Source organism: Haemaphysalis longicornis, unplaced genomic scaffold (assembly GCF_048455015.1).
Source record: "Haemaphysalis longicornis isolate Haplotype H1 unplaced genomic scaffold, Haemaphysalis longicornis Haplotype H1 scaffold_2, whole genome shotgun sequence".
Taxonomy (NCBI): domain Eukaryota; kingdom Metazoa; phylum Arthropoda; class Arachnida; order Ixodida; family Ixodidae; genus Haemaphysalis; species Haemaphysalis longicornis.
Window position 1 is genome coordinate 44729289 of NW_027526295.1, and position 72089 is coordinate 44801377.

The 72089-nt window shown below is 46.6% G+C and overlaps 1 protein-coding gene across 1 annotated transcript; it reads right to left on the minus strand.

Moving 5' to 3' along the window:
- Positions 1-18612: 18612 nt before the first annotated feature.
- On the minus strand, positions 18613-52487 carry LOC144167935 (uncharacterized). Its single transcript, XM_077697057.1, has 5 exons — positions 52386-52487; positions 48369-48506; positions 21196-21580; positions 20354-20541; positions 18613-18971 (listed from the first exon to the last, which is right to left on the minus strand). The coding sequence occupies exons 1-5, from the start codon at positions 52485-52487 to the stop codon at positions 18822-18824; spliced, it is 963 nt and encodes a 320-aa protein (XP_077553183.1). The 3' UTR covers positions 18613-18821.
- Positions 52488-72089: the final 19602 nt, after the last annotated feature.

Genomic DNA, 72089 nt, shown 5'->3' on the forward strand with positions numbered 1-72089 from the left:
AAAAGATATTTGCCGCGGCTGGTCTATAGAACTAAAGCCATACATACTTCTTTAGCTGGCTACAGTAACCTGAATATCTGTGTCTCTATAGACTAAACACACTAGGATGTTCGATAATCGTCTAAAGAGAATTGTATTGTTTACAGTCTATAGTGCAGGATCTATAAAAACTTCAATATCTGGCTATAGCCTAATTTTTGTCTTTTTATGGGCGACCATCGAGACCCATAGGCGGCCACACCTCACCATACATTTCAATAGACGCCCATAAGGCATTTTTGTATGGGTGGGTACAACCAGCAAAAAGGGATGCTCTGTTGCGGCATTATGTTATTATTACGAGAAGTGTAAAAGCGCGAATGCGTGGTTTGAGTAAACGAACTATTCCTGACGGGAGTGTCTGTCCGCGATCAAATAGAACTATCAAGTTGGTGGCGCGAGGTGTTTTTCTGCAATTTTATATAGGTGGCGGGGCTGCTTATCCTTTTTAATTCACAGCGGAAAGTACTACCAGGAAAAAGTGATCGCACCACGGCGGCATCTTTTTAAAAGTATTTTCGATCTCGAAACGGGAATAAACCGTTCGAGTAGACAAATCGAGAGTGGTGGTGCTCGTTGTCTTTGAACGCCAAATTACCTAGGGTTAGTAGGCACTGTGTGAGTAGGTATTATAAAAATATGTGAGCAGGAAGCGGTGTGACTACATTTTCTAAAAAGAAAGTGCCGGGTGCAATCGAGATAAAACTGTTGTAGCTATGGCGGTATCGCTTCATCGTTCTAGTCGTCTGTTATCCTGAATAAATACTTCGACACGACCATTCAAGCACGGCCGGGATACCAAATACTGACATATTAAGAAGTCTTCGAAATGGTGACCGCTTAGTCGATATAAACTTGCATCTTTGTTTTTCAGAAAATAGCACTTTTTCTTGACTGCAGTTTAAATTTCCATAGCATACTTGTAATGGAGGACAGTTATGTGATCTCCGTGCAGACAAAATAAAGGCTTCTTTTATTCGAAATATTCCGCGTTTTGTGGTGCCCTCAGTTCTTGTCAGGAAGCTAACGATGCTTTCTTTGCTGAAAAAATATTCAATGTAAGGTAAAATTTTGATTCTAGCATCGCTTAGCATTTGTCAACCTCGTTGGAACCATGAAGTATCGGGGGGCCGTTTTCTGCCTTTGCGTTGTTTTCGACCGTATTGGTACCTAGCTTATTTTTGTTAAGGTAGAAAATAAGCGTTTCGTGAAACATGGTGTTCGCTAGACAAATATAGTCACCTAAGACACCGCCGCTTACGAACCATAAAATGACGACTGCGGGGCAACTAAAACAAGTATAGTGCGCATTGTACTAACAGCAGTACGCGCCTGTACTTCTGTGTTTACGTGTACTTTTCGAACTTCCATTGTTTACCTCAGCATTCTTATTGCTATAAAAAGAATGTGCCCTAAATGTAAGCGCAAATAGCTCATTCTCCAAGTTTAACAGCCGTGCCTAATTTGCTTTGGGTTTGCTGTTCTCATCCAATCAGGAAGCTGGCACATATGACATGATAGGTTCGGTTGCGGATAATGAGTTAGTGGTTTGAATGACCATTCCCTTTTCCTAAATATGTAGCTTTTTTGAGCGGATATTACTTTAAAATTGCTTTCAGCATGATTCCAACGAGGCTATCTTTCGAATGAACCAGGGTTGTCTTTTGTGTGCATGACCCCTTTACTCTTCTGCGTTCATAATTGTTTCCGAAAAACGTTGGCTTTGAACGTCGAAATATCTCAGCATGAACCCCCGCCCGAGGAATTCTTAGCGACAGTGAATTTTCTTCGACGTCAGTAACTGTTCGCTAGCGAATGACGTGTTGGTAAGATCTTTCATCACCCCATCTGAGTTGAAATTACAGATGCACCAAAGCCCAATAGAACGCACAGACGTCTGCTTATGAGGGAAGACGCGCGAATATAAATTCTTTGTCCTAAAGCCTTGATATTATTTCCGCAATTTCATAGAAAATATGTGTGCGATACACATAAAAAATGGATTTTATTGCTACAGCGACGCTTTAATGCGCAGGGTTCGGACCACAAATGCTTTCGTTTATCTGGTCGCCTCTACAACGAATCCCGCGCGCTCGATCAAGGAGCTGGTCGGAAATACTGCGCACTTGTCTATCTACATTCGGTGTTTTAAAAATAATTATACTTATATTGCCCCTTAAAACGGGCAACCTTTGTAGCGATGTTCTTTGCAGTGTCACAAGTACATTCACCAATTTTAAACTGTAATCATTACCATATTCCCGTCGGATGACAATAAATCATCCAAAGCGGTGTTAATAGTGCCTAGAAAGGCGCTGGTCACACGAGGCGAAGGTGCAAATATTACAATATTTGTATCAAGATACTAGTACAGCGGCAGCAGCAGCGAAGCAGATAAAACTAGCAGATAAAGCCTCTAAAAAAAGCCGTTTGAGGATGCCTTTTTTGTGTACCTGGTGTCAGGCAGTACAGCGAATTCATCGCGTGGCTGAAAGAGCGCTGTCCCGGAAGTCACAAAAAAGCGTACGGTGGCGTGGCTTTGTAGAGCTGGATGTAGCACACATGCGCAATGTCTTCTTGATTGAACTGTAAATAAAAAACTCCCCCCACCTCCCCGAAGGGGATCGTGCGGAAATGCGAATGCATAGGGTGCACCGATAAGTGCGCTGCGGCAAGCAGTAACGGAGAGAGGCGTGGGCTCCACTGCATTTATATACATTTTCCGAGCGCAGCGAGCGGAGAGAGGGTACGCGGAGAGGAGAGAGAGACCCGCGCAACACGCCCGCCCCGCGCGCGAGCTCTCTCTCCCACCGAACTCCGCGATGCGAGCGCCCTCACCCGCCCGAGCGCGCTCCTCCTCTTTACTCACTCTCCGCTACTCCGCCTGAGCTCCGCGATGCGAGCGCCCTCACACGCCCGAGCGCGCTCCTCCTCTCCCCTTGCCCTCCGCTACTCCCGCCCGAGCTACCACCTGCTCCGTTTGCTAGGCGCGCCACAGCTGTTGCTAGGGCGAGGAGGAGCGCGGAGAGATAACACCTGCGGGCGCACGCCGACGGAGCACGACCACCCCCGACTAAGAAATGCATTCGCATTTACGACGACGACGACGACGAAGGCAGAACTACGAGGAGCGCGCTCACTTGCGCTCGCGCTGGAGGAATGCAGGCGCACGCCGGCCAACGGAGCAAGACAACCCCCGGCTAACAAATGCATTCGCCTTTAAAACGTTTGTCTGCAACGCTCACAGGTGTTGAATGCACACAATATTAAGGAAAGGTGATCGAAGATCAATGACTCTAAGGGCAGATCAGGGCAGGTGTGAGACTGCTTATCGTTTGCGCCGAAAGTCAGCATCAATCATAACATTCTGCATCGTAATTGAAAAGTAGTGTACTGCGTGTATTGAAGGAGCATTAGAGAAGCTGCAGTAAACGCATAAGAAGAGTTGAGCATTTTTAGGCAGCGCCGAATGTCAACATCGATGACAGACTTGTAGGATTCTTTCTCACTCAAAATAGTGATTACGCAGCCATAATACACACATGAGAAATGCGCTGCTAGTGGGGGGTAATAAAATGAGTGTTTAGACGGCGGGTCGTCAATGCAGATTCATCTCCAGAAGCTGCACTCCCTAGTGTTACAAATGAGAACGTCCTTAAAATCCTGGCCATATTGGCCGTCGAGGCTGGGGCGATCGCGATTTTGGACGTTAAAGATGGTGAGCGTCTTCATGTGTTGTTCGGAGCGGCCGTGAGCGCGCATTGTGACGTGGGGCTGGCCTTGAACTGGCGAAGCCGAGCCTCCGGTTGGCGGTAGTAGAGCTATATTTGTTGGAGCAGACGCCAGGAGAAAATTTGCAGAAATTTGTCTAAAAATAAATGTATGAGTGTGTTTTCTTCAATACGTTTAGTAAGTCACTTTCCCTACTCTGCTGCGTCGCTGCGCTTTTTTTTCACAGTGGTGGTAAGACCATATGTTTCTGTAGGCTGCAATTTGTATAAACCACACCGGGCTGTTGTTGGCGGCATATGTTACGCGCGTCTCCACTTGCGATGTGCAATGAGCTGTGACGACACCCGCGCCTTCAACTAGCACTTCGAAGGCAAATGTTGCGCAACCATTTTAGCACCGAAGATCGCCGCTGCGTGTTATTGGCGGCCTACCAACTGGCGGGATTGCAGCCGCGTTTTCAGCTGGTCTTGTGCTGCAAGATATTCAGATGGCTTCTTCACACCAAGGGCATCACTTCTATGACGGCACATGAAGTCTGAAAGTTATGAGAATGTCCGGAAGATGTGCTGCGGCGTAACGTGTACGTGGGGACTTCATGTATGCGCATACGCGCATACGCAGCAAATGAGGTCGTCTAACAGGCCAGTACTTACTCCTAATGTCAATGATACTATGTCAAACGATATACTAAAAATATTGAAAAAATTCCCATATTTTATCTAAACAACTTAATGGTTGAAAATATCAAGCGGTAATGCTGTGACGTATTTATTTATTTTTCTTCACAGAGAATCTGGCATCGATGCAAGATCCTATGCAGATACGATTGCAAATTCGATGAACCAAACAAAAATATCAGATTACTTAAAGATCTCCGCATTTTATGGCGTTGCTTTTATTAATATTCCTGTGAGAAGTGACGAGGAAATTCCAACCTTGAATCTCTTCGCAACGGTGAGCAGCATGTATATATAGCGACCTTTTTTTAAAAAAAAACTTTTACTATTATTACCTCACGCTGGGCATGGTAGTTTTACGCAGATAAGCTTGCAAATGAACTTTCACAACTGCAAAGCTTCCCATATTACCCTTTTCGGCCCTGGTGGCGTCATTTGACGCCATCCCATTGTAGATCCTCTACAGGATGGAGAACGAAACCGAAACTGCTAGTTTTTTTGGGAATTGGCCTTCAATGATACCTATTGCGATAGATATCACGGTTGTTTCCTTCTAGTGGAGCTACCCACTCCAAAAAAGAGAAACCTCCGGTGACGGAGAAATTACACACTGAGGCTGAAAAAAATGGCGGTATCAGTTTCATTCGCAAGCTTGTAAATCTACAAATACGTGGACTACGAAGCTAAAATTTTGTTGTAGGTTCTTGTGGTCATAATGTTTAGGAAAATGGGCGAACGTAATGTCATTGCTCTGCACAAACTTTTAATATCAAGTTGTCTAAATAATTTGCCTCATTAATACATCTTATTACTTTTATTTCCAGCTTTATTTTGCAATCGTGGGCTTATGGGTCCTTAAAAGTTGAGAAAACAAGAAAAAAGACAGTTTTGCTTGAAATAAAAACATCTCAAACTGTTAGCAAAAGAAAATCTGTCACAATAGAATTCTTGCTGAAAACGTGTGGTGCGCACAAAACTCCTTATTTGCTGCACAAGATGGTGTCTGCAAATATTTTGTTGATTTGTAAAAATGAGAGAAGGTGAGGGGCATCCTCAGCTTAGCAAGACTCGCACTTTGTCGAACGAGGTCAGCCGGTTTGTATTGAAATTTGTTTATTTTCATCCACATTTCTTGATGCAAGGAGTGCGGTTAAAAGGCAAACACAGATTTTACTGCACGAGAACCAACCCCGTGTACACACGATGACAGCAGCACTGCACTGCAGTCATATAATTGCAAATAAGATTTTATCATGCGTATAAAAATGAATGCGCAGAAAACGTCGGAACCTTGTTGCGTCGTGGGTGACGGCGAGCGGCCTCGGCAGCGACGGGAGCGAAAGCGCACCGCGCCCGCCCAAGCACAAGCCCACAAGAAGAAGTGCGACATCGCTGTTACAATCCCAGACAAATAATGATTTATTTGACATCACAATGGCGCCACCAGACACGCATACGCACGTAATTGGAGCATTAGCATCACGTGCGTCCCACCACAACGACATCTAGTAACAACCTAATACAACACAAACGCACAAAGTGCGCTGCCGCTCCAGAGAGGGCGCCACTACACCACATCATCTCCCCGTGCAAAAGAAGTTCGGACACTGTGAAATACATACTCCACATCATTCCTCCGTGCTTTAAAGACTGTCTGCATGTGGCACATGATCCACACAAAAGCACTCAGTCACATACGACAGTCCTACATAGTCCCACAAAGGCACTATCACTTGCGCAGGAGCAGTGGAAGTGTGAATAGTGGAGTCGCGCACACTCCTGTAAGTTGCACACACGACCCGCAACAATGTAAGACTTTTTAGGACCCATTAGAAAAAACCACCCAAAAACACTTTCAATGGTGATATGCGACCCAACACAAGACATGACACGTCCAACATGACAAAAGGCATGAACCCTACGTCTACCCCCTACCGCACATAGTCGCGAAGTCACTGAAGCTGCTTAGTCTTACGGCGCGGACGCGTAGACGTTGAACTTTATTTATCTGACGACCGAGACGCCCCTCATTTCCCCTTGTGTTGTCTACTTGGCAATTTGGATCTGTTTGCTCACTATTTTCTTGCTGACATTCTACCGTTTCCTGAGGAACAACGGATCGAGACCATGCACTGGAAGGAAGCTCTGACAGATCAGAGTCTGTCTGGACACTGGGGTTTGCCCCATCAGTCAACAGTAGACTAGGAGACTGACTGTCACAAATGTGTAAGTTAGACGAAGAGTATAAAACTCTTTGCCTTGAAGAGAGTTAAACATTTTCAAAGGAATACGGTGCCGAGCCAACCTCAATTCCTTTCGGAATGACTGAGTTTTGACGCGTTCGAGATCTTTCCATCACTGAGCTTGAAAGTGAAAGGTGCAACCTGAGTCTGCACTGTCAACGGCTTACTATACTTGAGAAATCCTTGCTTATAGAATTTTAGCTTCACGACATCTCCTACCTTTATGCGGGTCTGCTGCGCACCTTTCCTTCTGTCAAAGTACTGTTTAGCTTTATGGTGCTTCGTGAAGACCTGATTCCAAACATGAGGCAGGAAATTGTCTAATTCTGCTGCCTTTTTACGTATCCTGAAGTTTCTAATATCCACTTTGGAACGAGGCTGACGTCCATGCAGTAAAAAAGCTGGAGAAAGACCGGTCACTGAATGTGGTGTGACCCTGTACGACCCAAGAAATTGGGTAATGCCTTTCGAAGCATCCTTGCCTTCAAGTCTTGCTACCTGTAAATGTTCTTCGAGAACCCTGTTAAGCTGTTCAATCTGGCCGTTAGCCTGAGGGTAAGAATTCGACGAGAACACGTGGCGGATACCTTTCTCCTTTAGATACTCTGGCATTTGTCTGGAGACAAACTGGGGTCCATTATCCGTCACTAAAGCCTCAGGGAGCCCTTCCCGACTGAAAGACCAGTCCAACAACCTAATGACATCCTCAGTTCAAATAGAATTTGTGCCCAGAACCTCAGGCCACTAAGAGTAGTAATCGACTAATGTAACTAGAAATCGGGGGTACGACACAAATAGAATTTGTGCCCAGAACCTCAGGCCACTTAGAGTAGTAATCGACTAGTGTATCAAGAAATCGGGGGTACGACACATCTAACGGACCGACGATGTCCATTCCCAACTTTTGCCAAGGCCCTTCAGGCCATTCCACTGGCTGCAACGGAGCTACATGAGGCTTAGCAGACTTGTCTGCCAGCTGACAAACGTGACAATGCTTTACATGTTCTTCAACCTTACGATTCATTTGAGGCCACCAGTAACGTTCCCGGAGAAGTTGTTTCATACGTACCATTCCTTGATGATTTTCATGTGCTAACTGGAGGAATGTACGTACAAGTACACAACCGATAACTACATGGTTATCACGCATGAGTAAACCGTCCACCACAGAAAGTTCATCCTTCACATAGAAATAAGGTGGTTATTCACTGTGTACTTTTTTCTTATTTGGCCAATCCTTAGACACATACTCTACTTCCTTCTGCAACGTCACATCTGCCTTCGTTGCCACCTGCACGGTTTCTTTATCGACTACTGACGTTACCAGTGACACTATCTCTTCCTCCTTCACAAGTTCTTGACCGGTCTGAATGGGCAATCTCGATAGAGGATCAGGAACCAGATTGTCTGATCCTTTGCAGTACTCGATGTCAAAATTATAATACAGCAGACGAGCTGACCACTTTGAAATTCTTAAAGGTCTCCGACCTGCATCTCCTGCGGCTAACAAAGCAACTACAGCCTGATGGTCAGTTCAAAGCGTGAACCGTCTACCCCAAATAAAAATGTGGCACTGTTCACACGCGAACAAACAAGCCAGCGCTTCGCGCTCTCCCAGAGAGTATTCTCCGTCTCCGACAAAGTTCTAGACGCAAAAGCTACGGTTTCAAGCCTAGAACCATACCGCTGCTGTAGTACCGTGCCAATTCCTACATCAGAGGCGTCGGTAGTAACTACTACAGGCAAGTCAGGATTAAAGACCTTCACGACAGGAGAAAAAGTGAGGCACGCTTTCAACTGATCGAAACTGCGCTGAGCATCATCAGACCAACAGAACGTCTGACCCTTCCTGCGCATGAGGCGCAGTGGTCCAACTATCTCTGCATAGTTCTTCATGAACTTGGCATAGTATCCTGCAAGACCTAAAATGATTGCAGTGACTTTTGTCCGGCGGAGCCGGAGCATGTACTATAGCATTTACTTTGCTTTCCAAAGGCGAGATGCCCTCATCCGATATCCTGTGACTAAAAAAATCAAGTTCTTTGACCGAAAAAAGACATTTGTCGTTCAACTTCATGCCACTGTTTGCTATACATGTTCAGAGTTCCACCAAGCTCGCGTCATGCTCAGACTGAGTCTTTCCCCACACAAGAATATCATCAAAACAGCAAACGACATTTTTGCAATTCTTCAAGATCTCGGACATCATTTTTTGAAAGACCGCTGGCGCCGACGCCAGACCAAAACACACCCTCTTAAACCTGAATACGCCTTCATGAGTCACAAAGGTAGTTAAGTTCCTACTTCCTTCTTCCAGCAACAACTGACGATCAGCCGACGCTAAGTCGAGCTTAGAAAAACAAACAGCCCCTTGAAACATCTGCAACAGCTCCTCGACATGCTGCAAAGGATACCCATCAATTATAATTGCCTTATTCGGTTCCCGGAGGTCCACACAGAGCCGAAAAAGTCACCGTTCTTTTCCCGGGCGACGACGAGTGGCAAAACCCACTCCGAGGCGTCGACACGTTCAATGACATTATTGTCCTCCAGGCGTCGCAGCTCGCTGGACACTGGATCACGGAGAGCAAGAGGCAATCGTCGTAGCTTAGATGCAACTGGAGTCACAGTTGGCCGCCGTTGGATCTTATGCCAGACGTCTCTGACAAAACCCAACTCGCCGTTGAAGAGATGTTCGAAACCCGGGGGCACGTTCACGGGACGCGTGAAATAAATTGCCCGGACGCTCAGACACGAAAGAGAGAAAAGGAGGAGTGCGAGTGGGAAAGGCGAAGGGCGCTTGGCTTTTCCGCCGTTGTGCACACTCCCTGCGCTCTGGGACCTGCCGGAGCCGCCGCAGCTGTGCCCTCTGCGCTAGCCTGTGCTCATGTTACGTGAAGTGTTTCAATCGGCATGTTGTATTTCGCTTTCTGCGACGGCCGCGCTGTGGATTGAACGCCTAATTATTCATATTCTAACGAAGTTACGAGTGCTTCAACCGTGCCTGTGTAGGATTTCGCGTTCTCAACAGGTGTTTCCCGCCGCTTATGCACTTACGTGAAGCGGCAAGTGTTTTGGATCAAGCCGGTCGTGGTTTGGGTCACGACAGCCGGTCGTGGTTGGGATACACAGTGTGCGCTACCGCATCCGCTCCTCATGCTTTTACGTGAAGTGCTTCAACCGTGCCTCTGTGCGTGATTACGCGTTCTCAGGCGTTGCCCGCTGCTGTAGATTTCGAAGTGCCTCAACCGTTCGCCAATCGCCGTGTATATGAACCGGTTGTTTCTCGAGCGTGTATCTAGATCTACACCATTCACCCTGTGGTGATCGACCGCGGCTGTAAAAGTTATAGTCAACCTTTAATTGTCAGGTGTTGCCCGCCGCTGTGGATTTCGAAGTGCCTCCTCAGCCGTTCGCAAATCGCCGCGTGGTTGGAACGGCTGTTTGTCAAACGTGGATCTGCACTGTTTACCCTACATGGAATCAGCTTAACCTTTGGCACGAAAATTGCATTTTGTGCCCTGATTGTTTCTGCGATAGTGCAGACCGCGGGTGCAGACAACCGTGTTGCTTCAGATATATTTTTTTTGTAGCGTTCCGTGCTGACGAGACGGCGATTGGAACTCCCTAAAGATTCGTCAGGCGGAATGATAACTGGCCAGAGTCCTTCAGTGATTTACTATTGCTCTATTTCACGCCCTCGGCGGTTCGCAAATCGCCGCGTGGTTGGAACGGCTGTTTGTCAAACGTGGATCTGCACCGTTTACCCTACATCCCTACAAGGAATCAGCTTAACCTTTGGCCCGAAAATTGCCCTGATTGTTTCTGCGATAGTGCAGACAACCGTGTTGCTTCAGATATATTTTTTTTCTAGCGTTCCGTGCTGACGAGACGTCAATTGGAACTCCCTAAAGTTTCGTCAGGCGGAATGATATCTGGCCAGAGTCCTTCAGTGATTTACTATTGCTCACATGCGTTGCCTCCATCAGGCAGGATGACCTTTAATTGTGTTATTCAGTAAACCTTGGGTGTTGGGCTAGTTGGTATGAAGACATGAGGAAAAGCAGAGCGCTGAAGTTTAAAAGACGACCACAGAATAAAGGAGCAAACGAATCACACCAAGCGTTTCGTTTGTCCCTTTATTCTGTGGTGGTCTTGTAAACTTCAGCGCTCTACGTTTCCTCATGTCTTCATTGTGGCCTTTGGTGTGTGCTTCCGTTGCTAAATGTGTTGTCCGGTGCTTAATCAAATTTCGCTCCCCGTTTTCTTTGGCTACAGCCACGGTAGCCATTGTTTTCACCTGTCGTGCAGTTCACATGGTGAGAGCAGAATTGCTTAAAAATGCTCACTTCTGGAAGCATATTTGGGAAACTGGTCATTAAAATGCAATAGTCATCACATCAAAGGCTATGTGACAAACTTGCTAACACCCACGCTTTGCAATCGGTCTGCTGTACGCTGAATTTGCGCACGAGACACTCCTTTAAGAGTGAAGTGTACATGCATGTGTTGCTGCAGGCCAGCTAACAGTGCTGAACTGGCTGTAAAAGTTGGTCTGCCAGAAAAACCACAATTTTTCAAAGCCTTTTCTTTTATTCATCGAACTGGCTTTTTCTCTTTCGCTTTTTGGAAACATATCAGGGCACGTCACAAAGCGCCCAGAGCAAGCCAAGCCCGACTATTCAGTTGTTACCGCCTTCTTAAAAACTTGTCTGATTACCCTTCACTTTTCAAAGTTACGTTCTGTCATTCTGTTACATTCTACCTAATGCTACCTTGGTGTGGCGGCGTACAGCAAAATAGGCCACCCAGCCCCATCTCTTTGCTGGCAGGGCATTATGACATCGGCAAAGCTTCCCTAGGAACGCCCGCAGTGGCACCACCTAGGAAAAGCTGCTACGCGAACATGCCTGCGCCATTGATCAAAGCATTTCACAGCCGTCTTGTTTCCTGCTGATTGTGCTCATAATCCCCTGCTGTCACTAGCTGCTTTATCTGTATGCGCTAAGTCACTAGCTAGGTACAGTACTACAGTCTCTAGTGCACCCGCATGCATGCATTTTTGTGGCTGTGCTTGTAGGCAAGGCAAAACATTCTGATGAAATCGACCCTGCAACAAGTGTGGGATGAGGCATCATATTTTATGTTTGCTAGATGAGGTTTTTGTCTTTTAAGAAGCTCAAGACCAGGAAAAGTTCTTGCACACATTCATATCCCTGCATCAGTGTTTGCTTCAGAAGAACGCTTCGACTAGTTCCACCAGTCATGTCTTGACATCCGCAATTAGTATGTCACATGTTGTCGTGCAGAACAATATATGGGGCAGCCGTGCCTGTTTTCACGCCACTTTGGGAATTTTCATGCACTAATAAAGTACTGCTGCTGCAAGTGGCATATTATTTGTATTCACAACACTGTAATTACTGATGCTGGCCAACTTGCTTTTGCACTTTAGTGTCTCTTTAGGCGTCTGTATTGTACCGTAAATCCATTAGGTCCCTCCTGGGCAGATGTGCTGAACTATGCTCCTGTGCTATGTCGCTTTTGCATCCCAATATATTTACTTCCTCTTTCTCTCTTTTTAAGCATAGCAGCAACCTTTGAGGTGCAAAAAGTGTCGAAACATGAAAAAGTTCAGTGTAGTTCTTCGTGCTTGAAATGAGTGAGCTACATTCTGCGCATATTACACCTTGTGGCATTTCTGCTGCCCACAGACCTGAAAGAAGAACACGACAAGTGCTTGACTTGCAACAAAGTTTATTTGTTTGCACCACAAATATATGCAAGTACAAAACATCAAAAGCAAGAATCACAAGCAGGAGCGTGCGTCCTAGCCTTAAAAAGGTGGCATTATGCGAACCATAAAAACACAACTTCAGTCATATGCATACTCCTATCACTCAGTACATTCACATTAACAACTTCAGCAATTGTAGCAGCACCCACACAAACAAAGCACAGCAACATCTCTCACTAAGTGCATTGGCAAAAAAATTCACCTACACAGTCTGTACAGATGATTAACAAGCAAAGCTGTGACATACAGTTGCTGTTTTATGTGTGATGCGTGGCCTACCCATTGAGCTGTGCTTCACAGAGTAGCTTGCTGCATGTGCGCTCTGCTGCGAGAGACGCCTTAATGTTCCCTTTGATGTGGCATTCCCAAGTAGCACTGTCGGTAGGTGTGAGAGTGTAGCTGCGTCATCTATAAACCTATAAGCCAATCTCTGTCTTTGTCGAGAGTTCGACGGAATGCCATCTGGTCAGGTAAAGGCATTTGCATAAATGTTGCAACAAAATTGACGTTTCAGGATCCGTATGGATCCCTTGTTCATAATGGATTGATGGCTTAGCAGCAGGCTCCTAAGTAGCGTTGAGCGCATGACGTAATGTACGGGAGTACACATGGTTTAGAGTGCCAGATGATCTGTTGATTGTGTTGCTTGTTGTCTGAATTATTAGCGATTCAAGATTGAGCCTCGTTGCGATATTCTTTCCCGGCGACCACTACATAATTCAGTCACAAATCTCCCATCAAAGAGCGAGCAGCCAAAAAATTGGCACTGCGTGCATAAGAAATTGGAAGAACTTCCGAGAAACCACCCCCGCTGATCGGATAACAGTCTCGAGGAATGGACTACCAAGCTCATTCAAGAGGCAAGAAAACACGCCAAGGAACTTTCCCTTACGCAGGATAACCCAGCCATCGATGCCTATCTCCTCCACCTCTGGGACGCCCGTAGAGGGCTAATCAGGCGGTGGAAAAAGAACAAGACGAACCGCAAGCTGAAGATCCGGCAAATTACGGCAGAAGCTGAAGTGTACGCCCGTGAGCTGAGCCAGCACAACTGGACGCAGTTCTGCAACAAGCTGCAGGGAACGCTGGGAACCCGCCGCACATGGTACCTGCTCCGTTCCCTTATGGGCCCCGGTGAATATAAGGCGGTCGCAGCAGACCAGCTTCGCCGATTAATCCACAATTACCCGGGCACAGAAGAAGACTTGTTGGACGAACTTATTAAGCAAGCCTTGGCGCCCCCACCTCATGTCCAACCCACCCAGGCACCTGACTACACAGGCGATCGGAATCCCAAAATGGATGAGCCGTTCTCCATTGCTGAAATCGAGGTGGCAGCGTACAACCTCACCCGAAACACCACTCCGGGTCGAGACAAAATCCCTAACAACTTATTGCGAAACCTCGACCATGCCGTCCTAGAAAATCTTCTAGTCTACATCAATGAGTGCTGGCTCGCGGGTTCCTTGCCCCCACAGTGGAAACACGCAGACGTCACTTTCATCCCCAAGCCCGGCAAACCCTTGAACTCCAAGAATCTGAGGCCTATTTCTCTGACCTCATGTGTCGGGATATTGTTTGAACACCTGGTTTACAACCGGCTCTCGCCCCACGTCGAAGACAACGGCTACTTCCCTGACACGATGTACGGCTTCCGCCCACATCTGTCAACCCAAGACATACTACTTCAGCTTAAGGAGGAAGTGCTGGACGACTTTAATAGCCACAGCAAGCGGTCCATCTTGGCCCTTGACATTAAGGGGGCATTCGACAACGTTTCTCACCAAGCCATCCTTCAAGGCCTCGCATCTACAAACTGTGGCGAGCGCACGTTCCAATACTTTGTCTCCTTTCTAACCCAGCACACAGCAACAGTGGGCATCGGGCACCGTCGATCCGACGCATTTAAAACCCTGCCAAAGGGCACTCCGCAGGGGTTGGTAGTATCCCAAATAGTATTCAACCTCATAATGAAAGACTTGCCACCCCTACTAAAAGCCATCCCGAATCTTCGCCACGCAATATACGCGGACGACCTAACGCTCTGGGTCCCCACTGGATCTCCAGGCGACCAGCAAGATGCACTTCAAGCAGCCATTCAGGTCACCCAACAATACCTGAAAGCCCGAGGACTCGATTGTGCCCCCGAAAAACCTGCCCTTCTAACCCTGTGCAAAAGGACATATAAGAAGCGTCCAGATCCCATACCAGATCCAGAACTTACCATTAATGAGCAACGCGTCCCCAATGTCCCACTCCTACGCATATTAGGCCTCACCATACCAAAAGATGGCTCAGCCGCTCAGACTATCCTTCCCTTGCAACGGACTCTTGACCAGCTCATTCACCTCATCCGCAGTATCTCCCATCAGACACTTGGGCTACAAGAAGCTGACAGCCTGCGCATCATTCACGCCCTCCTTATTAGCCAGGTTACGCCACCGTATTTGGCCCTGAAACCCGCAGAGAAAGAAAAGCTAAACATCGCCATACGCCAGGCCTAGGAGGCCGCCCTTGGACTGCCTCCAAAAATAGCAACAAGAAAACTTCTACAGCTCGGCATCCATAATACATGGGAGGAACTGGAAGAAGCTCATCGCATCTCCCAATTCACGCGACTTAAGCTCACGCCAACCGGCAGGGCTACACTTACCTGGCTCGGCTACAGGCCTTCCCCAAAATGCGAACAGAGGCAACGCATCCCTCTAACCATCCGACAGTACATCACAATCGCACCCATTCCCAGAAATATGCACCCCATCTATAACAAGGCACGCCGAGAAGCCCGGATACGAGCCCTTAGAAAACGCTTCCCCAACTCTCCCTGTACTCGTTACACGGATGCCTCTCCATACCACCAACAACTGGAACATGCCGTGAGTGTCACCGGAGCCAACAGTGCAGAACTGACGGCCGCTACAGTACACACGACATCTATTGAGGCAGCAGAAGGACTTGCCATCGCTCTAGCCGCCACCACTGGAAACGACTACTTCACTATAATCCGCCTGCCGCAACTTCCTGCTAGGTCGAATCACACCCACGGCCTTAAAAATTCTGCAAAGTGTGCACCAGCTCCCGGAAATGCACATCATCTGGACCCCCAGACATGAGTCCTTCGAGGGGAACGAGGCGGCACACGCCGCTGCCCGCGTTCATACACACCGGGCCGTTTCTCAAGAAGGCGAAGTCACACAGCCCCTTCGCTCTCCCAAGCCCGCTACTCTGAATTCATACGCGGACATCCTCGCCCATTACCGCCACGAACGACGACGCTTCCCGCCACCACATCCCCATTTATCCAGAGCACAGGCGACTGCCTTTCCTCCATGCCATGTACCCCACCCTCTACTACTCAACGTGTAATTTCTGTCACCAACCAGGCACCCTGTACCACATGGTAAGGGAGTGTCAGAAAACCCCATCTCTTACCCCAAATCCTCACCCAACGTACGAGCAGTGGGCGGACCAGCTGGCCAGCTCCGACCTCTCAGTCCAGCGTATCCTGGCGGAGAGGGCTAGGGCAGCCAGCGCGGACCAGGGCTTCCCGGACTACAGGAGGCCCCCCACCTGGTGGGCACCTGAAGCTCGTCTTAATAAAGTTTATCCACTCCACTCCGTGGCTATGATGCGCGCGTGGTCCCACTCTATCTTGTGGCCCATCTTCTCGGCATTCGTCACGGTGTGGCCCTTGGTGACGTCATTTTTGTGCTGTTTAAGACGCCGGCAAAAATTTCCGCTTTCACCAATGTATACCGATTCGCAGTCGGCGCATGGGATTTTGTAGACCACACCAGGGAAACTTTGCCGAGGGAGGATCCTTTATGTTAAGCAAGTCACCCTTGAGCTTGCTTGCTTGCACATGCGCGATCTGCACACCACGTTTTCTGAAGACACGAGCAAGGGCTCCACTTCCAGGCAGTTCCTCCACAAGGACATGACATTAGTGTATCGCACGCCGTTCAATGTCACTGAGCTCTGCACCTTGCTACGGTTTTGCCTGTCTAACGCTTGCTTCTCGCACAAAAGCGAATTCTACAGGCAAGTTTTCGGTACCGCTATGGGAGCATCTATTTCAGTCACGACTGCAAATATTACAATGGAAGCAATTTAAAACAAGGCATTGGAATTATTTTAGCCGATACCCAAGGTGTTCCCGAGATACTTCGATGACTGCTTCTGCGGTAAGGTGTACATCAGACAAACCAGCCGATGCGTAAATGACCGCCTCAGGGAACATGATCTTTCCATGAAGAATGGCACCGGGTCGCATTTGCCTCATCACTACCGCGAGTGTGGCAAAGGATGCCTTCCGAGACTGACAGAGACAATCATTATCGGAAAGAGTCGTGACACCGTGGCGCAAGAACTGCGCGAAGCGTATTTTAACCAAAAGAAAAACAGCGCAGGCTGTATCAGTGAAGCATCGCTATCCCTGTTTTCGAAGGAGTACTGGATCCTAGACAACATGCGATAAAAAGGTGTGATTATTGTCTTCAGCTGTGGCTAATTTGTTTTTATAGTATCTTTTTCAGATCTATTATCCTTTGTGTATGTTTGTGCGTTTGTAGACAAGCTACTTATATCGCTGTCTTTCCTTGGAATAAATCAGTTGTTAGTAGCGCATCTGTCTCGTCGTTCTTCGTTTTTTCTGTCCTCGTTTGTAGCGCTCGATTTTCCTTAAGCAATGAACCAACTAGCCCAACAGCATAGTTTACTAAAAAAGCGGACCCTGATTTACAACGCTACTTGCCCGTACGATTTCGAAAAGGAGCTTTTGTTATAGCCGACGCTTCAGCTATCACGTCTCTCTCTTTGAAGGGAACAAACCGCACGCGGGCTGCGATCGATCACTATTTTTACCATACATTATGTGCAAACAGCTTCGTGAATATCAACCCAGTATTTTTTGCCTTGCTGCCCATCAGGAAACGAATTATAAAACGGATCTAAAACGATAAGCCAGCTTCCACAGCTAAATGATGCACTAAAGCACGAAAACATTTCCTATCTGCCACTGTTTTCTACTTTAACCAGAGACAGGTGCTGCTGAAAACATTTTACTTTCAAATAAACTAAATCTAACACTCAAAGTAAATACTTCACTTGGGAATTGAACTTTTAAAAATCTAGTCTATTATTTAGGAGAGGAGAAGTTTCGTTAGTTTTCGCACTTGACGAAGACGACGGCCGATATTTGTGCTGATGTATTTGTTACTTAGAGAAAGGCTGATTTTGGCTCACTTAGCGAGTGAGGCAAAAGTCACACAAGCGTTTATAGCCGCGTGTACAACAACTCTATTTAGGTCGTCAAACTTTTGAAAAGGTCTAAAGGATAGAGGTGGTGTTGGGCCAGCCCAAATATGGCCCATATTGGACGCGGGATGCAAGCGGCCAAAAAGTTATAAAATAGCTTTTTTTTCTGTGGTAAATGCAACAGGAATGACAAATGTAAGGCATGTGCTCATTTCGCGCTATTTTTATCTTTGAGTAAACATTTTATTTTTAAGTAAAAAGAGGTTTGTTAACACCAAGACATTCGCAAGCGCGTGAATAGTTTGTAGGCTTCTCATCTTTCTGTCTTTTTTTTTTTACATTGAAAAAAAAATGGCGGATACGCCTGCCTATGCGGTTAGTTTAAACATGTGATGGCGACGGCGGTACAGCGCGCTGGTGTAGCAGAGAAACCCCGGGCAAGCACATCCCTGCACCTGGCGGAGCGCCCTGCAAGTCGCCGGAGAAATGCGAGCTTCACGGGACAGGTTCCCCAACCTCCGTCACAGGCAGCTCGGAACTTGTTTCGGGAACTCTCCACCAGGTGCAAACGTCGTCTGCATGGAGCTACTTTGAACGATGGTACCTAGTGTGCAGTGTGCTTCCGAAGCTCAGGATTTCGCCAAGGTGATTTTAAGAGCTTAGACTGCTTATTTGGACAAAAAAAAATTTGAGTGCAGTTGGCCTTTAATGTTGAGACATGTGCATTTAAAAATATTGGAGTTGATTTCCCGTGAGTTTTCACTATTCATTTACGACTTGTAGTGCCATTCACACACCTCCGGAGAAAATATAACCCTAAATGAAGAGGCTCACACAAGGGGCACCCTATTAGGTACCTTCTGTCCCTTCTGTAGTCCGAGAGCTTTGGCGTGTGGCACCCCATCTCTGACGCTGAGGTTCAGGGCGTGAGGACCGCTTGACCTTCTTGCTAGCCGAGCTCTTGGCCAGCAGGCACTCTACCTGGTCCCCGGTTGACCCCAGGGCGACGCCTGGCAATGCTTGTGGGCTGGACCTTGACGGTACAGCCGCACCTCCGGGCGCTGATGAAGCCTGCCTTCATGGGCAGGCTCCTTCCTGGGGCTCCTTTCTGATCTTGTGCATCTGCCGCAGCAGCTGCTGAAGGGCAGTGGCATAATATGGGTTGCCAGCAGCTAGGGAAGGCTGGCGCCACCACTCCTCGTAGATCTTCTGCAGCTCCGCAGTGTCCTACGAAACATTTGTTCAGGATATACCACAAATTTACTCAAAATTTGTTGCATCTCCTATCTTTACTATTGTCTTCTTTGCACTGCTGAAGTAATAAGGGTGTTCCGTAGGTATTCAACTATGGGCCTACCGGGAAACCCATTAGGGCAGAAAAATGTTCACAGAACTCACCTTCCCCTGCCAAGCTTAGATAACCACTTTGGACCAGAGAATACTACGCAGGTATTTACAGATTAGTTTCACAAACATTAATGAATTCATTGAACTAAAATAAAACACAAGAAAAAGCTTTGTTTAGTGCCATGTTCAGTTACATAATAATAACTGATTGATTGATTGACTGCAAGGTTTAAAGTACCGAAACTACACCTTGCTTATGAGGCGCGCTGTAGTGGAGACAGCTGGGGTTTAATTTTGGTCACCTAGGAACAGCTAGGAAGAGTTAACGTGCGCCGAAATCTCGACACACAGACTCTTTCGCTTTTCACTTCTATCAGAAAAATTGCTACCGCAGCCGGTATCGAACCCATGTCCTTGGGCTCAGCAGCACAACACCATAGTCACTTTAGTCTCACAGAACCCAAGCAACGCCTCTTCAAAATCCCAGGGTTCCTCAAAGCCTTACTTGAGAGCCCCTGACCTAGCGCTTTCGCAAGGCACCTTTTTATTCACAGGGCCTTAGTGGCATACAAGGACTATTCAGCGAAACACACAGAAAAAACATTAAGACCAGAATGTAAAATTTTACATCTCAAAAACTTGCACTGTGCAACTGACTATGTATCTAATGGTATGAGATTGGATCCTGGCAGAGTCTGTTTAACACTTCTTCTTTTAAGCTGGGCTGAAGACTGTCCCACCTGGTGGGGGCCCCTAACACCAGCACAGTGCTGTTTAATGAAAGTTTATTCCTCCTCCTCTTAGCACCCTCCCTATGTCAGAAAGGGCCTCGGAAGACATACGACAGCCAGCATACAAAATTTCACACTAGCTGTGACATATGAATACTACTTCATTCTTGCTCCCCTTTACATGCATTGGAAAAACTTGTTCGTCTTGCTTCTGCTATGATGCTACGCAGTCATGTTGGATTGCCTTAATTTTTGGAGTGTCTTTTTTGGCATCCTGTAGCCTTCTTCTACTTAGCTCCTGCAATTGTACCTTCGTAAAAATAAATTTTACTATAAGAGACCCCTGAAAAAATGCATGCACGTGGTTATAAAATAGGTAGCTCTTGCCAAAAGTGGAGTGTGTTGCTGAGAAACAGATCTTGTTCAGGTGTCTAGTTGCTACCTAGGTGTCCAGTAACTGGAGTAAGGGTCACAATTATTAGGCTTTGCTAAAATAAATGCACGAGCACAAGCCACACCTCAACACCTCACGTTGGTGACTGCTTCCAGTTGAGCCCTGGGCCTCCAGCTGTGGCTCGGTATCCATAGGCAGCTGCTGCTGTTCAGGCTCTGCTGCCACCGGTTGGCCTTGCCCTGTGGGTGTGCTGGTGCTGGCTTCTTGGGAGTTGTCCTGTGTTTGCTTTCCCAGTCAAGCTTCCTGAATGCCCCCTCCAGACATGCTGTAAACAGTTAGGAATAGTGAAAACTGACTGTGAATCAGATCGAATATTCTCAAATACGAATAGTAGAAACCAACCGCGAATTACATATATTCGAATGTAAATGGCAAAAGATTACTGCAAATGAATTATTTTCAAATGTGAATAGTGAAAATTCACTTCACATTGAATTTGATTCAAATTGCGCATTGCTCCCACGCCAGGCTGCAGTTAGCTGTGCCACGTATAAAGATGTATTATGAGCTGCACTGTTGTGGCGAATACCACACGCCCATTTATTCCTTCTAAGTGGAACAAAAATAGTAGAGCGAAGGTATGTACTGAGACATACGAACGTCTGGGCCATAATTTAAAAGTAGTTTTACAAGCACAGGCTTTCAGTCAGGCTGTGCCATCTTCATTAGGACAGGTGCATCAGACAAGTCTAGTTAAGTGCGCCGTGGCTGTGCATGTGCTCATCGCTGCCTTTCTCCCGAATTAGAGAATTCAACACTGCAGAACAGAGTTTCTGCGATAGCTTTCCGTCTACACTGCATGATAGCTTGCTTGAAGCTGAAAATTAAACTGAGAGAGATAACATGTTTGCATAAACGTTGGCACAGGTCCCATAAAAGTAGCAATATATGGAGTGTGCTGGGGTACATAGCTACTTACAATGTTCAACGTGATTTGGTGCTCTTCTGTCCAGCTTAGTGAGGGGGCTCACTCCTTCGTCGCCATACTGCCCTCTCCGCCACCCGCAGAACCAGTGGTAGACGGTGCTGACTGGGGGATTTACAGCGCTGCTAGCGAGCAGGCCCTCACCGTCCTCCTGCCTTGCCAGCTTCGTTTTATGAGGAGCTAGTGCGGCTGCTGGGGTCGTATCATCTTGAAAGTAGCTGAAGAATGCGGCACTTTTGTCCGATGTGGGTTTTAGAAGGCGAAGCCCATCGGCGCAGTCGAGCCCGTGGTTGAGCACCTCATGCAGCTTGATGACAGCAGTCGGCGAGACTGGCCAGTTGAGGAATGGGTCGTTCTGCTGAGTTGCTTTTGTGACTTCCTAATTTTGACATCTACAAATGCTTAGCAGTAGTAGAATGCTTTCCGGCAGTTTCGTTCAAGCGTCTGTGCTGACACCTTCACTCCTTGTGGAACACAAACCTGTAAAAAGAGAACATCACAAATTATCTCAATTCTCAAAATATTATTAAAGCTTGATATACAATGACTAACCTGCAATATATTTTTTTACTTAAATTACAATTTTATGAAACACAAACGTGTTAAACGGTAATATTATGAATTATTTTAGTTGTGAGAATAATATTGAGAACCAGATATGCAATCTGTAACCTGCAAATGTTTTTTTTACTTCAATTACCCACTTCATCTGACAAGTTTCACAATCAGACAACTAAGAAATGCTGAAGTTCCAAGGTGATGCGCATACTGTATTAAAGATGTGCCTCCAAGTCATGTTCTGATCTACTTCGCGGAATAAGAAATTGTACAGGTTTAGCACTCGCCTTTCACTTAATTTTCCCATGTATGAAAAATGGCGTTTTAGGAAAATTTGTGTTGGTACCAAGCAAAAAAAAAAAAACTTGCTCAATCGCTCACGAAATCGAAGCGGAACAGTTGCATGTTATGCTCTTGCATATAACACAATTCTCTCCAAAATAGGACAGTTATATGCTTCCCACATTTCGGTTATGTTTAAATCCACTGAACACGTAATAACACGACACGTTTAAAGCCTCTTTTAAAGCATTTTCAGTTGGTCTTTTTTTCCACCTCAGCAAGGGGTGCTCCTTTATAGACCGAAGGGGGCAGCAGATAATTGGCTAAAAATCATTCATCTGTGAAAATGTTAAAAGCATGACACACATGCTTGACTCTTTTTGCTCGGACCACACTATGAAGCGTTATTTGTTTGTGAATTAGAATTACATCACACATTATTCTGATATTGTTTAATCTTACGTAAGGAAAAATAAATTAATTTGAACAAGAAGTGAAATGCGGATTGTTTTTGCACGGGTGCTTCAAATCGTGGTCAAAAAATCCCAGCCCAACTCAATGTAATGTAATTTAAACTATATGTTCTTTCACCTCGGCCAAGAGAACATACAACGACGAAGTTCAGCTGTTCTTCCATTTGAAATTGAGCGTGAAAGACGGCGGCATCGATGATTGACCCGTGGCGTTGTTCAGCGTGACGGAAGCAAGTGTGATCAGTAGTAACCAGATTTTTAAGCCACCGCTACTGTAATAAATGCGTAGCAAAAAAAAAAAAAAAACTCGCTGGTGTAGCTTCGCAACTGCAACTGATCAGTCTGTCTTGATTTTACCAGGTCGGGTAGGGGGGTGATTTGGCAACGTCCTCGTCGGGTAGGGGGGTGATTTGGCAACGCCTCCGAGGACCTTGCCACAATAAATAAAGACACTGCCGAAGAGCATCTATGGTACCTCGTTGGGTTCGGGGCTCCCAGTCGACGATCCACGACGCACGGTTGCCTCGCCGTAGTAGTCAGCCATGCGTACGCATCCCCGCACGAAGCACGTCCACGTTATCGACGCTGGCTTTGCAGTCTAACTAGAAAGGTTGGTCGCGCCCGCGCATGTCACAACGGCTGAAGAAATTAACTGCTACTTCGCCGTCGAACTAGAAAAAAACCGTAAAATTGCAGCAAACTCTACGCCACTGATGCTGCTGGTGCCGTGAACGTAAGGTCCCAGGGACCTTACGTGAACGAGCCCTAAACAAGAGCAGAGGAGTGCGGAGTACGTTTACTGCTTTGTTCGCACGCCGGCAAAACATCAAATAGCAGGGAAGGAGTGCGGAGTACGTTTGGTGCTTTGTTCGAACTTCGCACACCGCAACGTTTTTATGGCGCAAGGTTTGTTTTGCATTCAACAGGTGGCGCACCGCAAACGCGCAATTTTTAAATTGTAAGCCGCGGCATTCGCGCTCACGTCTCCGGCTACGGATGAGATTTCTTTTTCTTGGAATGCATTTTTAGCATTTCTGCGCGTACTGTAGCACGATATCACGTTACTGTAATCGCCTACAGCATCAGCAACGATGCTTAAAATAAGACATATTCCCGCTGCATTTTTTATTCAGTGACAAAAAAGTAAATTCTCAACAGGAAAAGTGGGGGGAGGGTTCATTATGAGAGTAAATACAGTAGCTCTCATTTTAAGCACAAAAAACTACACTGAACTTTTTCATGTTTCGACACTTTTTGCACCTAAAAGGTTGCTCCTATGCTTAAAAAGAGAGAAAGAGGAAGTAAATCTACTGGGATGCACAAGCGACATAGCACAGGAGCATAGTTCAGTACATCTGCCCAGGAGGGACCTAATGGTTTTACGGTACACTATAGACGCCTAAAGAGACACTAAAGTGCAAAATCAAGTTGGCCAGCATCGGTAATTGCAGTGTTGTGAATACAAATAATATGCGACTTGCAGCAGCAGTACTTTATTAGTGCATGAAAATTCGCAAAGCGTCCTGAAAACAGGCACGGCTGCCCTGTACATTGTTCTGCAGACAACTTGTGGCATCACTGATTGCGAATGGCAAGACAAGACTGGTGGAACTAGTCGAAGTGTTCTTCTGAAGCAAACACTGATGCAGGGTTATGCAAGTTTAAAATGAGTGTGTGCAAGAACTTTTCCTGGTTATGAGCATTTTAAAAAACACAAACATCAGCCAGTAAACATAAAATATGATGCCTCATCCCAGGCTTTCTTGCAATGTCGATTTCGTGGGAATGTTTTGCCTCGCCTAGAAACACAGCCACAAAAATACATGCATGTGGGTGCACTAGAGACTGTAGTACTGTACCTAGCTAGTGACATACAGATAAAGCAGCCAGTGGAAACAGGAAAATTAGCACAATCAACACGAAGCAGGACGGCTTTCAAATGCTTTGATCAATGGCGCATGCATATTCAGCAGCTTTTCCTAGGTGAGTAGCGCCTGCAGGCGTTTCTGGGGAAACATGGTCAAGTAGCGCGGTAAAGACGGGACAAAAGTAGAGACCACACATGACTAGCGCTAGACATCAACTGAAATTTTTACTACACACATCAAAAGATATACAGGAAGGGCGCATGCGTGAACATGCTCAAAGCACAAAGAAAAAAGACAAGGTCAAGTGGTGCATTTTGTTACGCACGTGGCAAGTTCGCATCCAGATAATCTATTTCTTTTTTTATGAACTAATAGATGCCGTGCTTACACACTTTTCACCGGCTTTCATGATGCACCACGCTTCAAACAATTCACGGCTGGCTTGGTCCTTAAAACAGCACAGTGTTACTGTCTTCTCGTAAATTGGAACACAGTGTGGAACGCACCGGCAGCGGCGGCAATGGTCAGCTAAATGGCCCCCCGCAGCGAGCGCTTGAACAGCTGTACGGTGCTCCCAGAGCCTGTCATTTATGCACCTACCAGTCTGCCCAATATAGCATTTTCCACCAGATAGAGGCACTTCGTATACACCTTGCTTGCAACCAACAAACAGCGTGGCATGCCTCTTCTTCGGTTACCCTTCTTCTCGCCATTCACAGCAGAGCACATTCGTGCTAGTTTTTCTGGGGCGGAGAACACAACGTCGGCACCACATTTCCCCACCACCTTTTTAAGGCGGTTGGAGAAATTGTGCACGTAAGGGACGACTACAAGCCTCCTTTCTTTGAGAGGTTCATCTCGCCCTTGACGCCGTGCCCCTGACTTGACGTCACGCAATTCGCCCCGAGCGCGAACACAGTCGGCCCCTGGCGGCGGTGGGACGAACCGCTCCTAGTGTGGATGGCGCTCTCGCGTCGTCTGCTTTTTCACGTTGCGTGCGGCGCAAGACGCGTGCTGCACACGACAAAACAACCAATATGTGTGCTCGTTGGGCAGTAAGCAATGGCATAGTAACCTTTGCGTGCTCGTTTCCTCTAGAAACGCAACAATCAGCGGCCGTTGCGGGTTAATGCGCTGGTTTAATTCCACGAAACATCTCCGCTGTGGTCACCGCTTGAGTGTGAAACGTGTTATAAACATTGCTTCCACACATTGCACTTTTCTTATTGTTGAGTGCAGTCGTCTGCCGTTTCGAGAACGTCGAAGGGTGCTTTTTGAAGGTGGCGTGGCGATTATTTAAAGGATAAAAGTTTAGTACGCGAAACGGGTAAGAAGCGACAAGACCTGTGCATACGCGTGCAAATTCCACACCCTTGTAAAATTGCGCTGTGTCCTTATAGAAAGAAACAAACAAAAACATTTACACTGCACACGACCCGTGCGCTATCGCCCATACATTACCGGACACGTATTTTACACCCGCAAGCGTCTGTGTGATTGTGTCCTTCCCGTACCTTTTCTAAAATAAATACCATTTTTGGACAGTCGTTGGTTATACTCAGGAGGAGGAATAAGCATTTACTCAACTGTATCGATTTGCTAATTTGACGTATTATTTAAATACGTTTCTATGGATGCGCAAGAGTATTTAGGGGGAATGTTTCAGTAAAATTAAGCAGTTGTGAGTTTGCGTCAGTCATGTGGCATTTTGTGTGTCATTTTCATATATATCCTTTTCAAATCCGACATGAATCACCTTGTCCAGAAACATGTCTCACTCAGCATAACCAAATGCCTAATTTGGTCACGTCTTAACCTCTTAAGGTGGACCTAAGTTTAAAGAGAGAGGAGAAAACTCGTAATATATAATGCACGTTGTTGCCCACATGTGTGTGGGGTGTGTGCCATGACTCGCTGTTTTTTTTTCCCACAATGCTTGCTTTCAATACAATTTTGAAAAAGGCGTCCCACAATTCCTGGACAATCTCGGACCAAAGGGGGGTTAATCATTTTGGAAAATACCTGTGCTGCTTTTTCACCGCTACAGAACACGACGCCTAGTGTAGTTTCGATTGTAAAATAATACTTATAACCATAGTTTGGCTTTTCGCGCGCGTTACATGCGTTCTCTTCTCGCTGCTCTTGCAACGTTGGCAACGTTGGCCCCCCCCTCACCCTTCCCGAAAAAAATGAAATGCGCAGAATTTCATTTTTTAAACAATCCTCAAGAATTAAATGCCAAGACAAAGGCGATATTCAGTTTACAAAACAAAGTAGTTACCGGGAACCCGTTACGCTGATTTGCAACGAGAAATAAAAAGGAAATGTTTTACTACATCTGCAACAGCACAACTTCATTTATTGCCGTCTTTAGGGTTCGTAAGCGACCTTATACGCAAGAATGCAAACACATCTCGCTGTTGCAGGCACCTGTTAGATTTTAAAAGGAACGCAAATCGTCAACAGAGCAGCCGTCACAGAAAATTTGTGCTCACTGTGAGGTCCCAGAAGCTTTGCACACTGTAAGCCTGCTTGTCACTTTGCGAAAACCTAGCTAAACATGAGATGTTGATTGTACTGCGTGCGTTGATAATTCAATTCGGAAGTTCACTTGCGACGAAAGCCGTAAATAAGTGATCCGAAACCGTTATTCATCAAACCTTCCTTCACAGTCACTAAAATTTCGTTTAAAAGACCCGTTAGAGCGGTTACATTTATATCTCTGCGCTGATCAAAATTCAGTAATTTTATGTTGCTTTTTGAACACACAAAAAATATCGTAAGCTATTAGAAGGAATTTCGGGGCAGTTAAGTACTGTTACCATTTCAGAGCATCCCACAAATGCAAGAATGCGTCATGCTACCAGTGAAAGCGATTGAGATTGCCGTTGTAAACTGAATTTCAGAGATCGAGGCTTCCTGATTTGTTTCTATTTATGCTTTTATTGAAGGCTCAAAGCCATAGTCTGGAAAGATCAAGCTTGCTACGAGCCACAGCGTACAAGTTCATTGTCACAATTATGGCCATTCTGAGATTCCCGATGAGTCGTCGCGTTTTTTGGCGTAATAATGAAAACTGACTGCCACTTCCATGCTATACATTGAACGTTGAGTAACCGAACTATAGCATACCACTCTTGTTTGCACCTGTCGTGCGCACATACGGCGAGAAAAAGGCACGAAGCGCGCCCACAGTATGCATTCTTACGGGCCGCTCAGCGGAGCATCCACACTAGCAGCGCGACGCTGTCGCCACCTACATGTCGAGCTCGCGGCGAGTAGGCTTTCAACCACTGCTGCTATTACTTCCCGAGGGAAGCCGGCATCTTTCAAACGTGCAACTTGGTGCTGAACACTATCGGCGACTTGGTGCTGACAAGACTTCTCGAGGGCACCGCGAAGACAGCTAACGCCAATACCCCTTTTCCCTATCTTCGAATGCGCTGAACGATAATCCAAAATTGCCTTTTTTGACCGTGGCTGATACGCCCAACACACGCGTGTTCCACAGAAATTAAAACACACATCGAGGAACTGCAAGGACCCATCATTTGGTAATTCATGATTGAATTCCAAGCCGTCAGAGCACTCCAGAAATGTTTTCTTAACTGTCTTGACTAAAAGGTTTACTTCTTCTGGCTTCACCGACCTAGTAACAATCATGTAATCATCGACATATCTAAATATCTTTGCTGTCTTAGCCGTGTCAATATATGACTCAATGCTGCAGCGCCAGACAAACGTCTTCAAATTTTCCTTCTTCCCACACACCATATCCGACTGGAATAATCTGCCTGTATCTGTTGTCTGCAGCATTTATGGGATTGAACATATTGAAAATTGAGACAGTATGTTTTTACAAGTTACTGTATTTTACCCTGTGTTGTCGGTTTGTTTATATTTGAGTGATTCCTGCTTGGGTCCTGTGTGGGGCCTGCAGTATGTCATAAATAAATAAATAAATAAGCTGGTCCGCAGCAACACATGCAATGTACACTTAACTCTTAAGCCAAATACAGCCACCATAGCACATTGTTTTCACCTGTTTTGCAATTCACACAGTGAGAGCAGAACTGCTTAAATATGCTCCTTCTGGAAGCGTCTTTTGGGAAACTGGTCATTAGGAATGCAATAGTCATCACTTCAAAGGCTCCGTGACAAGCTTAATAACACCCACGCTTTGCAATTGGTCAGCTGTACACTGAATTTGCACACCAGACACTTTCCTAAGCGGTCGCCAGCGACAAAGAAAAAGGGGGGTGGGGGGTCACACGAGATTTGAACCCTGGAACAACACATTTAGCAACGGAAGCGCACACCAAAGGGTCGTCCTGTCTGACTGAGGAAATCGTCCGAGCAGTAGTAAATCATTGAAGGACTCAGGCTAGTTATCATTGCGCCTGCCGAAACTTCAGCGAGTTACAACTGCCGTTTCGTCAGCACGGAACGCTAGTGAAGAAACAAAAAAGAACGAAAGCAACATGGTCGTTTGCGCTATCACAGAAAAACATCGGGGCACAAAATGCAATTTCCGGGCCAAAGGTTGAGCCGATCACATGTAGGGTGAACGGTAGATCTACGTTTGAGAAACAGCCGCTCCAACTACGCGGCGACTGGCGAACGGTTGAGGCACTTCGAAATCTACAGCGCCGGCCAACACCCGAGAACGCGAAATCACGCACAGAGGCACGGTTGAAGCACTTCACGTAAGAGCATGAGGAGAGGATACAGTAGAGCGCACACCCGCACACTGCGTATCCAAACAGTTGCCGCTTCACGTAAGAGAACGCGAAATATCCAACACAGGCACGGTTGAAGCACTCGTAACTTCGCTAGAATACGAAGGATTAAGCGTTAAATCCAAAGCGCGGCCGTCGCAGAGAGCGAAGTAAAACACGCCGATTGATACACTTGTCGCTTCACGGAAGTGCCCGAGCAGAGGCTAGCGCAGAGCGCACACTTCTCCGGCGATATTCAACGCCGGCAGGGCGGTCCCAGAGCGCGGGGAGTGTGCACAACGGCGGAAAAGCCAAGCGCCCTTCGCCTTTCCCACTCGCACTCCTCCTTTTCTCCCTTTCGCGTCTGAGCGTCCGGGCAATTTATTTCACGCTCACGGGACACTGCACTGCACACACCGATGCTAGTCGATACGTAAGAGACGGACCGTCGATGTGAACACCTAATTGCTGGATGGCGTCGAGTCCCAAAAGCGATGTACCTTTGTCTGTGACGTAGAATGTGACGGAGCAAGACCGTTGCAAGACTTGAACAGGAGCTTGGAGTGAGCCGCGGATTGTGATACGCTGCTTGGAAAAATTCCACAAGTCGACGGAGGCCTTCGACAGGGCATGCTGTTTACTGAAATGACGCTTGAAATCTTCGGCAGTCATTAACGACACGGATGCTCCGGCATCCACCAAAAGTTGCATGGTCATTTCGCTGACTTCGGCTTGTACGACTAAGTCCTTAGGAGGATTGTTGACGCTGACTTCCGCTTGGACGAATAAGTCCTTCCTCGAAGAAGTGCTGACTGTTAAGACGGAAAATCTCGAAGATGAGTTGATCTGCGTGGATGTTGGATGTTGTACAGGTTCCGGTGCCGGAGCGGAGCCGGTAGCTTCCTTCGAAGAAATTCGATGCACTGGTGCCGGCTGGCGGCACATCGACGCGAAATGTCCCCACTTGTTACAAGATTTGCAGCGCCGATTTCGGGCTGGACAATTTTGAAATGCTGAATTATGCCATTTATTTCTCCATCGTTCGCACAACTGAAGCTTGCCTGCAAACTTCTTCGGCTGGACGGTACCGCGAAACTTTGCCTCTGACTGCGAATGGAAACGTCTATCTTGGGGGGCACCATCTTGTCTTTCCGAACCCGGTGGAATGACGTCATGGCCTCCCCGGCTGGTCAGGCCATCTTGAATTCTTATGCCGCCATCTTGAGCGCGCCGGCTTTCCCGGCTGCCCACGCCATCTCGATTCTCCACGCCGCTGTCTTCCGATACGCCACCTTCTCCGCGTCATCCTACCACTTGTACTTGATGATGCGAACCGAAGGCTTGATTTGCCAACGACGACGATTCAAAATTCCGACCAATCTCTTCAGCTTTCTCCAAAAATAACTTTTCGCCATGCGCGAGCAGCTTTTCTCTAACTTGAGGGTTAGGCATTCCATGTATAATTTGATCTCGGACGCGCTCCGCGTACGTCAGACCGATCTTGCAACGTACGGCTTTCTCCTTTAGAACGGTCACCTATTCTAAAAAACCTTCCCCCTGTAATTGACCACGGCTTGTGAAGTTGTGTCGTTCAACAAGCGTGTTTGCAGACGCGGCGAAGAGCCGGTCTAGCTGCTCCATGAGTTGGTCGAATTTCGAAATGGCCGAAGCCGATGATGCTGTTACACTAGAGTCGGCGGCGGAGTCTGTCACGTTAAGGTTGGTCACATTAGAGTGGGTCACGTTACTGGCGTCCCTCCTTGCTTTTTCCTGCTCCGTCTCGGCAAAATACTTCTATTGCCCCTCCCTACCCAAAACACTGACGAGCGCCGACGCGCGCCGTCCGTCACTCCACTCGCTGCCGCCAGCCGCCTCGAGATGGGCCTAAAACAATTTTCTCCAGGTATGCCATGGAATCGGAGGCGGCCCGGCAATTCGAGGAAAAGGAGCAGGTTATCGAAGAGGCCCATGCTGCCAAGCAGGAAGGAGAGAGACGCAGGAGCAGAAGCAGAAGAACGAAGTAGGGCGAGGCCTAAGCGTTGGTTCGACGAGCGTCAGCACAAAAGAACGCAAGGCCTCGCGACGCCAGACGCGCCAGACAGTCACACTCGAGCGAGGTCAAACAACGCACTGACTTTTTCATTCTGCCGGAACCGTCGACGATGTCGCTGTCGCAGCAGAAGAAAAGGAATCCCATCCTCGTCGCCAAAAGATGTTTTGTCGTGGACGACGGCGAGTGGCCTCGGCAGCGATGGGAACGAAGGCGAACCACGCCGGACCACGCACAAACCCACAAGAAAGAGTGCGACCTCGCCGTTACAACCCCAGACAAAGAATTATTTATTTCACATCACAGTGGCATCACCAGACACGCATACGCACGTGATTGGAGCATTAGCATCACGTACGTCCCACCACAACGACATCTAGTAACAACCTAATACAACACAAACGCACACAGTGCGCGGGCGCTCCACAGAGGGCGCCACTACACCGCAAACCTCAGTCGACCTAGAAAGTGTAAACAGAGCAGACCAACAATAAACATAGCAATTTACCCATGGTACAACATACGATGCATATTACAGACGAAACAGATACACAGCTTGTTTGTATGCTAAAAACTCAATTAAAACCGTAATTCTACACAAAAAGTGCAAATGCAACGACAAATGGACATGTGCACGTTTGCCAAAAGAGCGCAAAAACTAAGAAAGTACTGTTTCTATGGCAGAGGCGTAAAGTTTTATGGTTGTGTGCTACAATGCTACAAATGGTATAGGGCGCAAGGCAGCTAACGTTGCATTTCTTGCTTCCCATAGTTATTCGTGAAGGCGTATGCCAATGTCGTTTGCGACGGAGTGATTCAGTTATTGTGTTTTTTTTAATTAAGCAGTATCGTGCAATAACCTAATTTATTCTTTGTTGCCGCTACGTACTATATCACAAGCATGAATGAGTATAGAAGCCTAATGAAAAATATTTTAGATCATGGCTTACATACAAGGAATCACGAGTGTGATTTGCTGCAGTATACAATACGATGTTTTGTAGTATCTGAAGATTATTTGCATTGCTGTATGGAGTCGTCCCTCGCGCCAATAGAGCGTTAATAAGTTGAGTGTAAGTTATGGACGTGTACACAAGCAATGTATTATTTTGTGAAAAAAAGGTATACGAACATGCCCGTGACCCCACAAGAAATACAAATAATGTTGTTTACTTTCTCCATTTATGTGTCCCAACATAAAGTCGTTTATTACGGCCCCAGGCAACACAAAAAACGTGGCCAGCCTTTGGCTTGTTTTTTGGCGATGCTTGGCCTATTTGGCCATTGCAAAGTTTGAACTCCCAGAGAACTTATGTTCTTTGCCATGCATTTGGTCACGGAATACTTGTCTGTTGGGCCAGCCGAGGTCTTTACACCAAAGGCAAGCATCTGGCCACAGAGAACATACTTTTTTTCATTGGTCACCCTACGTCCGACGACGAACAGCACGCTTCCGGCCACAGATTACTTGTTTCCTTTTTGGCCAGATGAAGACGGAAGACGAACTACAAGCGTCTGGCCACGGGGGCCGCGTTCTCTGTTTGGCCAGTCTAGGTCCCCAGATCAACGCAAGCATCTGCCCTCAGAGTACACGCTTTCTCCATGACCACCATACGTCTGATGACGAAGAAAGAGCGTCTGGCCACGCAGTAATCGTTTCCCATTTGGCCAGCGGAAGGCGGAACACGAACGGCAACAGTCTGGCCACGAATTACTTCTTTCCTGTTTGGCCAACAAAGGTCCGAAGACGAACGACAAACATCTGGAAGCGGAATACACGTTTTTTCTGCGGCCATTCATGTATACAAGATCTCCGGTATGAGAATTGCGCGTGTGTACGTGACGACCTCTGAAAGGAGGGGTCGCGGTGGGCAGGAAATACAATGGTGCGGGGGAACCAGCCACTTGTCCGCGGGTACTCTATGGCATGCAGTAGCATGGTATGTAGCTTCGCGTGTGTCTGGCGGTGGCAGTGACGTCTACCGCGCATCTCCCTTTCTGTGAGTCAGCTAATGATAACCATTCTAGGCAAAAGGATCTCTCCTTTAGTTTATAAGCTCTGATAAAGCAGGTATGGCTGCTGACAAGAGACTTGCTTTTACTGAAATATTAGTGTGTGGGAAGGTAAATTCAACTTCAAACATTTTTTTCGTGCCGAAGCTGGCCCAACCAAAAAGGTACACCTAAATGCTACATTCACATCACACCAGGATATTAAGTTAATGCCGCAAAGGCGATGTAAGGGCATTCTGTGAAAAAAAAAACGGCATCTGTTGCAATGGATCTAACTAGTATTCGTGTTGCCTTTGGAAGCACCTCACCACTCTTGTTACTTTAGGCGCGAAACCCGTGAATAAAAGCAAAAACCGGCAATGAGCATCTTCACAAGTCATTTAATTTCCTTTTTCCCACCCTACCAAGCACATGCATATGCTCCTAGCATACAGCTAAGTGCCCGTGATACGTGTGGCTCTACTGTTTTACACCAGCCTTTCATTTGAGACATGTGCTGTGTTAATTATTAATAATAAATTGGCGTCATAATAACAATATACCCCTTAGCCCTGCTATGCATGACTGCATACCTCCCTGTGCCACAATGTCTTATGACCCTGCTGCTTCGCCGTAAACACGATATTTCGTCATGGGTGAGTAGAACATCCTTGACGCTGCATTTTGGTAATAATTCCTCTAAAATTCAGTACCTGGACAAAAAAAGAACCCTTGGAGGATTCGAAATTTGTATTTTACGATAGCTACAGGTCATGCTAAGGTTTAACGCTTATATTTATATAAGACGTGAATGCTCTGAAACGACGTGAGTTATTCATCAAAAATTGTTGGATCCACGGAAGTTGCGAAGCCCCATATTTCTGGCACCCAGGGCATAAGAACTCTTCTGACATGCACAGAGGATAATACAAGCGTTACGAGGTTGCACGCAGGTGGTTGAATCCAAGCTATACATACGACAATGGTGAATACGAAATCACGTGCTGGGCGCGCCTTTAATTAGGAAATATGGTATTCCGTGGGTGTCATGAAACGCGTATCCGTGTTATATCATGGAGATTTAAAGGAACTTTACACGGTGTTTCCATGAAACGTCGTAGCATGCTTTCAATTATCGCTTGATTATTCTTGTCCATGCGTTTCCACAAACACATTCTCACCCAGGCAACGTATGTATCATAGCTTTTTTTTCAAAGTAGCGAATCTAGCGCATTTGAACGCTTTATTCACGATTTTGACAGCCGCCATTTTTACGCAGCCGATGTGATCAATCTGTCTCCAAAATGAATTATTACGAGAGCATTACGAATAGTTAATTTAGTGCAATTTCCTTGCGAGGCTATCAGTTGGCCAAGCACTTCAATAGTATATTCGATATCGTCAGTGACAAGTCATTTATAAAGTGAACGACACACCAATAGAGATTACTGGTGACACTGCTGAAGGAAGATCCGGCATGAGGTCGCGTCTTGCCTAAACACAAAAATGTTTGCCCCTACGCCTCCGTCATCCCCATCCGGTTTCTCCCACATGCGCTTTACTCTTGCAGCGCTCGTTTCTTATTTTTTTACGAACATTTCCGGCCTAGCGGACCTTCAATTGTGGTTACTAAAACGATTTTGAGCTACTTCTATGGATTTTTCCTCACTCCAAAGATAGAAGAATCATCGGTTCTGTGCGGGACTATATGCTTGCTTAAAAACTTAGGGCACGAAGTGAACGTCTACTGTCACCCGCCGCGATGGATCGGTGGCTAAGGCATTGCGCTGCTGAGCCCGATGTTGCGGGTTCGATTCCCGGCCACGGCGGCAGCTTTTCTGGTGGGGGCAAAAAGCAAAAATGCCCGTGTGTACGAGATTTCGGCGCACGTTAAAGATCCCCAGGTGGTCGAAATTAATCCGGAGCCCTCCACTACGGCACACCTCATCGCCTGCGCTGTGTGAGCGCGTTAAACCATACAATCAATCAATGGAAAGTCTACTGTCGGCTCAAACGTCGGGCTGAGTGTAACTGAGGGAAGAGTACGGGTAGAGAGGGAGGGTGAGGGCCTTAGCGGAAAGTAATACGTTTGAAATACCTGCGAGTGTGCTTGAAGTGCACTTCAAACATGCTTTGTATTTGTATACGTATTTCAAGTGCATTAAAAATTGATTTTCTCAATTTCAGTAAATATTGAAAATACATTATTAAAAATGCGGATAAAATACAGTGCTTTTAAGTACCCTACAAATAGATTAAGAATGTACTGAACCTCACGAATGCGCGCTTAAGGCACTCAGAATATATTGAAAATGTATTTCTTTCCGCCAAACGATCACGGTGTAAATGCAGTACAAGCGCCGCTATATGGCTGTGTTGAGGCAGGCCCGTTATTGTGCGGCGAACCGCTCACTAAAGAAGGTCGAGTAGTTTTATTTGGGTGGCGGTGAGGTCGCACACCGGAGCCCCATAATATATTCGTCCCAGTGACACTGCCCTTGCCAGCGTATGTGTTGCTATTTGAGATGCACGCCCATACTTAGTCGACATACTCGACACAAAGTGTAGCATCGGTTTCCAGCTTGACTTCAGTTGATTTATTCGTTGTTTTACGTTGTTGCTGCTGGCTAGCGATAATCCCAGAACCCTGATCCTACCGATTTCAGATGGAGTAGGAATGTCCGATATGTATACTACCTGACGGAACAAGGGAGGTAACCTCTTGTTCTCGTGGACCCAAAGAAATTAGATTTTGTCTTGCGCTAAGGTGAGCCCTAGAGGCGGCAAACTGTCCGTAAGGCTGTGGACAGCTGCTTGAAGTTCCGTGATCATGGATTCAACGCAGTCAAAGTAGTGCGCTGCGGTCAAAATAGTGATATCGTCGGCATAGATTGTAAATCTAGCCACCATGTGCTTCTCATGCAATCGCGCTACTCTCGCCATGGCCAAATTGAACAACATCAGTCTTATGATAGACGGCTGGGGCACCCGCCTATCTATGAAATAGCTAACGGGGGGCATCCCGGAGCCGATAATACGAGTTGTACTGGTCGTTGGCTTAGGAAGCTCTGAATGGAATTTTGAGCGCGCTGGCGATGGTAACCCTGGGCCAACTCTTCTAGTATTGCTTGATGCTTGGCGTAATCAAAAGCCTTTCTCATACCAACTGCGAGTAGGTAATCAGGGAGGGTCCCTGCTCCTTTACGGTTGATAACACGTGTGAGTAGCCTCAATGCATCATGTGTTCCAAGATGAGGTCTAATGCCGGTTTGTCAGGGATGGTACGACAGTTGGATATATGCTAAGTTATGCTGCATTCGATGGCAAATCAAGCGATCTATAAGCTTGCATAGCGTGGGCGTCAACGAAATAGGCCTTATGTTGGCGAGCTTGGATGAGTCTTCATTAGCCTTTGGTATGGGCGTTACTAGCGTGAGTTTGAGTTCCGAAGGAACCTCTCCGCGTTCCCATTGTGCATTTGCTAGTTCACAAAGACGCTGCAGTGCACTCTTCAATGTTCGCAGATGCTGCCAGGTGATGCCATCGTGTCCTGGAGCCGACTTAGACCGACCCTGACAAAGGGCAGCCTGAAATTCTCTCGATGTAAACGGGGCGTCCAGGTCTTGGAGCACACTGGGCAGTCAGATATATGGCAGCATGGGTGGGGGCGTTAGTGATGCAAAAGGAAAGAACGTCTTCATGATGTCTTTCTCTACCGATCCGGTGGGGCTTTGAGAATAAGGGTATCGAGCCCGTTTTTACAATTGCGTTTTCCGGCCAATTTGCGGTGAATTCTCCATGTTTTGGCTAGGCCGCGCTCCTGCCTAATCTGAGACCACAAACTGTTCCAGTGCACATTAAAAGTCTGTTCATAGGCCAGTATAATTTTTTAGGGTTGTGTCACTTTAACAAGATCTCTCGGCCTTTTTGCATTTCGAATGTGCCATTTTGTAATTGTGGCCGCCTTGCGCCATACGTTGCCTGAATGTTTGTCCGGGTCCGGTGAGCTGTCGTCACATTCGACTTCTTCCCTAGCCTGCAGTGCTGCCTCTTGCAATGTAGAAACTAATTACTCCATTGTAGTGGTGCTGCGGACATGTACGCTCTGTCGGAAACACTGCCAATCTATAATTTTATGTGTTCGTTTGTTTCGAAATCGCTTTCATGTCAATCGTATTTGAATGGGAAAATGGTCGCTGCCCCAAGCAGTTTCATACACACTTCAAGAGTAGACCACCCCACATGGAGCATAAGTAAAGTCCAGGGGTAGAGTCATTTTGGGAGCTATGTCAGCCCAGGCGTGTACGAAGTGCAATATCATTGACCAAGTGAAGGCCGGAGTCCACGGTTCCAGAATTCAGAGCTACACCGCGCTTTTTTTACCAGGAGTAGACCCAGACTGTGTGTTTCGGACTAAAATAGCCTCCAGTTGGAACCGGTATGTTGGGATACTTTTTAGCGAGAGGCCGAATCCACATAAAATGAACCCTGCCCTGCACGCTTCATACAGGACGATAGTACACAGATACAACGATCAGTTTTTTTCCGGTGGGTAGCTGTACCATAACTATCACTGCCTCGTGATCTGGTGAAGTGTGCCCAGTAATCACCAAGTGAGAGCAGGTTAGGTCCGATCTCACCAGAACGGCTGCCTGCCCAGCCGCTGTAGGACTCTTAGGGTTGCATCTGGTGCCTTTGTACACTATTGTGAGATTTGCAAAAGTGGTATAACAACGTATGGTTGGGGCGCACTTCGTTTCTTGTAACAGAAGAATGATAGGACGGCTTGTGTGGATTTTACTTTTCAATATTGGGGAGGCCGTTTGAAACCCTCGGAAGTTCCACTGTAGCACTTTAGGGGAATCCATGCTACTGTCCTAGCGTACTCCGCACTGTGACCTTCGTGGAGGGGGATCCTCCCAGTGATGTTGGAAGGCTTTGGATGTATGTCATAAGAGATAATGCCTGCTGCGAAAAACTGTCGATGGTAGAATTCACTTTTTCGATATCTTTAAATCGAGCCCAGTGCTCCTGTTGAACCTCCGCCCGGACATACATGAGCGCCTGTGAAATCTCAGTCATGACACTCGGAGCAGGCTGTGGCATTGCTGTTTGTTTTGTCATGGTTCTGCGCCTCCGCCTAGGCACAGAAAGAGTTCTGCCTCTGGCAGGCTGAAATCATGGAAGTTTGTTTTGTGTGTTTGGATGAGAGATAGTTATCTGGAAAAAGCAATGGGTAAAACAAACTGCGAAACGTTTCCGAATTTATTGTAGAATTTTCAATAGCGCCCGTTTTGTTGCGAAACGCAAAATAGCGGAATATTGTTGGTTAGGACGAAGACATAACCCTGCTTTTTTAGATACTCGAAGGGCTACAATTACAAAAAAAGCACTTTGATATGTGAACATATTAGCGAAATATTGACGAAGTTAACACCTAATGTCACCCTTCTGTTGGCTAGGATTATAATTTCCAAAAATCTCGGCTTTAGGATTTTTTACACCATAACACAAACGTACTCACAAAATTTCAAGTTTCTAGATCAAGCAGTTTTGGCTGGGCGTTGATGAATCAGTAAATCATTCAGTCAGTCATTCAGTCAGTCGGCCATTTCCCAATATTAGTATACATTGCTGCTACCTAGATTGTTGTAGAGGGATTTTTTCGTTTTAATGCATTTTCTGATATTCTATCGTATTTTTGCAGCGGCCTTTGCTCAATGGACGTGTGAGAGGCCATTTCCCGTGCATTGTGTCAAAAACGTCGTGTGCATAGGCTATGTCGAATCCTATCAATTATTTGGCAAAGCTTCTTATGCAGACACATTCCCGCTTCTACAGCCCTGCCGTGAGGGAGGGTTCGACAGACCCCAAAGGGGAAATCAAAGTAACAGGTGTAAATCTCGGAGTCCAGTTCACATTGAATGCGCCAGCTGGCATCTGCGCCGGCAAAGGTTTATAGAAGCCAGTTACTACAACAATAAGTAGCTTCTACTATAATGTGAGTCTTTACCTCGTTGCGAAGGTGTAAAAAGAATCAACCATTCTCTCAGTCAATCAGTCGGTCAATCAGTCGGTCGGTCGGTCGATCGGATAGTTGGTTGTTTTTTCAGTCAGTCAGTCAAGTCAGTCAGTCAGTCAGTCAGTCAGTCAGTCAGTCAGTCAGTCAGTCAGTCAGTCAGTCAGTCAGTCAGTCAGTCAGTCAGTCAGTCAGTCAGTCGGTTAGCCAAGTCAATCAGCCAAGTGAGCCAAACAAGCCAAGTCAGCCGAGTCAGCGAAATTGGTCAGTCAAGTCAGTCAAGTCAAGTCAGTCAGTCAATCAGTAAAAATAAATAAAGAAGTAAACCAAGCAAGTTAAGAAGCAAGCAATCAATGAATTCATGAATTCATGAATTCATAACGATAATTCATTCATGTTAACGATAAACGTTGTCCACACATTCTCGTGTTGCGGCATTTAGAGTGAAAAACGGTAATGTCTTTTTACATCGTGTACCACATTGCCATTTCTCACAAGGGGATTTTCATCTTGAAAGGCCTACATTGTCTCATGAGTCACCCGAGCCTCAAACCAGACAACTTTGTTTGTTTTAAGAAGCATGAACTTAAAGCTGAACTTGTAGAGATGTCGATATTGCTGCACCGAACAACTCGATTTGATTTCAGGCATGGACAAAAGGGCACAGAAAATAGTGACAGAGTTCCGTGCCCCCTACAAGTAAACACTTCAAATACACAGAATGTTTAACTAGACCTAAATTAGGCATCCCAATAACTGCATTCAGGGATCAAGTAGGTGCCCAGAATAGTCGGTGCGAACCCGGCTTCAGTGCGTGCGTTTTAGATGGATCATAAAAGCGAAAATTGCAGTGTTTTAATACTGCAGCTCAGGTGAGATATCTCCAGGGGGTCATTCAAATCCAGCACCCTCTACTATGCCGCGCCGAATACCCTGAATGTAGCTTGTCCACGTGATGATCAATCAATCAATCAATCAATCAATCAATCAATCAATCAATCAATCAATCAATCAATCAATCAATCAATCAATCAATCAATCAATGACATCATGTAGCTCAATACTTTTTCAGAATATAATGAGCGAAATTTACGTGCGCAATAGATTGTTTCGGATCAGTGGTAAAGTAATGCTGCGTGTACTAGTAGACCCAGCAAATCTGCGATTTATCACTTAGTGGAGTTATTTATCTGATACTACTAAAATACACCAAAATCAAGGAGCATTAAGAAAAATATAGGCGGCCATTCAACCGTCTGAATGTGCTTCACCAGCAAATACTTGCCATTGAAACGACTCTCCAAAAGCGCTACCGCAGGTCTATGGCAGGTGCGAATTATTTTGGGCGTATTATTCCAGACGTCTCAACATCATCTCTCACTCCCTGCGTTAAGGACACGTCCTCGTCCCGCGCTGCCAGACCGGCGCGACGTTCATACTTGCACTCTGCTTCGAGGCCCTATTTGCACTAGCGGTGTCTGTTAGGCCTAAGAGCCATGGTTATATTCTGCTACACTGCTTCAGGCTCGTTCTCACAACGCGGCAGGGGAGACACAGTTGGACGGTTTAATTTCGGCCGCTGCTTGTTGCATCGTGCGCCGTAATAACGCACAAATTTCAGCGAAAGTTGGATATTTTGTTTTTGAACTTGTGAACAGCCTCTACAACGCTTGCCTATTACACATTTTACTTTGAGATACCCGCAGTTCTCTTTTCTTTTGTGGCGCGGCGCCCTCGAATTCTGTTTCTATAGCGCATACGGAAGACAAGCTGCGATGGGTGTTCCACTCCCAGTAGAGAAGACGATTTGCCAAAGCCAATTGACTGCTTAGCCATAAACAAAACTACAAAAATGAAAATTATTGTAATACACACGAAAATGAAAAATATTCCTTCATGATAGCCCAACGGCGCTCTTTGTGATTGTAAATATATGTCCTTTTGATTTTATTGTTTTAGCTTTGCAGTGTTGCCAAACTTAAAATTGCCCTTTGTAATAGGGGTGGCAAGTATCCACCTTTAGTGGCCTATGATTTAAAGAAGAATAACACGATGGTTTTTATAGCTCTCCGTTTCAGGCAATTGGAATGTTTTTGGGTATTTCCGTTTATAAAAAGAGGAGTAGCATGTATAGGTACACTGATATAGCAATAATAATTTCAAAGCTGTCGACTGGAACACTATATTGGATCGGAAATGCGGATTTTGTGGACGGCTGCTAACTGTTTTTTGCGGCGGGCATATTTGTTGTAAGTTTAGAAGCCTGCTATTGCCAAGCACTACTTATGCCAGCAGCAACCAAGTTTAAACAGAACGAGAACACGAAGATAACAATCGATCTTTGTAGAACAAAAGATGGCGACGATCTATTATGGCTTTGAGCGGATGATGATCAGCGAGCATTGTTGGCACATTAAAACAAAGCACATGCTCACAGTCTATAAAAAGGGCAAAAGTCCGAAGATACTGTTTTTAGGGATGCATTTGTTACTATTACTAGAAACAAAAAAATGCAGGGTTCAGGTTCTTGAAAAATACGAAGATGGTTTTGCCGCGGATGGTTTACACAAGGTATAAATGTATTTGATTGGTCATCATTTTTACTGTTTTGAGAAAATAACAATACTGAGGGCCAAGGATTTGTGTTGGGCTTGTATAATTAGGATACGACCGTTGTTACTACCCTTTTGTGGCACTTTTCACATCGCGTCGCCAGCTTAGCAAAGGTTTACCGTACAAGAATGTCCAAGTAGCAAATCACGAGGAACGTGGTGGTCGCTCAAATGTAACCACTCCTGATGATGAAAATAGGGTGCATTAATTTCAAAAATAAACAAAGATAGTTTCACAAAAGGCACGTCTACCAGGCAATAGTTGTCTTCTCTTAGAACTGTATATTCGAATTGAAACAGCTGTTACGTTGGCAGAGACCAACAAGGAAGCAAAACTAATACAAGCTGGTTTTTGTGTACAAAAAGTGTGGTGCGTTTGACGCTGGTTTATGTACGGATTTTGTTTAAACACGACGCGCAGGTAAACCACCTGTGCATAACCCATTTCCCTATATTTTCCAGATACTATCACAACAATTGCCAACACGATGGAGTTTCCTCTACACTGTGTTATTGTCTCATAACATAATACATTTTTCTGGCCTAATTGCCCAAATCCAAAGCTTCCATTCACTGTAAGTGTACCCTTCAATTTCAAAATGTTTGCACTGTTTCAACCGCTAAGCTCAATCTTTTGGGTTTTTTAACTAGGTACTCCCTGCATTCCCCTAATTATATTTCAGTTCGTTGAATAGGGAACATCGTTTCCACTAATGCACTCGAGTTGTACATAGAGCGTTGCTAGGGTGGTGGAAGTTATACAAGCGTATTTTAAATATAAATTTTGTTTAGAAAGAGATCCTGCCCCGTTGCTAGTTTGCATACGCGTATTTTGGTCCGTTTTATCTAGTCTGAATGTTAGATTTATATTTTCATTGTCTGTGCCTTCATTGTGGTCATATCCAGAATAACAAAAAAATAGCAATGACTATATGCTGTTCTTCCCATTTATTGGGCTCTAACGTATATAAATCTTAATTTTAACTGTAACCAGAAGGGTAAATAAATTTAAGAAATCTCGAGTTTCCTATTTATTAAACGACGACATATTTTCATGTGCAAGTTAGACGAGCTAGTAATTGGTTCATATTTAATGTTGTTTCTAGCGCAACATGTGTGCGTTGGTAGTTGTACAAGTATTTGCTATTTCCGCTTTTACTTCCTATGCATTTCTGTCAAATCAGGTAGTACCAATGGCACGCATTGAGAGAACTCTTTTTGTTTTTTCTTTTACTAAGACAAAAACATCTACGTTTTGAGTGAGTTATATGGCATTAAAATTTGAGGTCTGGAAACGGCAAATTTATTCACTGATGTAGAGCGAGGAAACCTACTTCTACAGCAGGAATGATGAATTCCTTATACACCACGCTTGTGAAAACTAATGTACTGCTTTATTTTCGGGCTAAGTGTTTGTTTTCTTCTAAATTTTACATCCACAACACGTAACATTTGTTCGGCGAAATTTTACTGTTTATACCTATCAAAGCGATATCGCAGCGCTTCTGAAAATGTGTAGACAGTTCGCTGAAATTGTTCTCCTAAGTCATTTTTTAAACGACACACAACTGTGCACATATTTCTATAGTCGCCTTGTGTGGGCCTTCGTAGAAAAGGGTCTGCCCATTAGCGGTTATTCACAAAAGCGCAATGTTTGTCTATTCAATTTCATCGCCTTGACCTAGACTATATTGCTACTAATGCAGAATGCCTTGAACAGGTATTTATGAAAATTTAAAAACCTTGGTTTAAAAACCAGTTTAATTGGAAGAGCGTTAGGCTGATCTTCACAAGGTCTGTAGGAAATTTTGCCGAAAAATAGAAATACGTTCTTCTAGTTCAGCCATTGCCACATTAACTGTCGTGGTCTTTCTGTGGTGCGATTTGGCATCGTATTCGGCAGGCACCGCTGTCAATCCCGATAATTTTAAAAGAACATGTCGGTGTACTTTTCTGTTGTGTTGCTCACATTAAAACCTCACTTAAGGCGATTGACACCTGCACTGACGACAACCGGTTTTCCGGAATCGGAAAGCACGTTGTCTTATCCTCGCACGATGTGTATCTAAATATTACTCGATCTGAAATTTTTATACTGTCTTTGTAGAGAGCAGTTCTTGTATGCGCGAGTGTCCACGACTCGTTTATGTCGCGTCTGGTCTGTGTAACAAACATTCGGTTTAGCAAACCACCACTCGGATAAGTGACCATAAATCATTTTTGTGCTATGGAGCCAATGTTCCTACTCTCATGCATGGCGCAATGTTACACGCCAGGAAAGTACCACTTACAGTGCTCAATTCGACAGCGGTTTGAAAACTGATCCTCAGTCTCACATACTGAATAACAAATGTTTATTCAACAAGTGCATCGTTTATTACTGCACAATGACTAGAATGATCAACCATAAAATTCAGCTTGAAATTTTGGAGTGGTACCTGTGTTGTAAAGCCTTGTTGTACTACGTAGGACATAACAAATAATTGTCATTGGCCACGAGTTACCGCCCTGAATAAAGCTGCGCCTTTCACAGAATGGTTTGATTGATGCAATGAACTGGAAGTCTGTATGCACAACCTTACAAAATTTGCAGCGGGCTACACTGCACAACTAATTGTTTCACTGTGATCATTTTATTTCTGGTTCTCTCTATGCATCGCCATTGTAGGGTTTTCTTTTGTGTGTTTCTTTTTGTTTATATTTTAGCGCCGAAATATTGAGTCAGCTTTCTGCGAGTGCATGAAACAGTGACATATATATGACTTGGTTGAACTTTTGAAATGGCAATATTGCTCTTTACGGGTTGTGTTAAAAATATTACGCTCAATACTTACAACATATTTCTTTTTCATTTTCAGCCCAAGGACGCATATTGGGATTCACATAAACGAAATGTACCAGTATCAATACTTCAAAAACGAATTTCCAACTTTTACTGCAAGAAAAACTCTCGTAAGCGGCTGTTTCCAACCCTGTCAAAACGGGTTTCATTCACGTATATCAATCTGAACAATAATTTAATCCATGAAGCTTGGAAATATCTAAACTTTTTGCTGATATCCATTCCCTCCTACTGTGAAATTTGTGTTTAGCAAAACGTACAGCGCATTGATTGGACGCCGTGCAACGGCGCGTACTTAGTTTGAACTCCAAAAAGCTTAGGCTAATGCAGTTAGGCTGCCTTTAAAATACAAGACGCAAGAATCTTAGATGACAAAGAATTTCCAGTAAAAATATGTGTAGTGATGACCTGCCAAATTCAGTTTATATGGAATCCGGATACAACAAAAAACTCCCTAGTCCTTCCTAACTGCTACATTATATCTGTCTGATTTTTGGCCTTCAAAAAGTGTTGTCTTCAATTGTGGTAGCAAGCTGCATAAAAAATGCAATTAAGTGTGGGTTACAATAAAGTAAAAAATAGAACATGTAAATTTTTGATAACACGATTTGAACATTCAGTCATCAAAACAAATACACAGTTTTGTTTAAGCTGCACGCATTCAAACTTGAAGTTGAAATATGCACAGGCTGGTGTGGCAGTTGTGTGAGGACGTACCAATGGGAGTTAGGAACAAGGGGAAGTGGGGAAGGAGAGAGAAAAAACTTCTTTCGGCTGAAGAGCTGGTCGGTGGGTGGGCTTTATAGTACAGGGCACCTATGGTTCAACCCACCGCCCTCGCCCTTTCGCAGAGCCATAAATGATTATTAGGGTTGGCGGTGGCAATTTTACCCTCCCGTTCTCTAACGTAGGACTAAGAATTTCATTCAATTCTGTGTTAATCTGACCCTCCTGACTTTGTGTTATAGAGTAGCGCGTCGCCCCAATATTTGAACAGAGGGGAGGGGAGATGTTCTATAGAAAACATCTAAAAAATTCTGATAAAACCGCATTTGTATATCAAATTTCTTCTTTCAAATTGCTCGAAAAACTGGGTAAAATATAACTCACTCCCACCCTGTGTAAAATCTGCTGAAAAATTGGAGCTATAGTTTTTATGTGTCTGATCAAACGTCAAGGAGAACTCGCTCGAGATTGCAAGCGCTGTCACTGCGCAAACTCTCCTGTTGGCGCAAAGAAATCGTCAGCTTGAAGGCAACGGCGGAAGGGTCTATCCCTATTCCTCACCCAGCGAGAGGGAGAGAAACCCGCCCTTGTGAGGCCGGCAGCAGATGTACGAACTTGCTTGACGCATGACCTACAGCAGGGTTGCCAAAAAGCCTAACCTACAAATGCGCCGCTTTTGGAAATGTCAATATAAATAGCAATGCAATATTTGCTTAGCTGTTAAGTTGTCAGGATCGAAAGACTTGTCAGGCTTTGCTGGCAAACCAGCGTAAAAATGACAAGGTGCTCACCAGGTGACACAGTTCTTCATATAACGCAGTTTTACAGCGTTACAATAATGAGTTCGCACATTCGTAAATATTCATGAATCTTTACCTTATTACAGCCCAAACACCACCTCGATGCCAAATGTTCAGTAGAATTAAAACAGCTGCGTTTTCAAAATGCCAAAATTATTCAACAAAAGCGATATATCCAGTATACACAAAATGTTTTGGAAAAGGTTTCCTTTGTTTGCCATTTCCCAGCCTGCTGTATGAATTTATTCAGTGGATAAGGAAATTGTTCATTTCACTTGCGGAAACGCCGCTCCCAGACACATGGCTCTGCACCATCGATGTCGAAGCTCATACACCGTGGCTAAGCCGCCGAAAAGCATCAGTTTCTTTTGCGGGCGTTGTGGGTATCTTTCGTGATTTCACAAGTGAACAAAGTCGGCGCAGTGGTTTCATAAACCAGTCGTTAAAACATATCCTATTCAAGTGGTTTGCTTCCCCTCAACTGCAATGCTATGGGAAACTAACGATAGTACAAGGCAGCGATGAAAAAGAAAACGGATGGTGACACCCTTGGAACGGTCCCGTGCCGTCTATATTTGGTCAAGGTTCTCCACACATAGGGGTTTTCGCTTCCAACAAAACCCAGCAATGCGAAACCGATAAGACGATTCAAACTTCGTGAATTAAGCGTTTTCCGGCAAAACGTATAGCGCGGTTTTGCTAGAGTAACCTGCTGGGGCTGCTGGCAAGTGTCCCCAAAATGGCGGTGGCAACGTATGCGTGTCTCCACCATTGCGGCGCACGCGCGAGAATGTACGCACCGTAGAAAAAAAAAGAAGCGGAGTTAAAACCCCGCTTTTAAAGACACTGATAAGCAAAGAGTATAGAGAGGCAACAGAGCGTCGTCAAAGCACGTTGGAGGAGTAGGAGGATAAACTTTATTGACAGCATCGTAATGTGGTGTGGGGCCCTCAGTCCAGGATTACATTGGAGACCCCCGCCGCCACAACCCTTTCCACCAGCCTAAGCTGGGAATCAAGACCGGAGCTCGACCGCTCCTCTTCCCACTGCTCACGGGAAGGGTGCGCTATTCTGTGAATTTTTGGGGTTGCGGAACACTACCATACCATATGGTACCGGGTGCCCGCGGCAGCGCGAAATTTGCACAGCAGAAAGTACTGCGTTGGATGAAGCAAGTGAAGTTTTGCTGGATGAGGAAATGTCGGTTTCCCTGATGTCCGCAGCGATACGCTGATGAAGAGCACGGTCCTGGCCCACCTCCACTGGATTGCTGATCGTCGGGGCGTCTTCCAGGAGCAACAAAGCGGCTTCGGGCGCCAACCGCTGCACGGCGGACTCCCTGGGGGATGTGCAGTCTATGCTAGAGCAGGCCCACCATGAAAAAGATGTAGCCTTGTTCCTGCTGGACATAAAGTCAGCCTTCGCCTCCGTTCCCCACACAGCCATCCTGCATGCTCTCGACAGAATGGGCATTGTGGGGCACCTCCGGAGGTACGCGAGGGCGTTCCTGGCCAACCGGACACGTCGACAAATGGTGGGCCGAGCAACCAGCAGCCCAGGAGACGTCATATCTGGGGTTCCCCAGGGGAGTGTGCTCAGCCAAATCCTCTTCAACCTCGTCCTGGCTAACTCCCGGACTGCATCCCGGCTGGGCTTGCGTTTCCATTGGGGATGGCAGCATATGCCGTAGACATCCAATCGCGGCACAAGGACCAACCAGACTACTCTCCAAGGTGAAGGCGTGCATTCAAGGAGGTGCTGTGGAAAGTCAGTCACCGCCTTCCTGACAAGCCGTGGCCGGCAGCAGTCTGAGTGGAAAACGCAGGCCTTGGAATTCCACCCGAGGCACGGCACGCAAGGCGACAGCGCCGCTCACCTTGAATGGCCAGTCCCTTCCATGTTGCCCCAGGGCCAAGAATCTTGGGCTAATGGTCGACTGCCAGTTGTGCTGGCTACCTGCGGGGAACGTGCTCCAGCAACGTACAACAAGGGTCCACCAGGGCGTGCAGAGGTTGATGGCGCGTGTCAGGGCTGCACACACCGTGGCCCTTCAATCTTCATGTAGTGGAGGCCCAGGGGTGTTACAGCGACTTCTATCGCTACCATCGCCCGTGGGCATTATGGGCAACGAGGTGGCAGACACCCTGGCCAATGGTGCTGCTCGCTAAGCAGGGGTATCAGCCTCTCGGGATGTGGTGTCATTCGAGGCTGCAACAAATATCCTGGCCCGAGTGTGGAGGCCCTGCATCCAGATGTTCGAGTGGTCAGTGGTCAGCCCCCACGGGGCCTCCCCGGACGCATCAGCAGAGACGCCCGGCCGCTCCTGCTTTGCCTGCGGCCTAATTTCTACAACGTGGGAGCCCGCCTGCACCACCAGGGTCGCCGGGCGTCCCCCACGTGAGCTGACTGCCCCGAGCCCGAAACGCTCGAGCACTTACTGAGCTCTTGTCCGCCAGCACGACACCGCGAGTGTCGTGCTGGCGGACTGAACTCCGGCCGCACAGCAGCGACTTCGTTCACTCAGTTATATGCTGGTAGACTTGCTGTTCCCCATGGGATTGGACACCTTACGACGGGAGGTCTTGCAGCACCTCATCAACTTGCTAGTTGGGACAGGACTGGTGCAGCGTTTGTAGCCGTCGAGCCTCAGACGAGACAAACGCGACATAGGCTGTGCCCCACTCTCTTCCTTCTTTCCTCTTTCTCTCTTCCTATTCTTTGAAACCAACCGTTCCCTTCCCTGGAATGGGTCGTGTGAGGCAGGAGATGACCAGAGCAATGGCCGCTTCCTCTTTCTGGGTAGTGCTTGTGAAGGTCAAGGTGATGCTATTGAGGTGGTACCCCATTGAAGTAAGCACGACGATCGTGGCTCCTCGTCTGGCAAAGTCGGCGGCGTTAGTGTAAACGGTGCGGTCTCGGTCCCTGTTTTGTTTGTCGAGAGTGCGCCACTTGATTCTCTTCTCCCAGCGCGGTGAGTAAGGGTCATCTTACGGGGTATAGGGGCAACGTCGATGTATATTCTTATTTTTGGAGGTACGTCCCGCAATTGGTGCAATATTTCTTCAGGGGTGCATTCCCAGTATGGTGAGGAGACTCGTCATGCAAAGTGTCGTGCTTGGCTGCAGACGCTGGCTGGCGAGGTGGGCCTTCACTATTTCGGCGGCCGTGTTACGTAGGCCGAAATTAAGACGCCTGTTAGTCGAGGTACTAATAAGGAGCCTCAGAGCATGCTTATAGGCTTTAGGATTGTGGTGTCAATCTTGGCCAAGTCGCCCTTGATGAATATAGTGTAGGAAATGGCTTAGGTAGTGAGTTAGATTATGAAGGCCACTACAGACGAAGTGTGTCCGCTTCCTTCATTCCCCTCGCTTTGGGGGTTATTCTTCGGAGCATATGGGTAATTTGTCCCATTTGTTACTGAGCCGGTTGAGAAGAATTGTGTTTGAGCAGTCTTCCTGAAAAGTCATACCGAGGACATTGATGTGAGGTGATGGCAGGAGGGCATGACCGTCCAGGGTGATCTGGATGCCGGTATCTTGGCCATTTTTTTCTCTTTCCGACCATAAGAAGTTCAAACTTGTGTGGTGACCACGAAAGCCCGCACCGCCTTGCATAGTCCCTCCCAGCATCAGCGGCCAGATGGAGATGGTCCTGCATCTCGCCCACTGAGCCCTTGCCTGTACACACTGTAATATCATTGGCATATAAACCGTGTTGCAGATTTTGGATGGCCACCAGCATGGTAGGTAGGCCTCCAGGGCCTATGTTAAAAAATAGCGGAGATAATACCGATCCTGGTGGTGTGCCTGTGCTACCCACGTCAATAGGACCGGAGGACAAGTAACCAAGCCTGAGTATGACCTTTATATTTGATAGAAAATCTCGGACGCAATTGTAAGTCTGTGTCCTGCGTCAGGGGTTTTCTGGTTGGTGAGAATCTCTTGGTGAGTGACGTCATCGAAAGCCCCTCTCAGATCCAAGGCCAGGATGGCTTTTGGAGTGTGGTGACGACCTTGGCTCATTACATCTTTTATCTGCAGGAGAATGTCCTTTTTTTGTCCATCTTTTATACATCCATCTCTTATCTTTTATCTGCAGGAGAATGCAGGAGAATGACCAAACATAGTTGTTGGCATCTTGTTTGAGTGACGGAAAATTCGAAATCCACCTAAATGCAACCATATGGCTACAAAGGAAAGCTTCCTGCGAATTTATTCGAGTACTCTCTTGACTTCGAAGATTTTAATTGCGCCGTCCAAATTGCGGTTGGGCTGTCCTGTGTAGTTCGGGAAGAGTGGAGTGGAAGATTTTGATATATATCTTGTCTGCAGTTCTTGAAGGAGGTATAGTCCTGCGTACCGGCGAACGACTACATAACAGTGGCCATTACTCTGGCGGACTCACCCTTGCTTTTGTTGGGGTCTATAGGTACCTCAACAACCTCCCTGTTTTGGAGGGATTGAGGGTCCCCCTTAACTCGTCACAGAGCAAAGGCAATTTTCTCGACTGAGCTGCACTGCGTACCGGGCGCCTTCTTCAGTAAGTGAAGCAATGCGTTTCTTTATTTTCCGCTTAGGTCGATGTCGCTTCCAAAGACGAATGAGACCCCTCCGGGCCTCCCACATAAGCAGTAGCCTGGCGTCTACGTGCGGGATTTTCCTCGTGAGGTGAACATTCGTCGTGGCTTTATTGTCCACCCTGACTTCGCTGGACCATTCCTCTATACTTTCAAATTCTTTCGGGGACTGAGTGTCCCGACGCTCTCTAAATTCGCTCCAGTCTGTGAGTTTCGCTTCCCCGACATAAGCACTATAACCGCCCACAAGGAATACGGCGGAGATTATGTCGTGGTCACTGCACAGGTTCTCTGTAGTGTTACACCTTCGAACCTCGTTCATGTTTCGAACGAGCGTAGGTCAGGTTACGAATCTGTGGTCACGCCGTTGCCCATTCTCGTAGGTACCGACGGGTTTAATCAATAGCGTGAAATCCGCTTCCCCGATTTCGAGATTAAGTTCTGTGCCCCTGTGTCCCACTGAGAGTGCGCGCCATTACGGGTCCCGAACAAAATGTTCCGGTTACCTAACGATTTGGTGACTGCCTGCTAAATAATAGAATGGATTTCAGACTTCTTGTCCTTTAGTGTACAGCACATGTTTAGTATGATGAGATTTTAGGCCTTCCCCGCTTTTCCGGATATCTGTTCTGACAAGATTCATACTTGCTCTTGCTGAATTAGGGAGTGCTGAATCGCAGGTATGCCTTTCCGTATCAGGATGCTTGAATTGTGTCTTTTGGTGTCCATGTGTAACTCGGGAGCTTTGCTATCGCGTCTGTCTCTTGAAGTGCAATGGCATTAGACATTCCGCAGGCGGTTCCTACGTACTGCATCAGAACTGCGATTTTGGGTTTTATGCTCCTCCAGCTCCATTGCCATACTATTAGCTCCTGCCTCCTCTTGCGTTCATTTGCCATGTTTGGCGATATCGGAGTTGTCTTAAGATTTTTGCAGTGATGGTCGCTCTCACGGTTTATCTGGACTGGTCAAAGACAGCACACTTGGGCTTGCTAATGCTTCACCACGATAGGTTATAGCGGCGTTTGTCTATTTCAGCTGGGTTGCGGTAGCAGATAGGGAGGGCACCTGTTGTGTAAGCGCTTTATTCTGCGCCGAAACCTCCGCAAAAAGTTTGGCTACCTGTTCTTTTATCATTTTGCCAACTATTTTGTAGTTGCCTCTTTGGATTGCTCAATTTCTTCTCTCATTTATAATGTTAGCTGCTGAACTTCTGCTGTATTTTGAACGTGAGTTTCTGCACACTGGCTGACTGAATTCTTCAGGACACGAATTCCTTCTTTAAGTTCTTAGGTTCGGCTTCTATCTTAGAGTACTCAGCTTTCATCCTATCATTTTCAGCTTTATCTGGTTACATATCGTACACTGGGAGTTAAGGGCGGGAGCAGACAGAGAAAGAACTTCAGCCCAGCTCGCCTGTCCATTCTCTGCTTTTGGATGAGAGCTGCTCTTCCTTCTCACAGATATGGATCTGGATTTAGACTAGGAGCTCCTCGATGTGGTACTTGTCGGGATAGACCCCGTCAACCTCGAGTTGCTAGACCGTCGCCGAGACGTCCTTCCTGAAGATCTCGACTGGGCCGTCCGCGCTTTCCACTCGGTTCCACGCTTCCGATCCAGCGCCTCAAGTCGCAAGATGTAGGGCTCGCAGAATCCCTTGGGACAGACCTTGCTGGCCGTCAGATGACTTTCCTTACACAGGGCACAGTAGTGCTTGCAGTCGCTGCCCGACTCAGGTTTCCGCAGCCCACAGAGCTCGCAGGTTCGCATGTTTGGGTTTGGGCACACATCAGAGTGATTACCCATGGTGTTGCAGCTGCTGCAGTATGGCACAGTTTTTTCATAAATGTACCACCTGACATCAACTCCTTCGTAGTGCACGAAGAACGGCACTTTATACCCAAGGAATGTGATCAAAACCATTCCGCTAGTGGGGAGGCGTCGACACGAGCGAGACTCATATCCCGGGACGTACACGTCGTCTAGAATTTGCTCCATAGTATATTGGTTTTGAACATCACAGATGACCCGTTTGCCGACTCGGAGGGGACGAGCCCGTAGACATTAAACGTGCTGGCCCCGTCACCAATATTCTATTGTCGGATTTGATTGAGAGGAGTCCTGGCAGCTTGCTGATTCAAGATATTCTGGGTCTCATTCACACGAATGCGCATGTCGGCTTTGCACCACCTAAGTTCTGCTTCTTGCCGAAGTGCTTCCGAGTTGGGCATGGCTAATCTTGGTGAGGTCGAGGCCTCCTTTCGTCCTGATAACAAGCTTGTAGTGTTCTTTCGGCAGCGGTGGGGCCTTAAGCTTCGCGTTATGATTGCTCGGTCGATGTATCGGCCGCGCAGGGGTAAGGCTCTAGTTCATAGTGTCGATCACCTTCAATTTCCGTTTTTGGGCCCTGCTTACATTCAACATCCAACCTTCGTCTGGATTGCTTCCAAACAACCCTTCTTCACTTTAATCGCATTACACGTTGTCTTGATTTTGGGTATCGTCATGCTGCTTGCTTAGAGGTTGTGCCGAGGACATGGCTGAGCTCGCCATCGCCGCTGAGTGCGTACTTGTACTAGGCCAAACGCCGGGGGGAGAAAGCCGGCCATGAAGAACAAAGTGGTGCATTAACGGGCAAACTTTTGGTATGCACAGCGTCCTGATGACTTCACGCACAACGTCTTTATGATTTCGCAAGCAATGTTTTGAAGTAGCACACTTCTGGAAGCCGGTGTTAGCAGAGAATCGCAGACTTGGCTGTTCCAGCCGACGTCTTCTCATTTTTCAAGCAACTTGGATAGAGAGTGAGATAAAAGCGGGTCTTGCATCCCCGTGGTGTTAAATCGTAGGGTTTTCGCATCCGTCGCCGGCTCGATTGCAGCTTCAAATTCACGGCCCGCCAGCCACCTGAAACCTGAACTATAACTTGTCGCGTGGGGCCGTCGGTTACCTCCCGCTCACGAGTACCCGCCTGCTTACTTGTTTCTGTTTAGCAAGTGGTCTCACCTGCATGCGGACCTTTGTACATCCAGCTACATCAAACGGGGGTTAAATATGAAGGTCGCGATGAGGCGGCGAAGCAGTTTATTAGATGGTAAAAACGCCAGTTTGTCCTCGCCAAGGTCCGTCGTATGAAGCGGTCCGCCAGCACCCGACCTTCATATCATCGTTGTTTTGAATGCATTGTTTCTATGGGCAATTTGCCTGAACAGCGGTGATTCGTAATAAGAGGCGTGTCGTCGTTAGCCCGGCGGACGTACCAGAGGGGTTCCATTGTAATAACATTGTATATAATAAGACAGTGAACAGTCAGCTGCCAAAGAATACGAACTTCCACAAATAGCGATCGGCAGTGCCGACGCATTTATTACAGAATTATTATCAATGGTGGCTACAAAACACTGTCTTCTTTCATGCAATTCACTAAGACAGATCGGAATCGGGTGGATATTTGCGTTTGGAGCGTTAGATTCGCTCATTGACGACAGATAAAGTGAAACTTGGTATTTTTTGATGGGTTCCTGCAATGTATCAACCTTATGAGCATGGTCAACGTGCGCAGAAACATAGGAAGCCGGGTGAATGAATGGTCAGGAACACGTCGTGGCAATGTGGTATAAGCTGTGGAAAAAAGGTAGGCGGTAGAACATTTTACGCGTGGGATGTGGTTAAAGGTTCAGAGCCTGCGTAACTAATAATACACTTTGGGTACAAGAATAACAGGAGAAGATAACCCTAGCTGCTTTATTTCGGACAGGTTCAACCATATGCGATAATATACCGCATGCGGGTGGCGATAGTTGACGCATAGTCTATATGCCCTTATCACCGCCTTATATGTGTAGCCTTGCGTCTGACTTTGCGTCCCTCGGGCGATCGTATAGAATACCCGGATTTTTTTATGATTTGATCATGATGTGTTTGATACGGCTGTTTCATGTCTAGTCAGAGCTAAAGAAAATGCTGACGTATTTTGTCGGTGAGACGGTGCCAAATACGGTGTTGTAATTGTATATCGGCTGGTGAAGTGGTTATCTCTGCAGGTTACTATACCATGTTTGGTTTTTTGAGCTTTGATGTTTCTACTGCACAACCGCATTTCTCTTTCTTTTTTTAAGCATTGATATTTATCTCCAACAAATCAGTTTAATCTTGGAGTTTTACCAAATCTGACTGTACGAATGCGGTTCAAACCCATTCGGTTCAGTTATGTCCTAATGTGAGACGGAGTCTTAAGGGGATAGATGTAAGGTAGAGACTATATGGGATGCGATGTCCTTTAAGTATAATAATAATAACAGTGAACCGAGCACTAGTCCTTGGGGGAAACCGGACTTTTCCATGGAGTCTCCGGAAATTGTTGTTACGTTTGACGGACTGCATTCTGTTAAAGAGGAACTCTTGAATTCATCGTCGGTTTTCTCATCAAGCAGGTGGTTTCAGACTTTGGTTAGTAATCGCCCATGTTGTAATCAGTGAAAAGGCTTTAAAAGATTGATAATTGTACCTGTAGGAAGAGAACATGAACTAATATTTGTACATCTTTTGATAATTCGTAGTGTTGGGTACTGCAACAACATTTTTCTTGAAAACCGTGTTCGTTCTAGATGTGAAAGGTATTTCTCTTGAACTGAGAAAGACTGTAATTATAGATTGTTCTTCGCAGAATATGTTATGATAACTTGCAAGGGATGCTGGTTAGGGGTTAGGGCGGTTTTTGTTAAACATGACCTTTGGCGGCATTTTAATAAGGTTTTACCAATACGTAATTCCCGTCATCTGGTACATAGCCAGAGTGAAGCGATGCTGACAAACCAACGACCATCACTTCGCTATTGTATGCAGGTTTTTCATAGCGGTGGCACTAATTTCTTCGGGCCTCGGGTAGTCTTGCAAGGAAGTTGCCTTATAGGCTGTACAACACCGTTTCACTTATAGGAATTATAGCAAAAGGGCCGTGAATGGGAGGTTGTGACGGTGTCAGTGAGCAGTAGTGTAATTCTTCCGTGAACACAGACGCAAAATTCTTATAAAGCATTTGTCGCTTTCCACTAGCGATGGAGTTTTGCCTTGATCACTCAGCAGTAATGACTCAAATTTGCTTTATGGTTCACCTCGCCCCAGAACGTTTGGGGTTCTGTTTTTAGGTAAAGTGCAAGCAGTTGAAATAGTTGCCTTAGTCCTCTTTCTGTGAGGGTTCGTTTTTGCTTTGAAAATTTTTGTGTGCTAGTTTCTTCCCGTTGAAGAATTTTCCTCCATCATGTGTGAATTTTCTTGCACACGCATTTGAACCGCCTAGTCACTAGGACGTTGAATAGAAAAGCCAACTATAAACAATGTTTTTAAAATCGATGATGATAACCGAAGGCGTATCATCCACATCAAGAAAAAAACCGATGTTTAATTGATTGCGCCACTCAGACACGGTCAAATTTATTTGGATTTTGGAAGCTGACTTTTCGTCATGTTGCGTGAGTGAAAGCTTCGCGATTTAATTATCTTTCTCTTAAGAAAATGGCTTTTGTTTTTTCTGAAAAAAGAATCAATGAAATGGAAAAGGAGCAGCTGAGGGATTGTTCCAGCAGAGGCTTGCTCCTAATGTCATATTTGTTGTCAAAAAGGTAAGCGCTTAATAAAAACTAAATACCTAAATAGAAACCGTACGCTTGTGTGGCTGTGGGAAACGAAGGAAAAAGCATAGCAAAACTACTATATGCTTTACCCTGCTGGACACTGAACGGTGGATGTAAAAAACACTGGTTTCTCGGTGGTGACACAGAAAGCGTTGTAATGACGGCCACCACTCCGTTTGCTAGTGTGTAGCATATTTTGGAATTACGGGAATCATCCTGACTCGGCGTAGTCTCATCATTACATAGTTTTCTTGGAGGTACCGCTGAATCGTGCGGCGACCGGGATACTCCAAATTCAGCTGTGTATTGCTACTGGTACAAATCCCGCTAGCCCTTCCCTCACGCAATTTTGGAACTTTTTTACACATGGGACACCGGTGTAGAATATTCATATAGAAGAAATGACGCTCCAGGAGTCGTAACAGTTGGGATGAGGAACTGGAGCTCCCGAACATTATACGTTTTATAAAAGAAATGCCCTGAATTTCGCTTGAAACACGTGATTACTTCACGAGCTAGGAGCGAGTCGAAGAAAAGCCCCGATATTTCTTCGGGACATCTGACGGCCACAAGCTTGTTGTCTAAGGGGAGCAGAGAGGTCTGGTATAAACACACACGGAGTAGAAAGTGACGTAGATTTAGGACCTTGTATCCGAATTTTACACATTTTATTGCATAATACCTGAGTCCGATAATATTGCGCGCGTTCTGAACAATACAGATGATATTTTACATTTCCTGGTGTCCAGAGCTGTGCAATGATTAACGGTATCATCTATAGCTGTCGCTGTTTAAAGGGAGCAGACTTTTGTACGGTTTCCCAGAAACTTGCACAGCTACCCAACAAGATTAGGTTGCAGCCATTAGAGACGAATTCATATTGCCGCGAACCATGTACGGGTTTGTTTATTTATTGTTTTGAATGCCCGGCCGCGCCCGGCTCTGTTATCTGTGTCCCATGCAAAGCGCGCGTTCCATTCTTTATTTTTATGCCGCACGGGCTATCTCATTCAGATGAGCAGAGTGTTCCGCCCTAACTCCGCTAGCCCAGAATATTCTTCGGTGATCTGCAATGTTCTGGATGTGAATCGACGGTTCCAGAAACTCTCGCGCCGAAAGATAAAAGCCCGCACAGCAGACGCCGCGGCATTCGATTCTGCGATGCTCGCCGACGCACGTACGTCACGTTGTTGACCGCTGCTTCGCCGCCTCTGTATTCTTTTCAGTTGTTAGGGGAGCACAAGTTCGCTCCAATAAACTTGTTTCTTTTCCAAACAACTGCGTTGTCCTTGGCTTCGTGACATCTGGTGGAGGTGCTGGGTACGCACCCTTCATGCCCACTGCAACCTCTGGAAGCCGCCAAGCCAGTCCAACAAGAGCCAGCCTCCGCCTGCAAGATTTACCACCCGAGGTCGGTCTACTACCGGAGAAAGCGAAGAAGAAAGACGTCGCAACCAGCACCATGGCCAACCAAGCCAATCCTTCCGTCGTTCTGCAGCAGCCACGGGAACCGCCATCATTCCGAGGAGCCCCCGCAAAAGTCCCGGAAGAATGGTTGGAGAAACTGGAGTGCGTCCGGAAATTCAACAGGTGGGACCACGCAGAAACGTTCCGGCATGTTTTCTTTTACTTGGAATATTCGGCTCGCACTTGGTTCGAGAACCACGAGAGCTGCTTGACAAACTGGGCTCAGTTCAAAAGCGAGTCCACTAAGACCTTCACTACCGTCGTGCGGAAAGAAAGAGCCGCCCTTTTGATGGAAACGCGCACGCAACACCCCAACGAAGGAGTCGTGATCTTCGTTGAGGAGATGAAGCAGCTATTCCGCCGCGCGGACCCCGAAATCACGGAAGAAAAAAAGTTGCGCTTCCTAATGCGCGAAGTGAAGGAGGACCTGTTTGCTGGACGTGGTCGAAATCCGCCCACAAACCGTCGCCGACCGAAGCCAGCACTATTGGGAAAGCCCTCGAAATGCGTGCTAAGCAGTATGACCGCAACTTTGTTGGCACGGCCAATGCGAACGACTTTGGCAGCACACAGCTCCCAGCCGACAGCCTACGCGAGACTATCCGCGCAATAGTGAGAGAGGAGCTGCGGAAACTTCTCCCAACGCCGCCGCAGCCCCAAGTCACTTTCCTCACCGACGTGATTAGAGAAGTGCAACAAGAGTTGGGAACTTCTACGCCATCCGAGGTACCCCGAGAGCAACAAGGTATGACATACTCCGCGGCTGTTCTTCGACCCCGCCCTGCTCCAACACGCCGTCAAGAGGCCCCGCCGTACCGCCGCCCACTGTCACCCGCCCCACCCCCGGTAGCCCGAAACCAGACGCCGAGGAAGACGGACGTATGGCGAACTCCTGATAACCGTCCTCTGTGCTACCACTGCGGAGAGGCCTACCGCATCTACCATCGCTGCCCATACAAGAAACTCGGACTGCGTGGTTTCTCCTTCGACGCACCTCGCCCTCTCCCTGGCCAACGACCACGTGAGATCGACGAGTATCTATCTGAAACCAGCCCTGGCCCAGCGCGTTTCAACCGTTCGCCGTCACCCTACCCATACCAGTCGCCGAACTGCCGCAGCAACACTGACTTCACCCGTGGAAGGTCCCCCAGCCCATGCGGGGGAAACTAAAAGCAGCAACTTCTGGAGGTGATGTTGCTCTACGATGAAAAACCGGAAACCCTCCAACGACGCAAGGACGCGCCGAGGACAGTGATTCACGACATGCCCTCATCCCGGCGACCCGACCTAACCCTGACGAGACTCCCGAACTCGACGACAGCTATACGCTGCGACGCTTAGCCCACCTGACCGAGACGTCCTCTGAGAAGACGTCGACAACGACGAAGCACAGTGCCCGACCGTCAACACGCACAAGCCGAGATGCGACGCCCCGACGCACCCGTAACTCGAGGAAGGTGGCATCCGACGTCAAGGGGTCCATCGACGGTTTTAATGTAGTCGCCCTCGTAGACACGGGAGCCGACAACTCCGTAATGAGCGGACCATTTGCGTCGAAGCTGAAGAAAGTTATGACCAGATGGGACGGTCCGCTCATACGCACAGCAGGAGGTCACCTCGTGATGCCGAGTGGAACCTGCACATCGCGCGTCACCACAGACGGCACGACGTACCCTGCGGTGTTCGTCGTTTTGCCCAACTGCTCCCGCGACGTAATTCTCCGAATGGACTTTTTGACGGACAACGGCGCAATAATCCATCTGCAGACGAAGTCGATAACTTTTTCATCCGACCACTCCATGACGCCGGAATCGAACCCCGAACACCGTGCAGCTGTAAGCATCGCCGATGATCACATCACCCTGCCACCCCGCGCAAACTTGATGATCACCGTCTACTGTGAAGGTGGTGCTCTCGATGTCGACGCTATCGTGGAGAGTGACCAAAGGTTGCTTCTTGACCGCGGTGTGTCTGTCGCAAGAGGGATTGCGCGGTTTAAAAAGCGCAAATCGTACGTTTTGGTCACCAATTTCACCGAGGTGTACCAGCATTTAAACAAGGGCGCTGCAATTGCGTTCGTCGAAGAAACGCAACAAGCAAGTGACGTGATAGCAATCGCCGACTTAGAACGCGCACCCGACGATACCTTCAAGCTTCCGCACCCCTTCGACGTGAATCCGGCGCTACCTTAAGAAGAAAGGAACATGTTATTGGCTTTGCTGCGTCGCTACAGCGAGTGTTTTTCGTCGAACTCACAGTTACGTCATATACCTCTGGCGAAGCACCGGATAATAACCGAGGATGGAGCCCGACCTACCCGACAGGCACCGTACCGCGTCTCTTCACACGAGGGCGAAGCCATCCGAAATCACGTCGACGACATGCTCAACGACGACATTACACAGCCATCGAAGAGTCCGTGGGCTGCGCCCGTCGTACTCGTGAAGAAAAAAGTCGGCACACTGAGGTTCTGCGTAGACTACCGGCGATTGAACAAGATCACCAAAAAGGACGTGTACCCCCTGCCACAAATCGACGACGCCCTCGACCACCTCTGCCATGCGAGGTACTTCTCATCGATGGATCTGAAGACAGGCTACGGGCAATTGAAGTGGACGAGAGAGATCGAGAGAAGACTGCATTCATAACCCCGGACGGCCTATACGAGTTCAAGGTGATGCCGTTTGGGCTATGCACGGCACCAGCAACGTTCCAAAGAGTCATGGACACTGTGCTAGCTGGCCTGAAGTGGCACACCTGCCTCGTATACCTCGACGACGTTGTTGTATTTTCCCGGACTTTCAAACGAACACCTCGCAAGGTTGCAGTCGGTACTCGAGGCCATCCGTACGTCGGGGTTAACGCTGAAGCCTGAAAAGTGCCGCTTCGCGTACGAGGAACTGAAGTTTTTGGGCCACGTCGTAAACGCCGCGGGAGTCCTGCCTGGCCCGGCGAAAACTTCAGCCATAGCGAACTTCCCAATGCCGAAATATAAGAAGGGCGCGCGCAGATTTCTTGGACTGTGCGCATACTACAGGCGCTTCATCGCAAACTTCGCACGCATTGCAGAGCAGCTCATGCGCTTCACGAAAGATAGCACCCCTTTCAGCTAGGAAGACGACCAAGAAAAGGCATTCTGCGAGCTGCAAAAACACCTCAAAAGCCCGCCCATGCCCGCTCATTTCGACGAAATAGCCGAAACGGAAATACACACAGACGCCAGTGATATAGGCTTGAGTGCCGTCCTTGTCCAAAAACAAAGCGGGTGCGAAAACGTAATCGCCTATGCCAGCCGTGGTCTGTCGAATGAGGAGAAAAACTACTCTGCCTCCGAAAAAGAGTGTCTGGCTATTATATGAGCCATTTCACAATTTCGCCCATACGTGTATGGCAGACCGTTCAAGGTTGTAACAGACCACCATGCGCTGTGTTGGCTCGCCAATTTGAAGGACCCCTCTGGCCGTCTTGGGCGGTGGAGTTTGCGCCTGCAAGAATTCGACGTTACAATCGTCTACAAATCCGGCAGGAAACACTCCGAGGCCGACTGCCTGTCCCGCGTCCCTGTCGACCTACCACCACAAGACTCCGATGAAGACAGCGCGTTCTTCGGGGTTGTTACGGAAAGCGACCTAGCCGCCCAGCAGCGTGCCGACCCGGACTTGCGCGTAATGATCGACTACCTCGAAGGACGAAACGTCGCCGTGCCTAGAGCGTTCAAGCGGAACTTACCAGCATTAAGCCTCAAAAACTCCGTCCTCGTGAAGAATTTCAGCCCCGTAACAAGAACGAATTATCTACTTGTCATCCCCGCAGACCTTCGTGACGAAATTTTGGAAGCGTCCCACGACGACCCGTCTTTAGGACATCTCGGCACAGCTCTGCACTATTGCAAAAATTAAGCCGAAGTACTTCTGCCCCGCCTTACATCCGACGTCACCCACTACGTTCGGAGTTGCCGTGACTGCCATCGACGAAAAACGCCGCCGACAAGACCCGCCGGACTTCTGCAACCGATCACCGTCCCGTCGAGGCCCTTTGAACAGATTAGAATGGACCTTCTAGGCCCGTTCCCGGCGTCACGATCGGAGAACAAGTGGATTGTCGTAGCGACAGACTACATGACGCGCTACGCAGAGACCGCCGCTCTTCCGTGGGGGACTGCACAAGAAGTCGCCAAGTTCTTTATAAACCAAGTTGTGCTACGACATGGAGCTCCTGAAGTCCTAATCACGGACCGAGGAACGGCCTTTACCGCGGAGCTGATGCAAGGAATCTTACGCTACAGCAACACGGATCATCTAACAACGACGGCGTACCACCCCCAAACGAACGGACTAACGGAACGTCTGAACAAGACGATTGCGGATATGCTGTCCGTGTACGTAGACGTTGAACATAAGACTTGGGACGAAGTCCTCCCGTATGTCATGTTTGCGTACAATACAGCGATGCGGGAAGCTACGCAGATGACACCGTTGGAGCTTGTCTACGGAAGACGGCCGACTACGATGCTCGACGCCATGCTTCCGTATGTAGAAGACGACGACCTCAACGCCGACGTCCAAGGATACCTTCAACGTGCGGAGGAGGCCCGCCAGCTCGCTCGAGTTCGTATAACGGACCAGCAGCTGGTGGAAGCCGGCCGCTACAACCTCCGACGCCGAGACTCCGAGTAGCAACCAGGGGATCGTGTGTGGGTTTGGACTCCCATCCGACGACGCGGACTCAGTGAGAAGCTTCCTCGACGGTATTTCGGACCCTACCAGATTCTACGACGTGTTGGCCGATTAACCTACGACGTGCTCCCCAGTGGTCATTCCGGCACATCACGACGACGCACGCGACCCGAAGTCGTCCACGTGGTTCGCCTCAAACCATACTTCGCAAGATGACGAACTCTTGTTGTTTTGTTGTGGCTGTTCGGACTGTCGTTTTATTTTAGCATCGGATCGATGCACTATTAGAGAGGGGGTAATGCCGCGAAGCATGTACGGGTTTGTTTATTTATTGTTTTTAATGCCCGGCCGCGCCCGGCTCTGTTATCTGTGTCCCATGCGAAGCGCGCGTTCCATTCTTTATTTTTATGCCGCACGGGCTTTCTCATTCAGATAAGCAGAGTGTTTCGCCCTAACGCCGCTAGCCCAGAATAACCTTCTGTGATCTACAATGTTCTGGATGTGAATCGACGGTTCCAGAAACTGTCGCGCCGAAAGATAAAAGCCCGCACAGAAGACGCCGCGGCATTTGATTCTGCGACGCTCGCCGACGCACGTACGTCACGTGGTTGACCGCTGCTTCGCCGCCTCTGTATTCTTTTCAGTTGCTAGGGGAGCACAAGTTCGCTCCAATAAACTTGTTCCTTTTCCAAACAAGTGCGTCCTCCATGGCTTCGTGACAATAGGATATGCAAACTTTTATTCATTTAAAAATAATTTATACAACGTACCAGCGTGTCAAACATTTTATTATAACTTTTCTCGAGAGAAAATAGTTTACTATGTACTATGTCTTTAACAAGAAATGAGTTCTCAGTGACCGATGTTGAAGAGACATATAAGTACACATTAAAAGCTTCTGAAGGAAGCCCGTGCTTAAAGAAGAGAAAAGTGGCTAACAAAAAAAAGCAACCAAATTATTTTTATTTGACTGAGGTTCTGGTCAGCTCCAGTATTATGAAGCCACGACACAAAACTAAAAACAAATTTATCTGAGCTTATGAAAGCATTAAAACAATCGTGACTGTGGTGGCAGAACTGTGTAAAAATGACAAGTTGAGGGTGCAATACCTAAGAATTTCCAAAGCAATTTCTACCACATATTAACAAAACTGGTTTGTAGAAAGCAAGGAAGTTGTTTTTATGGCGTAAAGAAAGAACCTTAGGCAAAAGGCAGGTATATAATTAGACCATCGCGCGCAGGTGTCATTCATTTCGTCGCAGGCAGCGTACTTTATTAGCCCTTATTTGCTTCCAGTGGAAGCATTTTTTATTTTACTACAAAACACTAAATTTTGAATGCATTTTTAAAACTACCTCCCCAAAAAAATTGTAAGTAACTCGCTTAGAATTGCAATGAACATTTCGCGTTTCCTGTGCGGCCCTGATAGTTTGAAGAAGTGATATCTACCTTCGCTTTATAAGTTACGAATGAAACATTACATGGGGAAAAAGGTACTTACGGACAATCAAAAGAAGAAATGGCTGAATAACTGTCCACAGTTTCATTAATACTTGGAAAATGTTGGCTGCATTAACTTGCGTGGACATTTTGAAGAAAGATGAAGATCAAAATTCGGCGCCAATTCATTCTGTGAAGGTGGTTGGTAATTATGATGCTGATTTTTGTTTATTCGCGTAAGGCCAGCTAGTGCAACGAGCGCCAAAGACGTGGTTATTTTTGGTACACTTGTAAGTGTAAATGCTAAAGCCAAACTAAAACAAAAGCTAAAGCCAAAAACCAAACAAAAGCAAAGCGAAATGATGATTGAATGGTTTAACCTTTCGACGCAATGCAAGCGATGAGGGGTGCCGTAGGGAAGCGCTCAGGTTTATTTTGACCACTTAGGGATCTTCAACGTGCGCCGAAGTCTCGTACACACGGCTGTTTCTGCTTTTCGCCTCCATCAAAAAAGTGGCCGCCACGGCCGGGAATTGAACCCGCGACCTCGTGCTCAGCAACAACACGCCTCCGCTGCGCAAAGCCACCGCGGCGGGTAGTGACGCGAAATAAAATCCAATAAAGGTGACTGGTGTATAATGCCTGTTGGTGATCACACATGATATGAGATGAGGTCTAAATAGTGAATCCCTGTGAAAAAATTAAAAGTGTGTTTAACCAAAAATATGGGGTTATCTCCCTGAAAGTATGCTATGTAGCGGAAAGTTGTACCTGTATAGCTACGGAAAGTGTTTGTCGTGTACTGTCTATTGTTTTGCATTGTGTGAGGATATGTGTTACGGAAGGCAATCTGGGCACCTGCTACGCAATGGTCTTGAGGTATTAGTGAGCAGTTGTTTGTGTGTTACATGTCCGTGGCCTATCCGTAACCGAGCCAAGGCAACTGAGTGTGTGTGTTCGTGCGTCGGTGGTGTATATTCCCAAGAGTGACCATATTACGTGTGGTTTATTGCCTGTATGTTCATTCCAGTGCACTCGCCATGTTTTGCGAAGGTGTTGCCTGATGCGGGATTTCAAGTCGGCGTACGGTGCCGTTGTAATGTTCACTGTATTTGTAAGTGCAGCCGTGGTAGCCAATTGACCCGCCGCTTCATTACCGTCGATCACAGAGTGAAGTCGGACTCAATAAAGAGCCACATGAAGTTTTCGGGAATATACAGAAATGATTGAATTAAAGAGAATATTTATGACATGATAATTTGCGGGGCTTTGGGGATGCCCAAAGCGCGAACATCACTATAAGAATCTGTATAGACAATAGACTGTGTAATTTGAGTGCGAAGGATGTGTTTAGCAACAAGAAGTGTACCATATGCCTCTGCCGTAAAAATACTCGTATTGCGATTTATATATTTACTGACAGTGAAGCTTGGTCCGTGCGCAGCACAGGAGACAGAACTGGCAGTTTTTTGAAGCATCAGTGTAAAATTCTGTAGACTAGTACAGTAGGCTTTCGATAAACAGAACTTCAAGGGAGCGAAAAAATTAGTTCCGTTTGACAGAAGTTCCGTTTACTGAGATAGATGTGTGAAAGGGCAAACATATGTGCGTACACACTCTTGATACCATTTCATGGAATCCAAAGCACTAGAAGGGGAATGCAGCTGATAGCACGAGGCGGCAGGAGCTGAGCCCTGTAACCTCGGCGTCTTGAATAGGGACCGAGCGACTGGAACAAGAACTGTGATGTTGCATTCGTTGCGCTAACACGCCTGACCACTAACGAGGTGAGGTCAGCGAGGGCAAAAAAACATGGTGGAAGAAAAAAAGTCAACAAACAGCCCAAACTGTAAAAGCTGATTCACATGCCAAAGGGTTTCACGAGAAGTTCCATTTACGGTTTCGTTTACACGGCGACGCGGAAATTTTAGTTCCGATTAACGAGAGTTTTTTTACGTTAGGTGAATACAAAACCAACTAACTTTCAGGCTAGTGTTACCTTTAAGCGGCGATTCCGTTTAAGCGATTTCCGTTTATCGAGATTCTACTGTATTTATGCTGCAGGGGCAAGTGCTGCAGCATTGCTGTTCGTGGTACCTAACTTTTGTCAAATGTCATCAAAGAAAAGTCACGAGACACCGAGCGTTCTTCCCAGGGTGGTAAAATGTCTGCAAATGACGATGAGTAAAATATCTAAAAAGGATATGTGAGAGCTTTAGGTCCGAACGGCAAAGAAACAAAAATGCGATTTACAAACAGTGGAGCTGTTGATGTATAAACAAACCGATGTTTAAAAGGATGGCTATTCAGCGCTGCAATTTTAAAAAGAAATGCACATCTATGCACGCTCGTTTGTTCTGAAGGCACCACTTGTTACCCTCAACATACAAACTTTGTACCGGGCTAATGATTAAAGCATAAGACGCAAGGCAAAGACCGAAATGTAACACAGGATCCAGCATTCTTTGTGCTTTTTTGTCACCGACCCATACACGCACTGCCATACTCCAGCTGAGACCCAGCGAAGGAAGTATACAGGCCATACAGGAGCTGTCTTTCAACACCTACTCTTACTGTGAGAGGACTTTAACCCTTGACTGCAACTACCGAGATAACTCGTGAAACCATCCACGCGCACCCGCTGCTACTCCCGTGTACACTCATGTTGCTTTTTTTGAATCACTGCCTTCCAGTTCCAAGAAAACTCGGGCGAAAAAAAATTGCGTTCATGTCCCACCATCTACTTTCGGCCATCCCGTTCATGTCCCGCCATCATTTCACCTAAAATCTGCAAAGAGAGTCCCGCTATTAGGGTTCAAGCTGCCAGGTGCCAGTTTGTGTGGTGCCTTGTTTTGAAGAATCCCACACCAAAAAGCCTTTCTAAACGGCTAGACATCCAACTTTGCAGTTATTTCTTTTTGTAATGAGTGTGTTTATTTCTAATTAGTAAGCCTTTTTTTATTTGAATGGGATAATCCTAAATAAATATTTGTACATGTCCTGTGGACTATTATGGTGCATTACTGGCATGAAATTTCCACTGAACGAACAAGAAAAATATCCCGCAAGGGGTAAGGAGCAGTCAGAAAAAAAACCCGCCAGTGAATGGGTTAAGGATATTCATTGTTTTGAGGCATTTATGTTTCAGGTGCATGAGTTTAGGAATTAATGTGAGGTCGTCATCAAACACAACACGTAAGAAGTGGTGCTGCTTCTTAACAGGAATTGAAACGCCATTGAGACTAGTGTCAGGGTCCGGTTGGATCCCACTCTTCCTGGAGAACACCACGCAGGAGCTCTTTTTTGGGTTGAGCTTAAAACCGTTTTTCTCTGCCCAGCCAGCAAGCTTTTTGACACCAAGCTTCAGTTGATGTTCACAGAATAACATATAACGTAATTTAAAACATATCTGAACGCCATCTAAATACATAGAATAGGAGATTGTAGCTGACAATGCCTTCCCAAGTGAGTTTACCTTAACAATAAAAATACTGCAGCTCAACACTTTACCTTGAACCACGCTATTTTTTGCACGTGAACCCTTCAGAGTGCACTACCGACTGTAACGCGAAAGGTTCTTTCTGACAACTAAGTAACAAGGGTGTTTAACATTTTACCATTTTACACGAGACACAGAATGACTTGACGTGACTATGAATTCCGTAACTGCAAGCGGTGTCATATCCCTTCTAGATGTAGAAAAACACCGTAAGACAAAACTGTTTATGCACGAAGGCATCTTTGATATACGACGCAAGCGTTACGAGTTGATAGTTCGTTGATCGCCCCACCCTGAATCCTGCCTGGAAGCTCTCGAGAAGATCAGGTTACTTAAGGAAGTAAACAAGCCAGCGGTTTTTCATATTCTCAAGGAGCTTGCGCAAGCAGCTTTTCAGGGCTATGGGACAGTAACTGGATTGGGACGACGGGTCCTTTCCGTCCTTCAAGAAAGCCACGTCTGTGGTCTTCATACAAGAGCGTGAAATGTGCCCCGAATGCCATTCTATATTGTATAGATGTAAAAGTGTTTCTTGTGTGTCTGCGTGTACGTGTTGTAATATGGTTTATGTAATTTTGTCTGCACCTGGAGCTGAAGGCTTACATGTGGTCAGAGCATACTTCAGCTCATGAATTAAAAAAGAATTGTAGAATGTGTGCGACTTGTTATCACGCAGGGACTTCTTTTCGCAAGACAGTTTGTGTTTCATTTAGGTGTTTGTTAAGTGTGGTCAAGTGGACACGTGTTGGAAGTGTTGCGCAAGTGTGTTAGCCTGGTCTTCGTGTGTGCCCCTGTTGGGCTAACCATGAATAGGGTGTATCTCTGGTGTTCTTTTAGATTGCGTATATGTGCCCAGACTTTGTGAGTGTCAGTGTATGAATTAATTGGTGTAAAGAAGGTGCGCCAACTCTCGTTTTTTCGACGGCGCACACGTTTTGCAAACGCCTTTGCCTGTTTGAACAGAAGGAGGCTACCCGGCGTGAGGTACCGACGAAGGATACCCCACACCTAGTTCTGGGCCTCCCACACTTGCCTACAGTCCTCATTCTACCACGGCCTCTTCTGGTTGCGCGGGGCACCAGAGGCGTGAATAATAGGCTTTTTGGTGGCGTCGAGGATGTGCGCCAAGAGTAGTTCAGTAGCTTCTTAAATGTATACGTGTTTTATTGTTGTATAGTCCAGTTTGGATGCATCTGTAAATGTATTCCAGTTAGCTCCTGCTTTTATTGAACCGGTTCTGGGAAGGTGGACTGCGTAGGCATTTTCCTATTATTGTCAGTGAGGTGGGGAAGTAGTCACTACCTAATGGGTTCGTGCCCACACCCCACCCAAGACATGGAAATAGAACTGCAGAATTAATACCCAATTAAAGATGTCACTGTGTATTGAGTCCTACGTTATCCTATGTTGGCTGTTTTTGGTAAAAAGGCATGCTCCAGAGGATGTTATAAACTTTTCTATAAGACGACCCCGGGCATCCATGGAAAGTGAAAATAAGGAGGAATGTAAATGGAGTATACTGTTGTACCGTCAAGGGAAGTGTTTAAATTGATAGGGTTACATGGCAAAATGGTTGGACTGTGAAGCTGTAAAGGACACCTACAACAATTACCTATGCAAGATCACTTGACTTCTCACACGTGGCTCTACAAAGGTTAAAACCAGAGACAAGTGAAATGTACTAACCGCACTTTCTATTACTGCACGACGGCTTTATGTTCTTCTTCTTCTGGTGGGGTTTCTGGAGTCTTCCCTTTCCGTGGTCTACTAAGGTAGCCTGGAATAAGCTGAACTAGGTGCTATATCCGTCTCCCTTTTCCTATAAGAAATCATGGTGGCGTCCTTAAATTACTTATTTGCTGTTGGGTACTGCTGCACTCAGCGGCATTTACGCAACCCTAACCACCGCGGGGAGAAGGAACGTGCTTCACTTAATTCGCAGACGCTGTTATCTTAGATTGTAAGTTTTTTTCTGCTGACACTGCCACAAACATTTCCTTGGGTGGTAGAGGTGTACTGCTTGGCAGTAAAACCATTACAATTGATGAAAATAATCATCGTGCATCACGCCTAAAAGTGGTGAGGATAATATTTTCGACGAGTTCTTGCTGAGACTTTACAAATTCACAAAGACGAAACTTGCACAGGTTATTGATGCACGTCGCTGTGCCGCAAAGTAACTTTTTTCCTTTCTTCTACTTTCAGCAAGCGAAGATGGAGGGCATCAAAAAAATCTGGGAGGCATTTCCACTGGATACTCTCGCCTGTGTATCAATATCTGGAATTTTGTATCATTTCAATCGTGTATCAACACCTGGATCCAAACCGCTTTATTTTAGGCCTGTACCGCGCCTTCACGTAAGTAATAACATCTTTTTGAAAGTTAATAGATTACCTCCTATCCTTAGTCACACTTAATTGTTGTACAGGCTTAGGAACTGTACGCAGAGGCTTATGTCCTGAGCAGTTCACAGAGGTGGTCTTGTTCCACTGGATCTACCTTCCGTTTTTTATTAATATGTGCAGAAGGTTAAAAGACAATTTCTAGATTTATTGATGCGTTGACCACTGCCAGAGAGCGAAGTGATATTTAAACACAGTCAAGAAAGATTCCCGTTTTTTGAAGTAAACATGGCTTATTAGACCAAATTTGTGCTCCCCAAAGAACCTAACGAAACATTGCGCCAAAGAAACAGTAAGCACAGTAGCTTGCACAAAGAGCCTCGGGGAAAAACAATCACAGAGGCGTTTTCCCTCCGAGCCCTTATCCCATCCACTTAATCTTTGTAATGACAGGCCGAAATACTCGCCCAACAAAATGGGCTAGCGTTTGCGGCACTCAGACGACATGGGTAGAAACGCGCCATTTGTTTATAAAGCAGATAACACAATGCGATATGGACAGACTCTGGCGACTAAACGTAAAAATAAACACAACCGAAAACAGGGTACCCGCAATTCCACGTCTAAGGGTCTGCCGACAAGATAATAACTAACGGCAGTACAGACAATAAAAATTATTCTTTTGGTGTAGAAAAACTTGCAGCGAAGTATGTAGGTGACATTGCGCCGTGATGTGCGGCGGAGTAACCATCGGCGACAATCTCGTACATCACTTGGCAATAACTTCGCTGGTTTTTTCTATGTCCGAAATCGTGTTGCCGGGGAATCTCTCTGGGTCCGCATCGTCGAATTTGGAACAAAACCCACACACACTCTCGTGGTTATAAGCTGATGTCTTGGAGCACTAGTTTGTAGCGTCCAACATACCCCAGCTGTCGCTCTGTTGTACTAAGTCAAGCTCCACTTCAAGCTGTAGGCCTTTCACCTCGGTTAAAGTCTTCGTCTTCTATCGTGGCCTCATGCCGTCGAAGATCGTAGTCGGCCGTCTTTCGAACACAAGCTGGAACGTTGTCTTTGTAGGCTGCTGGATTGTTGCCTTGTATACAAACGCGGTGTAAGGGACAACTTCGTCCAACGTCCTATGATCAACGTCGTTGTACATAGCATATTTGTGACCCTCTTGCTTTGACGTTATATTAGTCCGTTCTTGGGAAGTGGTGCGGCGCCGTTTTAGATGAACTGTTTTGTTAGTGTAATACTACTTGCATGTGCCTTGTACGGAAGCTGTTCTATGGTCCGCAATTAGAACTTTAGAGGCTCCATGCGACCGCATATCTTGGCGAATAAAAAATTTCCGCTTTCAACGAGCGATGGTTTCTGCCTGTTGCGGCATGTCGTAGGCCGCTACGGCTATCTACGTGTTTTTGGCTCGTGCGTAGGTTTTGGCCCAGGAGGCCTATTCCGATCTTTTTGAAGGGTCTCGATAGGACGACGATCTGCTTCAGAAGTGCGGAGGATCTGTTCGACCACGTATTGCGTCGCTGGCTGGCATGGCCGATCCGTCTGTAGTTAGCGACACAGAATGTAAGGCGGGGTCACTAGTCTTTTTCCTATTGTATATACTGTGCCGAGGTATCTGCCATACTCATCGTTGTGGGATGCTTTAAAAATAAATGACAAACGCTTGTAGGAATGGCAACATATTTTCTTCTTTTTTTGGGATGGAAAATTTTCTTCACGGGGACGGAGTTTAAGTTTAAGCTGGATGCAGGCACTTTTTACGTGAATGCCGTTTACATAGAAGCCGTTTTCGTGAATGCCTTCGATGTACTCGATCACGACGCGGAATTCATTGTCAGCGCCTGTCTTGTGGCGGATTTACGGGGTTCAAGATAAGCAGTCGGCGTCTGAGTGTCTCCTGCCTAACTTGTAGACGATACTACCGACGAACACTTCGAGTCGCAATCCTCATGGCCCGAGACGGCCACAGGAATCCTTCAAATAGGCGACCCAACACACCGTATGGTGGTCCGTCAACACCTAAAATGGCCTGTCACACATCTATCAGAGGAATTTTGAAATTACCCCTATAATAGCTACTAGCTACTTTTAAGAGGCTGAGTACTTTTTATCCTCAATCCGCCAACCACGGCATGCACAGTCAACTTTTTTGCAGACGCTTTGGTAATGGATGAAGCCACTACTCAGTCCTGCAACCCTAGCATCTATTTGCATTTCTGTTTCCACTTTGTTATTGTAAACCACGTTCATAAGCGCATTTTATGGGCTTCTTTCAGCTCGCAGAAGGCTTTC

What these genes read in the sequence shown, in the direction of transcription:
- LOC144167935 (XM_077697057.1), bottom strand. Translation starts at nt 52,487, where the DNA reads ATGCGAACCTGCGAGCTCTGTGGGCTGCGGAAACCTGAGTCGGGCAGC. An exon ending in TGCAGGGCCTCCACACTCGG is followed by an intron (nt 21,581 to 48,368) that starts GCCAGGATATTT and finishes TGTCAAAATTAG; the next exon opens with GAAGTCACAAAAGCAACTCA. An exon ending in AACTGGAAGCAGTCACCAAC is followed by an intron (nt 18,972 to 20,353) that starts GTGAGGTGTTGA and finishes AATGTTTCGTAG; the next exon opens with GACACTGCGGAGCTGCAGAA.